Source organism: Miscanthus floridulus, chromosome 14, assembly GCF_019320115.1.
Source record: "Miscanthus floridulus cultivar M001 chromosome 14, ASM1932011v1, whole genome shotgun sequence".
Taxonomy (NCBI): Eukaryota; Viridiplantae; Streptophyta; class Magnoliopsida; order Poales; family Poaceae; genus Miscanthus; species Miscanthus floridulus.
Genome location: NC_089593.1, coordinates 2,618,379 through 2,688,659, shown reverse-complemented (window position 1 = coordinate 2,688,659; position 70,281 = coordinate 2,618,379). Strand labels below are relative to the sequence as shown.

The following is a 70,281-nucleotide window of genomic DNA, read 5'->3' as shown; positions in this document are numbered from 1 at the left end:
AGTACTGAAATTAGGTGGGGCTAGTACCAAAATAGGTGGGCTAAATCAGGATTTTTATTATTTATTTATTTATTATTAAGGGTAGAACTGTAATTCAATAGGTTCATGGTGGGGTCAAATTGGGATGTCCCATCCACCCGGTGCAAGATTAAGGACTACATTTTGATTAAGGACTACTTATTTAATATAATAAACATTGATATCTTTTTGTATAAGTTTAATTAAAGTTAAGGTAGTTTAACTGAGCACTATTATGGATTTTTTTTTTGGATAAAGGGTGCCGTTGGAATTCCATATACCATGCATGCAATGCAACCTCCTACCATCATCGCTTCCTTCCTTCCGTTCCGTTGAGGTTCAGTGTCTCGTTTCTGACTTTTTTGCCTTCTGATTCGGTGTGCCGGCTGCAATGGCCTGCATACCCTATCAACTCACCTGTAGCAGTATCAGTAACAGTACCAGGGCCATCTCATCTTTCAGTCAGTCAGTCAGTCAGCCCGGCGGATCGATCGTGTCCTTCTTCCATTGGTGTCGCCGCAAGCAGCGTCCGATTGGACGCGAACCAGAAACAGACACGATGCCATGTCTTCCGTTCCGCCAATGGCAGACACGCTGGCCCTAGCTTACCTCCACAGTCGCCCACCACGCACCACCTTTCCCCTCCGATTTGCCCGGTCGCTCACCGGTCACTGCATGCATGCTCGTATGGATCCAGCAGCGATTTGACGGCCGCGGATCGGATCGATCCTCAGCCAGTGCACAAACACGTAACGTATGGACCTGAATTACACAAACACGTATGCATGCGATGCGTTCTTCAGACTGCTTCTCTTCTTCTTCTTTACCTGCATTGACCCCAAGCAAGCTAGCGTCAGTTGCGGATGAACGCTGGGCAAGCTGGCTGCTCATACGAGTGTGGTGGATCTGTCAAATTAATATTGTAGGAGTCTCCTCTTAATGAAAAACATGCTCAGCCATAGTGGCTGAAAAAAGATCCAGAGCAGAGCAGAGAAGGCAACAGCTACATAGGTAGCAAGCAGCTCAGGTCCAACCAAGTTTGCGGTGCTGGGACTGGGAGCCAAGCTGGCGGAAAGGGAAGAGGGCTTCAATTGCACGCGACTCCTCCTCCCCTTCACTTCACATGCAGACTCACATCCCATCCATCCGTCCGTCCTTGGCAAACGCCAAACGGACGCCAGCCAATTCCATCAGCCGGTGCATCTGCATTCATCAACCACTGTTGCCCACACCCACATGAGTGAATCAATTGAAGCCAACGATTGGTAGGGGACCGGACCTTTCCTGCCTGAGTAGCTTATTGTATTGCCATCCATCCATATATCCTGGCTTCTTCTTCCATCTGTTTGATGATCGATGCTAGTAGTACTAGTAGCCAAGGTGAGATTTTTTTTTATATACAAAATAAACATGCATGATGATGAGCTGCAGAAGCTAAATTATGTTTATGTTTATATGCGTTCCTCCACTCCAGCTCCATTGACTGATGGCATGCAACAGAGATACTGTGCAGTACTGTGCGTCTGATCTTGGATGGGCAGATGGCAGTGGCCTGGAAAACAGACATTCTGCTGCTGGGCAGAGGAGAGGACAGAGGGGAATGGCAGAGCTGATCCATGATGAGAGAGCTTCCAGTGACAGTGTGTGTGTGTGTCCCCCCCGTGTTGGCGTCCTGTTGCTTGCATGATTTGATTTGATATGATATATACAGGTGGAGCCTGCTTATTGCCTAATACTGTGTTGATCACATTATCCACCAGCTAGTACTGGTAGGGCCCTCCCTCCTTGCTCTGGGAATTCAATTCAATTCATCAGGTCAAATAAATTGACCCCGTGGTTTACTAAGTGTAGTACTGGTACTACGAGTACTTGCCAATTGGCAAAGCATTTCCACCCCGTTCCTGTTGCTGAAACTTGGCTTATGCTGATGCTTATGTTGAAATGTTGTGAGAGGAAAACATTGTTCCATGGCTGAAAAGTACTTCTGAATAAGCTCAAGCGAACAGGGCCGAACTTTTTCAACATTTCGTTTAAACGCTGCTCGTGCGTTTGATCCCATCCACTGTACTGTATTCTATCATCATTATAATATGTTCGTTCATTGTACCATGGATTGTGCGCTTCTAATTAATGATGACACCAATTAAGAGTTCTCTTTATGTCAAAATTTGATCTTAGTAAATAAGGCTGATAACTGAGAAATGATTGAACACCAGTTTTTTAGGTTGACAAAAGTCCATCCATTTGTGAATGGAGTTTTTTTTTAAGATTACGGAATAAAAGCATTCCGGCCTGCATCATCCAACTTGTCAGGGGAGTTGATCTTAACTCTTACTAAGTGATGTACTGCGATTTCTAAGAAGACTAGTACAATCGTCATTGCTTATATTAAAACAAATTAAAAGCTTTGGACAAAGATTATGGGACAGTGATTCTGACATCATCTGGTTGGCGCTCCGAGTCCGAGATCTATGTAGTTAATATAAAAAAAACAGTTGTTCAATCAAATACCGTGGTTCAGAAACATTTTTGCCATTTTTACCTGTATATTAGTTTTAGCTAGACAATGGTGGTAGTCAGGGACGGACCCATAGGGTATGCAGGGTAGGCCACCGCATACCCTGGGGTCCGCCAGTCATAGAGATAGATAGAAATTTTCAATGTAAAAAAAATAAAAAAAGGAAATTTTCACCGAATTGTATAAGAAAATTTTTTGCTACGCATACCCAGAGGTAAAAACCTAGGTCCGTCACTGGTGGTAGTAAAGCTTTCACTGTATATTCAGGAAAAACGACTTCATATACTAGCACCTAATAAGTCGCCATCAGTTTTTTGGTGATGTGTATTGGGAAAAATAAAGAATTTGCACTGATGTCAGGATCCTGAGAAACAGTTACCATGATTCATTCCCTGTGATATGATATTGCAAGTACAAAAATGGAAAAAGTAATGCTTAGATTTACGGCTGTACTCTGTACAGGTGAAGAACTTAACTGATGCAGTTGGATTATTGTTTCAAACTGAAACCAATTTAGCTTTTTTCTTTTCCAATTCTATAGATATTAGGAGATGAATAAGAATAATGGCATCCCCCAATTTAGCTTTTCTTTTTTTTTCTTGAAATTCCATGGCTATTAGGAGAGGAGATGAATAAGAATAATGGCGTCCCCTGATATGTTCCCATTTCATTTGGGAAAGTTGTCAAGCGGAGTAGGAATTTATACCATCTTTTTGTCAGTGCAGCATTTGTGAGGTGAATATATGCTCATTTTTTTATTCTTTCTGAGAAAACAATACATGATTTTTTTCAACGATTCCGCCACAGAAGTCAAGTTTGGCTACCGAAAACGACCATTATGTGTCTTTGTCACCAACGTTGGATCTGACTCTACTCTACCAGTCTAGTCAATTCAACCGCGGTGTGGTAAGTCTTTTTCTTACTGATCTCTCTACGCCAACAAAGAAGATATCATGGTATCTTTCATGTACCCATTCCAGCCTCACTCTTGGAGATGGTCATCGCCCTAGCTACATTGCATTTGTTTCATGCCCATTTACCCTGTATGGAATAATCTGCCTAAAGTTCCTAGCTACATTGGCTTAGGTTTGGACAAATCAGACACACATGCATATCACAGGTTTAAATGTGGCCAAATAGGCACAAAACCTGAACTCTGAAGAAGTAATGGTGGCCAGGCCATACCCCCACAAATGCTGTAGCTACCTCCAGGAATGCATTGCACTTGCTGCATGCATGCATTCAAGTAAGCTGTTCATATCATACAGCTATACACAACACCACAACATCATTGACCAATGGTGACCTGATGAATTGGAGCACATGAGCAATAAATTGAACAGTTCAACTGGTCAGATGTCAATCAGGAAGAAAATAGAGGGAAGAAGGTGGTGCAAGCAAGTGCGCAAGTGTAGAAGCCGGAGGACGAAATGAAGAAGAGTCAATTGGAGAAGAGTGCTTCTCTGTCCAACCTCAACTCAGATGTGCATCCAAAGAAACCTCTTTCTCATGCCTATGCCTGGTTCTCTTCTTTTTGCTCTGTGTAACTGTGCACCTACACAATTCTCTGGATCTCCCAAATCTGACCAAATTGGATGTGCAATTTCCGTTTCTTTTCATGTTTCCTTGTCAAGATGTCGGTGTCAGTAAACGGAAACCTTTCTCAGCATATTAAAAGTTCGCTTGAGCTTATTCAGAACTACTTTTCAGCCATGGAACAGTGTTTTCCTTTCACAACATTTCAGCATAAGCATCAACATAAGCCAAATTTCAGCATCAGTGAACAGGGTGATTAGCAGCTAAACATATATGAGTGTCAAACTGTCAATATATCCAAGACACCTCAGACGTTCTGTCAAGTCAATTCAGATCTAATCTTGTCCACTAATGTGCCTACTAGGCTACTATTACTAAAAATGTTGGTTAGTTGGCCATGCTGGTCTTTGACAAATAATATAATCAGTGGCGGATCCAAAGGGGGGGCTGGGGGGGCTCCAGCCCCCCCTAATTTCTTGATTTCAATGTTAATTACTGTAGCAAAAGCTTGATTTCACCGTTAAATCTTCGTGCAAATCAACATCTCTGTTGTTTTAGCCCCCCCTTATCCCGCATCCCACATCCGCCACTGAATATAATAATATATATACTAGTCATCAAACTGCCACCTTCAGTACTCTCTTCTGGTAGCAACACCACAAGATAGCATATAGCCTTTTGCTACTTGTTAGTGCAAATAATTTAGCACTGCCAACAGAAATAACGACCAGCCTAGCTCATGCACAGTGTGCCAACGTACTCAGTCATCACTCATCAGCAAGAAGATTAATTCAGAAATAAACATGCATAAGAATAGTATATCTGTGCAAGTTTCCAATAATTGTTTTAAGGATAAAATCAGTATGCACTGACCACTAGTGTTGTGTAAACCAAGAAATTTCACTGTTTGGCCATAGTTTGTGGTTCGTTCATCAAGTACCATTGGTTTACTAACATGACTCCCTCAAAATCCATCTGAAAAAAAAGTAGAATAGAAAAGAGTGCACGCATAACTATTTTGGAACCGTGCACAAACAAGGTGTTGAACTAATTAAAGAATTTCAGTAAGTGCGTGATTCATGAATAAAAGTAGTATATATATCCGATCATGCTTCGTGACTCATAATCCACTTGGAAATAAAGTATGACATGTAAACAAAAGAAAGATCCCTAACAATTAACACACATTGCTAATATGAAGAAGCACGATCTCCACTAGTAAAAAAAGGGCTTCTATTCCCGGCTGTCAACCCCCTTTATTCCCGGTTACGCAGCTGGGAATAGGAGTTCAGGAATAAAGGGTTAGTAGCCGGGAATAGAAGTGGACCTTTATTCCCGGTTGGTGATACCAACCGGGACTAAAGGGTCTTTTTTTTCTTTTTCTGCTTATTTCAATTGATGATTCTTTTTTGTTTTAATTTGGTTTTCGAATACGCATTATTCGCTGCAAAGTAATATACGTATACACGCGCGTACTGTAAAGTTTTCGCTCGATCAATGCACGCAAGCAACACAAGTAAAAGTAAACTAAAACATAATATTACATTTCATCGTCACATGTAAAGTTTGCATTAATTGTACATTTCATCATCACATGTTCTTTGGATCAATATGAAATTTGGCTTTCATCATCACATATTTGGGTCATAGTAAAACTCGTCGCCGAGAGTTAAGACCTCATCATTCAGAAATCCACCTATTGTCTCTTGAATTGCTTTGAGATGGTGTGTGTCCAGGGTTTTTTCCTTCAACCAACGAGTCTTCAATTTGAGATATGAGATAAAGACAAAGTATATTAGTGTATATATATATATATATATATATATATGTGTGTGTGTGTGTGTGTGTCAAGAATAATGATAAATAAATTGTATAATATATATATACATATATATATATATATACATATATATATATGTATATATATATATATGTATATATATATGTATATATATGTGTGTACACTTACCCTTTTTTCCTCTAGACTAGTTCTTTTTTAGCACACTCTCATGAACTCGCAAACATAGTATCCACAGAGATTGGTCCCCTGGGCTGCCGCAGAACCCACTTTACGAGAAAAAGATTCGTCATCATCCGAGCATAGGGAAATTGAACTAAGGTAGGTATATAGTACTTACTTTGTATAGCACTACTTTCAGTGGCACTTTGCGTTTCATATGGTGTTCCTGACAGATCTTTTCCCAACAGCTACCAAATAACATAAAAAAATATTTGGACCATTAATTTGCATGCAGAGAGACTAGAATAGTTTTGCTAGTGAGACTGCAATTACCTCTGAATAATATCTATCATCTCTTGGAACTCTTTTTGCTCTTTTCTCATCGAGTCCTAGATGCCTAGATGACCTTTCTCCAGATCGAGTTCCATCAATATCCAGTGTTCACTGCCATGTCCATTAACACTCATTAATTAGCTAACAGGTACAGTGAACATATATATATGGATACACGATCGTCGACATTATAAACACTTACCTGAAGTTGTAGGGGAAGAGTATACATTTCTTGTCACGTTGCTTCTCTAAGAACATCTTGATATTGGCCTCCGTTTCTGCTTTCCATGTTGGATGGGGTTTAGGGTTTTTGAATACGATATGTGGATCAATGAAACCAATATCAGTACACCCTCTCTTTTTGCACTCTCCCATCTCAAACCTGCATCATATATATAGAGTGAGGATAATAAACACAGACATGTACGTACGTAGCGACTTATTATTAATTAGTAGAAAGAATCACTTACAGACAATAGCAGCTGATGAGAGTCTTGTCGAGAAAGTTCTGGTGGACTAGTTGGTGTAATTCAGCAAACTCAATGTACATAACGTCATCGCCATGGAACCAATGGTCGTCTTTGATTCTGATAGAAATAAAGAACTCTTTCTGGTGACACGCGTCGAGGTACAAGGTGTTTAGCTTGAACAATTGTGTACCCAGTTCATTGATGGTCTTAGGATTCCATAGACTCCTGCCATGCTTATATTTCTGCCATTCATCCGCTACCGGCGCACTTTCGAAGAGGAAATCGCTAAGGTCGATACCTCTCATAGCATAAAAGTTATCAAGTTCCGTCATATCCACTTCTTTATCAGCAGGTATTTCCATCATATCCAGCATATCTATGTTTGAACCATATTCATTAGCAATAACTAGAGGAGGGACTGATTGCCATTCTTGTTCTCCGAGTTGTGCAATAGTTTTCCCTGCTTTAGCAGCTTTCTTGATTATCTTGCTAAGAGTGCGGTCAAAGTCTGATGGTGGCGAGGGCTTACGAGCTTGCCGCCTCTTTTTCTGCTCAGCTTCCACCATCCGCCTTAGTTTAGCTGGAGGTAGGTGGAAGTGCTTCTGCTCCTGCTGCTTCCTCTTCCCTGTGCCTGAGAAGAATGCTTGGACGGTTTTTTTAACCTCATCATCTAACTCCTCTTTACTCATTTCACCAGGCAATTTCTGTGGAATTGGCCTTGGTTTCACGGGGGCCTTCTTGGTCGTCTTTGCCGGCGGGGCAGATGGCTTATTTGTTTGCAGCCGTCTTCCCTGGTTCATGGGAGGAGGTGGGGGAACAGGCGTTGGAGACCTTCGAGGCGGCGTTGGGGAACGCCTTGGAGGTGGGGGAACAGGCGTTGGAGACCTTTGAGGCGGCGTTGGGGAACGCCTTGGAGGCGGTGGCGGCGGCGGTGGAGACCGTCTTGGAGATGGTGGGGATGCAGCCGTGTCTTCTACCCCATCGTAACCGCCGCCCAGAGCACTATGCTTGTCTGGTGATTATACTATTGGACTTAGGTTGGGGGAAGCCCTACTGTGTGTGTACAGAAGACAATGTGTCAATTGTTATTTAAGAGGCAATATAAAATTAATAAAAAAAATTGTTTTGTTCACTTTCATCCGTACCTATTGTGCAGCAACGGCTTCCTGAGAATATTGATGTAGCGCTTGCGCCATGCAATGAATGACTTCTCTGCTTCTCCCACGGTCTTCTCCCCGTCACCTCCATGAATGTCAAGAGGCACATCGCTAAAACCTTCAATAGCTTTATCCACCGAGACGGTAGCATATCTAGCTGGTACTACTGCCCCATGGATTCTTGGTGTCTTGGTACGGTCGATAGGGTTTACAACACCAATAGCCACCTTCACTGTGCCATTATCTTTTGGAATGTGCAGCTCACATGATGTAAAAGGTTCAGTGATGTCATCCACAGCGAAGCGCAGCTCTGCATCTTTTATGGCATCAGGCAGCTCCGTAGAAGCACAACTGCTTCTCAACTGATCGGGGGGGCTAATGTTGATTCCCAGAGCTGTTGTAATCCCGTGGGCACTCAATTGTATTTGCACTTGCCTTGCGACTTCCTCTTGCATTTTCGCTTGCATTTCTTTTTCTCGCCTTTGTGATTCAAGCACCGCTTCCTGTGACTCAATAACATATTGCTGCAAGATACGGATCCTCTCTGCCTCCTCATCCTTCCATCTCTGGCGGCTTCTGTACGAATCGATCCATTCAGGAAAACCTTGCACCCACGGAACGGCCCCTTTGCCTCTAGTTTGTCCATAATGCTCAGCGGTCCCGATGGAATATGTCAGTTCATCTTTCTCTCTATTGGGCTAGAATAGTCCACTATCTCTAGCTTTTAGAATTTGAATCAACCTTTCTATTGCTCTTTCGAGTTTTGTGCCATGGACGAGCTTCCCGGTGACTGGGTCCAATCCTCCCCCATGACCTAAAAACCAACGCTTTGTGTGTTCAGGCCACGGTGCTGATTCAGGTATGACCCCCTTGGCAATAAGGTCTGCTTCTATTTTTTGCCACTTGGGAACGGAAGTCGCGTAGCCACCTGATCCCATGTTATGGTGGTATTGCTTTTGTCTGGAATTCTCTTGTTTCCTTCTCATCCGTTCCACACTCTCTTCTGATGTCTTGTACTGTACAAATTCCTCTAGTAGGGCCTTGCCTTCGCGATTGGGTCCTTATCGTTCCAATTTGGAGTCTTGTTCTTCTTGACGTATGCTTTGTACAGTTGCTTCTTCCAAGATTGGAATTGGGTGGCCATCTTCTTCATTGTCCAGTGCCTAACTCGCTCCGTCAACCTTTCATGGGTGATGTCTTCATGATAATCATCTGTTTGGAGCGTGAAATGTGCAAGAACATCTTGCCAAATCAGCTCCTTGTCCTTATCAGAGACATAACTAATATGAGGAGCATTGTTATTTTTTTTCCATTCACGGGCATTGATCGGGAGCTTGTCCCTTACAAGGTACCCATAGTGGTACACGAATTTATGTGCATATTGTCCTAGTGGTTCGCCTGTAGCCACGTTGAATTCTGAGATGATGTAGCGGCCTTCCAACGGCTTTTTGGCCCCTCGAACATTCTTTGTGTTCCCGGTCATCGTCGTCGATCCAGACGGCTATGTACGCATAGAAACACAAAAAGTATTATAAAACGAAGGTCGATCCAGTGGGCTACATGTATGCATAATAAATAAATGAGAGCTAGATATTGAGAAATATATACCTCACTGGAATTATCTTCAAGTATTGACTCCCGTCGTCTTCCTGCGGGTCATTATCAACATCGGCACAATGTTCAGTGCCGGCGTTGATAATATCCATCATTTCCGCCTCTAGGTCATCGTCTCTCGGGTCAGCCATAGAGAGCCTAAACAATTATAAAACAATAATTATGCAATTAGGGTTTCATAGACATTTCATACACATTTTGGGGCGGTGGTGCCTGCGCGGGGCGGCCGGCCAGCGTCGGTGGCCGGGGAGGGTTTAGGGTTTAGGGTGGTTTAGGGTTTAGGGTTTAGGGTATAGGCCACATGGTATTAGAATATAACACAATTGATTTTATCTTCTTTCTTTCTTTGGCCAGTATGCCATCTTTGATTGTATCGAAACTTTTACTTTGAAAGCCTACCATAAAGCATACTAAGCAATTCTACGTCTTTGTAAATAAAATCATCTTCAAGGATGGTAAACAATTAATAAGGTAGGCAATGCATCAAGTAGGTAACATTTGAATTAATCAACTTAATGCAATAGGTAACATAGGTGATAATGTAAACATGATTCTTCCACAACTTGCTCAACTAGAATCGGTTCACTCTCGGATTCTACACGAAATAATAACATATGCTTCAACATGATGATAATATAAATATGATGCTTTCATGGTGCATGAAATATGACCAAAACAAGATCAAACCCTAAACCTAACACTTAGGGTTTGCTTTTATCCATTTTTGAATTAATTTGGAAATAAGCTCAAAACGAACTTGTTCCAAATGACCTTAAAATTTTATGTAAGCTTCCTCATGACAAATTAGTGTACCAAAATAAATTTCATAATTTTTGGAGTTATGCAATGGCCTACAAAAATCATGGAAATTACATTTATCAATTAATTGACTGAATTTTTGAACATTAAAAATTTATTCAAATTTCAAGTTTCATATTTTTAAACCATAATAGAACATGTACAGAAGCTATACACAAATTTTCAGAATTTTTGGAGCTGTAATTATTTTCCTATAAATTTCCAAAGTTGCTGCACTATTCAAAATCCAGAAAATAAGAAATCTCCCTGTTCTCTCTCCCTCTCTCTCGCTGACGACCCGGCCCCGCATGTCAGCGACCCAAACAAAGGAAGCTCTACGTCAGCCATGGCGGCCACGGCGGCGAGACACACTCCGACGTGACTGGGCTACGACTGGGAAAACGATCGATCGATCAGCTTACGAGCAATAGGATGTCACGGGGAAGGCGCGGCGTCGGGGGCGTTGGGACGATGCCCTCCGGTGAGGAAGAAGGCGCGGCGTCGGGGGCGGCGTGGCGTGCTAGCGCGCGGCGTCGGGGGCGGCGTGGCGTGCTAGCGCGCGGCGTCGGGGGCGACCGGGGGCTCCTCGGTGACAGGCGCGGCGTCGGGGCTACTCCGGCGAGGTGGGCGAGCCTCGGGGTGCCCTCCGGTGAGGAAGGCGGCGTCGGGGGTGGCCGGCGAGGCGAATCGGCGGCGGCGGAGCTCTGGGGACGCGCTGAAGATGAAGACGATCGATGAGGAGAAAGAGAGAAGGGAGGCGGCGGTTTATACGAGAGGGACCTTTAGTCCCGGCTCCATCCACCGCCCGGAACTAAAGCACCTTTAGTCCCGGTTTCTTCCACCAACCGGGACTAAAGGGGGAACCTTTAGTCCCGGCTCCATCCACCGCCCGGGACTAAAGCACCTTTAGTCCCGGCTCCATCCACCGCCCGGGACTAAAAGTTAGTCCCGGCTGTTGGAAGGAGCCGGGACTAAAGGATTTTTTGGCGGACCGCCAAATGCAGCCCACCTTCAGTCCCAGCTGGTGGCAGGAGCCGGGACTAAAGGTGGGCTACATTTTCATTTTTCCGCCAACTTTTAAGCAGATCAGTTATTTTATATATGTTTTGTATTTAAATGTTTAAGTCTTATTATTTATGCAGTAAATTCAATACTAGGCATAAATTTTTTTAGAAAAAGTAATAAACTTTATTTTTATTTACTGCAAAAAAAAATATGTGACCTAAACTATTGTGTTTTTTATTATAAATATTGAACATAATGCAACTAATACTCACTACTTTCGTTAATGCAAAAATATAGACTTTAATTGAAATTATTAAATTTATTTGTTTTCGATAGAAAATTAGTTTTCACGTAATTGTAACGTAAATCTTTAGGTTCTTCATTAATCATTATATAATTAATTGGTGAATTCGGGTGTAAATTCAATTAAAGTTAAAAAAGTACCAAACCACCTCAGAAAAATCTCAAACTTGGTGGTGGCTACACACAGGGCATTTGTAGTCTTGAGAAAAAGTTTGAGACCAATCCGACACTAGAAAGCAAATGGACTTCAGAGTCCTAGAGAACATAGATGTATAGATAGGGTTCGACGAAAGGTTCTATATACCTCTGTGAAGCACGTCGACTCTGCCTATGTCGAAATGGCTTAAAATTTTTTGGCAATCATTTACACCCAAAATATGGCTCCACACAAGATCTTAGATTTTTCTGATAATTATTTTTATTATTACATTTTTCTTTGTGCCGCGTGAGACGAAATATGATGAATTACATATTGAAAACAATATAATTTTGCATCAACCTCCACAAATATTTGTCTCCTAGGGCACAAGAGACCATTTGGCAAAGTTTGGCACCATTCCGGATCATTTAGGGGGTGGACCCAGTTCAACGTATAATTAATCGGTGAATTCGTGCGGAAATTCAATTAAAGTGCAAAAAGCACCAAACCAGCTCAGAAAAATCTTGAACTTGGTGGTGGCTATACATAAGGCATTTGAAGTCTTGAGAAAAATTTTAAGACCAATCCGGCACTTGAAAGCACATGGACCTCGGAATCCCAGAGAACATAGGTGTATAGATAGGGTTCGACGAAAGGTTCTATATACCTCTGTGAAGCATGTCGACTCCGCCTATGTTGAAATGGCTTAAAATTTTTTTGACAGTCATTACACCCAAATATGGCCCCACACAAGATCTTAGGTTTTTCTGATAATTATTTTTATTATTACATTTTTCTTTGTGCCGCGTGAGACGAAATACGGCGAATTACATATTCAAAACAATATAATTTTGCATCAACCTCTACAAATATTTGTCTCCTAGGGCACAAGAGACCATTTGGCAAAGTTTGGCACCATTCCGGATCATTTAGGGGGTGGACTCAGTTCAACGTATAATTAATCGGTGAATTCGCGCGGAAATTTAATTAAAGTGCAAAAAGCACCAAACCAGCTCAGAAAAATCTCGAACTTGGTGGTGGCTTCACACAGGGCATTTGCAGTCTTGAGAAAAAGTTTGTTCCCAATCCGACACTAGAAAGCACATAGACCTCAGAATCCCAGAGAACTTAGGTGTATAGATAGGGTTCGACGAAAGGTTCTATATACCTCTGTGAAGCACGTCGACTTCGCCTATGTCAAAATGACTTAAAAATTTTTTGGCAGTTATTTACACCCAAAATATGGCCCCACACAAGATCTTAGGTTTTTCTGATAATTATTTTTATTATTACATTTTTCTTTGTGCCGCGTGAGACGAAATACGGCGAATTACATATTCAAAACAATATAATTTTGCATCAACCTCCACAAATATTTGTCTCCTAGGGCACAAGAGACCATTTGGCAAAGTTTGGCACTATTTCGGATCTTTTCGGGGGTGGACTCAGTTCAACGTATAATTAATCGGTGAATTCGCGCGGAAATTCAATTAAAGTGCAAAAAGCACCAAACCAGCTCAGAAAAATCTCGAACTTGGTGGTGGCTATACATAAGGCATTTGAAGTCTTGAGAAAAATTTTGAGACCAATCCGGCACTGGAAAGCATATGGACCTCAGAATCCCAGAGAACCTAGGTGTATAGATAGAGTTCGACGAAAGGTTCTATATACCTCTGTGAAGCACGTCGACTCCGCCTATGTTGAAATGGCTTAAAATTTTTTTGGCAGTCATTTACACCCAAAATATGGCCCCACACAAGATCTTAGGTTTTTCTGATAATTATTTTTATTATTACATTTTTCTTTGTGCCGCGTGAGACGAAATACGGCGAATTACATATTCAAAACAATATAATTTTGCATCAACCTCCACAAATATTTGTCTCCTAGGGCACAAGAGACCATTTGGCAAAGTTTGGCACCATTCCGGATCATTTAGGGGGTGGACTCAGTTCAACGTATAATTAATCGGTGAATTCGCGCGGAAATTTAATTAAAGTGCAAAAAGCACCAAACCAGCTCAGAAAAAATCTCGAACTTGGTGGTGGCTTCACACAAGGCATTTGTAGTCTTGAGAAAAAGTTTGAGGCCAATCTGGCACTAGAAAGCACATGGACCTCAGAATCCTAGAGAACTTAGGTGTATAGATAGGGTTCGACGAAAGGTTCTATATACCTCTATGAAGCACGTCGACTCCGCCTATGTCGAAATGGCTTAAAATTTGTTTGGTAGTTATTTACACCCAAAATATGGCCCCACACAAGATCTTAGGTTTTTCTGATAATTATTTTTATTATTACATTTTTCTTTGTGCCGCGTGAGACGAAATACGGCGAATTACATATTCAAAACAATATAATTTTGCATCAACCTCCACAAATATTTGTCTCCTAGGGCACAAGAGACCATTTGGGAAAGTTTGGCACCATTCCGGATCTTTTCGCGGGTGGACTCAGTTCAACGTATAATTAATCGGTGAATTCGCACGGAAATTCAATTAAAGTGCAAAAAGCACCAAACCAGCTCAGAAAAATCTCAAACTTGGTGGTGGCTTCACACAGGGCATTTGCAGTCTTAAAAAAAAGTTTGAGACCAATCCGGCACTAGAAAGCACATGGACCTCAGAATCCCAGAGAACTTAGGTGTATAGATAGGGTTCGACGAAATGTTCTATATATCTCTGTGAAGCACGTCGACTCTACCTATGTCGAAATGGCTTGAAATTTTTTTGGCAGTCATTTACCCCCAAAATATGGGCCCACACAAGATGTTAGGTTTTCTGATAATTATTTTTATTATTACATTTTTCTTTGTGCTGCGTGAGACGAAATACGGTGAATTATAGATTGAAAACACTAGAATTTTGCGTCGAAATACGGTAAAATAAAACTTTAAAACTTATGTGTGAAAATTATATTTTTCCCCTAAAATCTAAAACAATTTTTTTCAACAAAAGACTCTAAAAATCAAAGTATACTTAAGAAAAGAATATAAATGAAACTAATAAACTAAAACTATTTGTTTTTTTAATGACTACTGGCGGAAGCTTTATTCCCGGTTAGAGGTTATAACCAGGAATAAAGAGCAATATTTATTCCCGTCTAAAGCCTCCAGCCGGGACTAAACATTTAGTCCCGGTAAGTGGTTATAGCCGGGACTAAATGTCGATCTTTAGTCCCGATTATAGCCTTTAACCGGGACTAAAGGTTCGCCTGCCGAGCCAGCAGCGTTGGGCAGCGACCTTTACTCCCGGCTCGAGGGTATAGCCGGGATTAAATCTCCTTCACTCCCGGGTTCAAAAAATACCGGGAGTAACTCCGAAAATGGTGCCAAGACAAAAGGTCTGTTTTCTACTGGTGTCGCGCGAGATAGCGAATTCCTAACGCGTGATTCTTAACAAGGATATTGGATTACTTCATGACTTACTATACATATCTTTCTCTGAAAGGGCAAATATGTATGTATATAATTGCGTGTAAATTAGTGACACCTGAAACTGACAAAATACAGCGAAAGAGTGAAAGCATTGCCGTTTCGGTATGTCTTCCAAAAACAAAAGACCGTGCGCCAGGACAGCAGGTCCTCACTGCTCTAACAAAAAAAGAAGGGTTGGTCTTAACCCGTGATCCTCTCTACTTAGCAGCTAGCTCACCCTCGTCCTCCCCCATATAAAAAGTCCCACACCCTCCAACTCCAAGGCCGTGATTGCAATAGAGCATCTCTTTTTCTTCTTCTTCTTCCTATATGCTCTGATCTTCCATTCCATCTCGATCGATCAAACCCGCGCATAGCATCACCAAGGACGACTTTAAAATTATATGGGGCCTCAGCAAGATCGTCGGTCCATGGCGAACGGCACGGCGGCGAGGAGCAAGGAGGCCGCGAAGGTGGTGCGCTACCGGGAGTGCCAGCGCAACCACGCGGCGTCCATCGGCGGGCACGCCGTGGACGGGTGCCCCGAGTTCATGGCGTCGGGCGCGGACGGCACGGCGGCGGCGCTCATGTGCGCCGCCTGCGGGTGCCACCGCAGCTTCCACAGGCGCGAGGTGGAGACCGACGACCGCGACTGCTCCTCCACCACCTCCTCCGGCTGAATTCAATGATGAATCGCCGGCCGGCCGGCCCGGCCGGGTGGTGGTGGTGGACGCGCTTGCTAGCTGTTCGATCTCTGCACATGCGAGAGCTAGCAGCAGGTGGGTGCAGCATGAGGTGAGACGATCATAGGGGGCATTGAAATGATTGGTATAGTAGGTGCATTATATTCATCAACTTGATTTTTGTTTCTTCCTCTCCTTTTCTTTTTCTCCTCTTTATTTGTTCTTGGATGATTTTCAGTGAATTTTATCGTGTGATCGATCGATGTAACATATGTGTTTGATCGTTGGTATATGGTGCTTGTAAGTTGTAACTGGTGATTTGTATATATCGTCTGTGCTAGCTGTGTAAGCTGTGTATATATAAAGTCGAGTGATTTCTGTATATGTTACTTCCGTATAGAAATACAAATCGAAATAAATGAACATGCATACACACACACACACACACACACACACACACACACACACACACACACACACACTCCTATTTGGTACCTACTCTGTCTTCTTGTTTAGAATTTGTGTTGCTGACTGATGAATCAAAACTGGATTTTCCTCCGGGCCGGGAGGTGATTCTGCATTTTTTTTCTCTCTTCTTCTTGTGCTTGAGATCTTCCTTTTTGATCCCCTCACTACAATATTTTGCTTCATCCAAGGCTGATCTAGTATCTTATTACTAATTTGTTTACTATGCAAAAACTAAAGTGCTATTTACCATAGCACTAAGGAGCTGCTGGTGACTTTCCTTATGCTCAAAGGAAGGAGTCCACTTTGTTTTGTTTAACTGAATAATATATGGGATCGTCACTATCTCTGTTATATATGTTATCCTCCCCACGTACTAGCCAGGATATATGAATATGATGCATATGGTTCATTCATCATGCTCGATCGATCATGCATGTTTGTCTGGGGATTCAGGACACTGTGGTATATGCATGGCTAGCCAATTGTCAGTTCCTTTTCTTTTCTTGATTGATGAACAGAAACCATTTGTCAAATCGCCGTTGGTGCTAGCTGTGCTGTTAACGACCCAATGCAATCGGATCAAGAAAAAGTGGAGCACTGTGCAGTAGACCTGTAGTGGCACTTGCATTGCATGCAAGTTGTTGTCAAACGTGTCGACGACATTGCCGCCATATATATCATGTTGGCATCGTTTTCAGTATAGTCTCACCGCCGTCAGTCAGATATTGCTGCCTGCCAGTGCCTGTGCCTCCCATGTATGTGCACTACTGTCAGATATTCTTCAAGTCCACCCTCCAAAATTTCACTACTGCAATGCATTATATTAGTTCAGACTTCAGAGAGATTCGATCATGAGGTCTTTTGCTAGGATGGTCCAGTTTCGGCTGTGTTAGGTTAACCTCTTTCGGCGCGCGATAGAAGCGCGTTGTATGTTTCTTTAAACTCTTCTCCTTAATACAATGATACACAAATCTTTTGCGTATTCGAGAAAAAAAAAGAGAGATTCGATCAAAGCAGGGCTTGCTTGACGTTTGTTAATCGGCAGGCAGGTGGAGGAACGGAGGATCTCTGAATCTCTCTGATGTGCACGCAGTTACAGTTACAGTACTGATCGGCAGGCCAGGCCAGGCCAGGAGCGGGTCCAGCGGCGGGCCATCGATCTCCCTAATCCATGGATCCGCCGCCCGCACTGCATGCTCCGATCCGGCTATCGGATGATTGCTATGCATACGCTCGATAGTTGCCAATGCCAGCTAGCTTTAGTGTGCTGGGCTGGGCGCTGGGCGCTGGGCGCTGGGACTGGGACCCCGGCGGGTGGCCTCTGTGGCCAGGGCGGCTGCTGTGCTGTCCATCGATCGATCCATCGACGCCGCCACATCCAAATCTTGGAACAGGTGACGTACGCACGCACGCATGCATGGTTAGCCATGGACCATTGCTCACAGATCCACTCGTGCGTGGAAACCGTGAGCACCGACATTGCTGCAACCTTGGTAACTTGATGGACGGAGTCGCTAATCTTGTAGTAGTATCATCAGACAGAACTGAAAAGTGAAACTGAAATGAGGTTTCTGGCAAATCTCTTCCCGTCCTTTTGGGGAGAGAGAGAGAGAGAATCAAATTGAATTGAGTCAACTCTCTTATCCTAGGGTCCAATCATGCTACCAAATTGCAAGATAGTGGATTCTACGGGATTTTCAGGAAAGGACTACTAAAGATGAAATTATTTCTTTAGGGCCGGCGTGCTGAGCATGTAAGAATGACGAGAAGTTTACAACCATCCTAGAAAAGACAATAGAAAGAAAAACTACAACTGCAAACCAACCTACAATCTCAAAGGCAACCAAAGAGCGACAAACAACACTTGTTGAAGCAACCGAATCACCAAACAAATAAAGCAGACGTAACATGATTTTTTTTAAAAAAAATTAAAACATGGGTAACATTATTTTAAAAAACTTCTATAAATGGGTAACAAGTGTCACCATCATATGTGACATTTATAGTAAAAGATGTGTTCGATAAAATGTTCAAAGCTAGGATCCAATGTCAGTGAGTTGAGATCCTATATCTTTGGATGCGTTTGGTAAGGACAATAAAGTTAGAAGCCATGAGCTAAACATATTTCAATCCAGAAACAAATGAATCCCTACCGAACATAATTCTAGAGAGAAACAAGAAAATCACTTCCACAGTGCCACAATATTCTAAGATTTTGAGTTAGATTCAGAAACGTTTCCTGGATTCTACAAGAAACTAGAAACCAGAAGGACCAGTTTCACCTGAGAATCTGAGATTAAGAATCAGTTCTTCTCTCTAGAAACCTTTTTTTTTTGACAAACAAAATCTGCCAGTTTGTAGGATATAGATTTGAATTGAGTTGCATTCAACACGAGGCCATATATCCGTAGAAGTTACATTTGTTCATATATATGGATGCCTCTATAGTTCATTGACATCACAGAGGGAAAGATGCATCATCTGTAACAATGCACCAATAAAACCCAATCCCAAAAAAATAAATTTTATTTTTTTCTACATAACCATGTATGATAATGTGTCATGTAGATGGTTGTAGGATAGTTGGGATAATTTCATATTTAAATCTAATTTAATTATGAGATGACCCCTAGAGCACAATGCCTTGCATACACCTATACCCTACTTGAGTTGCTTCTTATGGATTTATTGAACAAATTCACTTAGAATATTTCCACCCATGACCAAAACCTAAGGGCCCCTTCGAAATGCAGGAGTTTTACATGAATCAGTTCATTTTCACAACGAAATAGGAAAAGATCATGTATTCCAAAGGAGGCCTAAGTGTATGTGTAAGTATAAATACTCCCTTTGTCCTTTTTAAGTGTCGTTATGGTATTCGTGTAGGTCAAACTTTCTTAACTTTGACTAGGTTGATAAAAAATATTAAAAATATTTATATTTTCAAATAAGTTTATTATAAAAATAGATTCGATGATCTATCTAATGATATTAGTTATGTAGTACATTTGACTTTTCGGGAGGTGAGAACTATAGTTAAAAAGGATATACAAGTATATTTGTATGGCTAATACAAATATATACTCATACACATGGATACTTAAAGTGTATGCATGTATACGCTTGTGTTGTGTACATACACAACCATGTGTACTTGAACATAGAAAATAGGAGAGAAAATAAAAAAAAAAAGGAGAGGGAAGGTATCAAGGAACAAACCAGACCAGCCCGGCGGCGGCCTGCTCCCCTCTCACCGGGGACGTGCGCCAGCCACGCAAGCTCAGCAGGCCGCGAACTCCGCCAGGCGCGAGCGCCAAGCGTGACCTCCGCCAGGCCTTGGCCCCGAAGTCTGCTGGGCCTTGGGCCTTGGAATCGAGGAAGAGGATCGGAAATGGATCCAAGGCAGACAGAGACACGCCTGACACCGTTAGCTTAAAACATACTTAACTGAACGCTATTTCGCGTAAGTCATAACAGTATTTTTTTCCCAGAGGCTCTCCGTTCAGAAAAAAATGTAATTTTTGTATTTTAAGAAGCCAAATACTTTCGAGTTTGATCAAATTTATAAAAAAAATACAAATATTTATGATACAAAATAAAAATTATTAGATTAGTTATGAAATATACTTTTATAATAAACCGATTTGGAGACATACAGTAATCATGATCAAACTTGAACTACTTTAACGGGCATGAATACCATAGTTACATTCTGTTTTGGATGGATGCACTAGTAGAGAATAGACCTTTCATCCGAGGTAAAAATGGGCTCTAGTCCCGGCATTTTTTGCGCCTGGGACTAGAGAGACCTTTAGTCCCGGTTGGTGTCTCCAACCGGGACTAAAGGTCCCTGCCCAACGGCTGCTAGTGGCAGGGGACCTTTAGTCCCGATTGGAGACACCAACCGGGACTAAAGATGGACCTTTACTCCCGGTTGGAGCCACCAACCGGGACTAAAAGTCCTCCAACCTTTAGTCCCGATTGGTAACACTAACCGGGACTAAAGGTAGACCTTTTAATCCCGGTTGGTAACACCAACCCGGACTAAAGGACCTTTAGTCCCGGTTGGTAACAACCGGGACTAAAGGTCCCCCGATGGGTTAGTTCAAAAGGGAAGCATCCCATCCATTGTTAGATGTATTGTGTAGGTGGGGTGGTAAGCTACGCGCAAGGCAATACATGAGGTCTTGGGTTCGAATCTCACGGGACGCAGCGGCGGGAGGCATTATTTTTTTTTAAAGCTGGGAGTACCTTTAGTCCCGGTTGATGTTACGCACCGGGACTAAAGGACCCCCCTTTAGTACCTTTAGTCCCGGTTGATGTTACGCACCGGGACTAAAGGACCCCCCTTTAGTCCCGGATGCTTGCTCCCGGGTGGAGAACCGGGACTAGAGGGGGTTCCCCACCGGGAGTAAAGCCCGTCTCTGCATTAGTGATGGAGTACTAAGTATATAGTTCAAATCTCGTGGTCTTTAATTCATAACGTTGCCTAACCGAGTTTTCCTATTCGGCTCTGCCTTTGCATTGGTCCCTCTCTGATGGCTCTAATAATCTCTTGATTGAGATGTATGCTTAGCTTCTAATCAATGCTTACGGTTCTCTCTCTAGAATACCTCTAGCTGCTAGAAGCTTTGCCTTTCAATCAGCATACAACACATGCCATTATGGGTAAGTACTCGAATTCTTCGTTTAAAGCCATTGCATAAATACCTTGACACTTGTTCTGTTTTGCACGGAAGCATTATGCATTTTTTAAAGGATAGGGGTTGGGAGAGTGGGGAGGGTCAGGGCAAAGAATTAAATAAAAATCAGAAATTGACCATGCGTTTGCTGATAGAGAGTGCAATCGCTACCATACAAACTACATTCACTGTACTGCCAGCAGTGAGCATTCGACAGTGATAGCCCTAGCGTTTTGCTGCCGGTTGCTCACCCGGCCGCCTCTGAATCCACATGTACGTGCTATCTAATCCCTGGTTTAGATTAGGTCCTCTTTATTTTGCACATATCTATATCCACATGTATCTCTCTTAATATTAAAGCTAGACAAGTTTCTTCGTTTTTCGGCCACATAGCCTTAGCCGTTTTTTATTTTTCTTCGTAAGTTGTTTTTCAGTTCCGCTCAGTCTGGTCTTTTTTTCTTTTCTTTTTTTTTTTGTTCCGTTCGATGTGGTCCAGTTTTTTTTAAAAAAAATGTCTGGCCACCATGTTTTTTTAAATGCTTTTTTTGCGTTCGATGTGGTCCAGTTTTTTTTAAATGGTCCGACCACCATGTTTTCTGATTTTTTTTTTTTTGCTTTTCTCCATTGCGGGTTCTGTCTAGTCTATTTTTCTATTTTTTTTTCTTGCCATCTCTATTCCCTGAAAGTTTTTTCAATGTCTTGATTTCTTCAACTTTTTTTGTTGTAAACATCACAAATAAATTAAAATACAACATTATCGGTCTTTGAAGTCTTGGCACATCTTATCTAATCGTTACCAAAGATATTCTCACTATAAAGTTGAAGTTGTTGATGTAGATTTGATTACGAACTTATTATATAATCTAGACCCATCGATGGTCCAATAAAATAAACCGGAAATTTAAATCTTGAGTAGTTTGTTGTCTAATTCAATCTAAATAAATGTCTTCAAGCTAATCACCAGCGGACAAGCCACTCTTTGACACGTTAGCAACATCCTCATTACCGATTTTAATCAGATATTAAAATTGCATTAATTGGTCCTCGAAGGAAGTTACAAAACTTGATATTTAACTCTACCAACATATAGATAATTTGAAAATTATAAAGTTATGATATATTTTTATGAGTAAATGTTTATGTGCTTTACAATGGAAAAATATCTATCAAGTTTGTATTTTAATTCGTTACGGGCCTAATAAGACATTGTTATATTATTATCGACATTAACTTATATTATGGATATCATGGTCATCATAAACTAAATTATAGCTTTTAAATTTTGTAGAAAGGTAAAACATAATTAGATATGTACAATTCTTGTCATCATTTCTTATGAAAATCTGATGATTTTTTTTCCGTTGCAACATAAGTACATGTTTGCTAGTAAAATAAAAAACAGAAATTGGCTTCCTTTCTGCGATGAATGCGATCAGCAGGGACCATCTGCTTTGTTATGCAATCACTACCACACAAACTACATCCATGGTCACTTCCAGACTAGCTTTCACTACCGGATTTTGAACAGGTGAAAGGTCCTCATGGCTAGAGGGGGTGAATAGCCTAATAAAAATTTCTACAACAACACTTAACAAACCAGTTAGACAATTATGAGGCGAAGCAAGTGTTGCACTAGCCTACTAAAAATGCAAACCACCTACCACAATTCTAGTTGATATAGTTTCTATCCACACAATAGCAATGTCACTACACTAAGTTAGTGTGCTCTCAAAGGCTAACTAAAGAGCCACACTAACCAAATTAACAAGCTCTCACAACTAGCTACACTAAAGAGCTTGACAACTAGTTTGCGGTAATGTAAAGAGAATGAACAATTTGTTTATACCGCCGTATCGAGGAAGGAGTCAATCAATCACAAGAATAAATACCAATGAAGACCAATCACCTTGGAATCAAATGATGAGCACAATGATTTTTTACCGAGGTTCACTTGCTTGCCGACAAGCTACTCCTCGTTGTGGTGATTCACTCACTTGGAGGTTCACGCTCTAATTGGCATCACACACCAAACCCTCAATAGGGTGTCGCACAACCAACACAAGATGAGGATCACACAAGCCATGAGCAATCCACTAGAGTACCCTTTGGCTCTCCATCGGGGAAAGGTCAAGAACCCCTCACAATCACCACGATCGGAGCCGAAGACAATCACTACCCTCCGCTCGACAATCTTCGCTGCTCCAAGCCGTCTAGGTGGCGGCAACCACCAAGAGTAACAAGCGAACCCCGCAGCGAAACACGAACACAAAGTGCCTCTAGATGCAAACATTCAAGCAATGCACTTGGATTCTCTCCCAATCTCACAAAGATGATGAATCAATGATGGAGATGAGTGGGAGGAGCTTTGGCTAAGCGCACAAGGTTGTTATGTCAATACAAATGGCCAAGAGAGTGAGCTTGAACCGGCCATGTGGCTTAAATAGAAGCCCCTATGAAATAGAGCCGTTGTACCCCTTCACTGGGCACAACGCGGAGTGACTGGACGCTCCGGTCATACTGACCGGACGCTGGACCTCAGCGTCCGGTCACGTGATACACGCCATGTGTGCCCTCTCTTTGATTACTGTACGCCCGATCTCAACGATCATCGGATGACCGGACGCAGCAGCTCAAAGTGATCGGACGCTAAACCCTAGCGTCCGGTCGTTTTCAGTAAGCATCTAGAGATGACTTTTCACGACCGGACGTGTCCGGTCAAGCTCGACCGGACTCTCCCAGCGTCCGGTCATTTGGTGACTTTTCTGTGCTGCCACGTCGTCACGACCGGACGCAGCCTTCCAGCGTCCTGTCAGTTTGTGACCTAGCGTCCAGTCAAAGACCGACGCCGGCATCTTCACTGTTCCATCTGACCGGACGCGTCGGTCCAACCGAGGCTAGCGTCCGGTCACTTCTAGTGACCTTCGTCTTTTCTGTCTAGGGCGCCGGTGGCACTTTGATAACCGTATTTCGATACGAATTTCACCCCTCTTAATAGTACGGCTATCAAACCTAAATGTGATTACACTCTCTAAGTGTCTTGATCACCAAAACAAAATAGCTCTTACCATTTATACCTTTGCCTTGAGCCTTTTGTTTTTCTCTTTCTTCTTTTCAATTCTAAGCACTTGATCATCACCATGGCATCGCCATCTTCATGTCATGATCTTCATTTGCTTCACCACTTGGAATGTGCTACCTATCTCATGATCACTTGATAAACTAAGTTAGCACTTAGGGTTTTATCAATTCACCAAAACCAAACTAGAGCTTTCAACAGGTAGTGGGTATTCGACAGTGATAGCCCTACTCGAGTTTTGCTACCGGCTACTCACCTGGTCCCAATGCCCGGTATTCGACAGTGATAGCCCTACTCGAGTTTTGCTACCGGCTACTCACCTGGTCCCAATGCCCATTTCATAAATGAAAAAAAATCAAAAATAAACACGCACCCCCACTCCCCGGCCGCCACCTGTGCCCTTGCACCGACCGCCACCCACGCCCACGCTAGAGCCATGCCCACGCTAGAGCTGTGGGGAGGAGAGTGGAGAGGAGGCTTGAAGGGAGGTGAGTTTGACTGGGATCTATGAAGGAGAGAGAGATTGAGAGACAGAGAGAGAGGAGATATCGGGTGGGAGAGCTACCGACTAATGAGAGGGGGGGGGGGGGAGAGAAGACTAAGAGCCTGGACGTGAAAATTGAGATACTTGAAAAACATCTGTTGTACAATATATGAGTATGATTTTATAGTTACTACTTGATTTTGTAATTGTAACTCACTCGTTGAAGCTGTAAAAGTCGAATAATTAGTACTCAAGCGTTGTCTATAGGACTAACCCTTTTTCTGTTTTGGGGATAGGAAACGTATCGTCTACGGGAGTGATCAATTTTATTATCACAATCATCCGATGAGTAATAATACTTAGCACTATGTGGATTCAAAAAATATATATCATTTGATTTGGAGATTTTTACAGTTGCACAATTATGTTTCGGTTTTAAAAAAGTAGTAGTACCCGATTCAAAAAAGTATTCCTAGGATCTAAAAGGTTTCAAACATGAATTCAAAATAGTTACTACTGTGGTTTATTGTGTTAGGTTGCTCATCGAGTGCCAATCCCATGGATTTACGATTCTAGAGTAATTTCTGCACCAAAACTATTACTGCATGTGGGCCTCATCGAAATAAGAATAATGGAGAGGTTGCAACCCCAATGCGTCGAATATTACTCAACGTGCAACACCTCAAATTGTCGAGTCCTCTCTCTGTCTCTCTCTCCTGGATATATTTACGATAAGGATTTTACTCAATTTACGATAATAACGAATACATATATCTATGATACATTTTATTAATATAGCACATGATGATGTTATTTACGATAGTGAAATATGAGATTTACGGTAATCCTCAGTGATTTATTATTACATTATGATCAAATATATAGTAACATTATTGTAAATATTCACAATACCATAAATTAGTACTGATGTACAGTATATCCTAAAAGTAACTCGCACCTATCTAGCTCACGTGTTTATATCGGCTATATATATCATCTGTGCTTGTTTCTTTGAGCTAAAACAGCATGGGAAGTGAGTAGCAGCCGTCGGAGCTCTCCATCCACTGCTGCTTGGGCTCGTCAAACAACCAGTTCTCTATTGAGGACAGCTGCTGCTGGGGCTCGTGGAAGAAACCGCTGTGTCCCTGTCCCGTCAACACCTGCTGCGGCAGCGTCGACGTCGTCGTCGTCCGTGGCACGTCGGAGACGATGGGTGACAGCGCACTGCCGAACATGTGGTCGGGAACGTCGTCGATAAGAAACGATGATGGATGTCGTCGATCGACGGCAGCCGAGGGCGGCTTGCTATCGAAGGCAGCAGCGTCGTCATCCTGCGCCTGTTGGGCTAATCGTTATTGTGCACATGTATGTGACATTGATGCAACGGTTGTCCAAGTCAAGGCAGTGGGCGGCAATTTGAAGTTTGAAAGAGGACAGGGTTGTCAGGCGCGCGGTGAGCACGTTCCCACGTTATGCACTCGTAGGCAGTTGTGTTGAGTCAAATTGTATCACTGTGTTAAGTGTATTACTTTCATATATAAGTGCTAGGCTAACTGCTGTTCGTGTTAGTACGTATGTTAAGGTGTGGTTAGCACATGAGAACTCCACGAGTTCACCTTTGTACTGTCCAGAACAATCAGAGGAAAATAGCTCTGCCATCCGGCAGTTATCGTGCTCTGTGTGCTCTGTGTATTCATCACATTTTTATTCTTGCGCGTTCTTCATTCTTGATAGGATAGCCACCTCAATTGATGTGTGATCTGTGATCTATAAGGCCTACATTTGGTATCAAAGCCTTGATCACGCATCAAAGTTGATTCCTTGTTCTTGGAGATGGGAGATCGGAGTGCGGGGAGCGGCGGTGCAGGCGGCGGGGGAGTCGGCGGCAATGGTCTATCCATCGCTGACGGTGACCAGCTACACCAGCTGGAGCATTCAAGTTCAAGCCATCATGGAGGATCAGGGAGTCTGGGAGGTGGTGGAGCTGGCTGAGGGGACGACGGAGGCGCAGACGGCGACGTTGTCTGGCAAAGACAAGAAGGTTCACGCGCATCTGCTCCATTGTCTGCCGGACGACTTGCTGATGCAAGTTGCCAAGAAGAAGACGGGCAAGGAAGTCTGGGACTGCCTCAAGTCGAGATTTGTGGGCGCGGATCGAGTCAAGGAAGCGCGCCTGCAAACTCTAAAAGGCGAGTTCGACGCGTTGAAGATGAAGGACGAGGAGCCCCTGGACCAGTATGCCGGAAAACTGACATCGATGTCAGTCAAGTACGGCAATCTTGGGGGAACGCTGGATGATGCTGCGCTTGTCAAGAAACTGTTCGACACTGTGCCGGAACGGTTCATCAACGTGGTGGCCGGCATCGAGTAGTTCTATGACTTGAAGACCTTGCCATTCGAGGAGGCGATCGGGAGGTTGAAAGCCTACGAGGAGTGCACTCGGCGGGGAGCCAGGAGCGGGAAGTCCGAGGGCGGCCAACTGCTGCTCACTCAGGCTGAGTGGGAAGCACGCCAGAGGAGATCTGGTGGTGACTCTTCGGGGAAGGGGAGATCACAGGAGGGTGTCAGCCAAGAGAGAGGTCGGGGTCGGGGAAGAGGTCGTGGTTGAGGCGGCAGCGGTCGTGGTGATGCTGGGGCCAGGGACAGTGGCGGGAAGTGTGACAAAAGCCACATTCAGTGCTTCAAATGTCACAAACATGGTCACTATGCTAATCGCTGTCCGAAGGAGAAGAAGGGCGGTGATGAAGCACACCTTGTCCGAGCTAATGATGTTGAGCCAACGCTGATGCTTGCAATCACGGAGGAGCTAGAGTCGCTCAAGCTCGCGCCACGAGTGACCACGGGTGCACAGTACACTATTGTGTATCTGAATGAGAGGGAAGTGGTGCCCGAATTGCATCTGACAAGAGGTGGTGATGCTGCAAATGATACTTGGTTCCTTGATAATGGAGCCAGTAATCATATGACAGGAGATGCCGAGAAGTTTGAGATGCTTGATGAATCAATCACTGGAAAGGTGAGGTTTGGAGATGGGTCAACAGTGGAGATCAAAGGAAAGGGCTCCATCCTGTTCAAGTGTAGAAATGGAGATCAGTGGGTACTGCCTGAGGTATACTTCATTCCCAAACTTCGCAGTAACCTAGTGAGTCTTGGTCAGCTTACTGAAACAGGCCATAAAATTGTGATGGATGATGATGTGTTGGAAGTCTTTGATAAGAACACTGCTAGACCGATAGTAAAAGTCATGAGAATAGTTAACAAACTGTATAGAGTTGAGTTGAAACCAACAGTACCAGTTTGCATGTTAACTAGTGTTGATAGTGGTGATTAGTCTTGGTTGTGGCATGGCTGGTTAGGACATGTAAATTTCAAAGCAATGAAGCAGTTGAGTCAGAAGAACATGGCTACTGGAATTCCAACAATAGAGCATCCTGAACAACTCTGTCATGGTTGTTTGACAGCAAAACAGACCCATGTCCCATTCCCAAAGGTGGCTAGGTGGAGAGCCACAAAAGCACTAGAGTCAGTGCATATTAATTTGTGTGGGCCAATAACTCCAGGGACAGCAGGAGGTAACAAGTACTTCATGCTTTTGATTGATGATTTCAGTAGATGGAGCTATGTTTATATGCTTAAGACTAAGGATCAGGCTCTAGATGCTTTCATTAAGTATAAAGATGAAGTTGAGAATGTGACTGGGAACAAAATCAATACACTTCGTTCAGATAGGGGTGGCGAGTTCTTGTCAAGAGTGTTTCAGGATGTTTAAGAGAAGGCAGGCATTAGGAGACATCTCACTGCTCCTTACTCACCTCAGCAAAATGGAGTGGTTGAGAGAAAAAATAGGACTGTCATGGAAATGGCCAGAGCAATGATGAAAAGTATGAGTGTGCCTGGGAGGTTTTGGGGAGAAGCTGTGAGGCATGCTGTGTACTTGCTGAACAGGCTGCCTATAAAGATCATGGGTGATCAAACACCTTTTGAAGCTTGGTGCAAAAGGAAGCCTCATCTTGGGCATCTAAGAGTCTTTGGTTGTATGGCACATGTCAAGCCTGTAGTGCCACACATCAAGAAACTAGATGATAGGAGTAGTCCTATGGTCTACTTTGGAGTTGAGGAGGGAAGCAAAGCTCACAGGATGTATGATCCAAGAAACAAGAAGATTGTGGTTAGTAGAGATGTGATCTTTGAGGAATTAGTTCAGTGGAAATGGAATTCAGGTTCAGAGGAGTCTGACACAATTGATTTCACTGTAGAAGATGAAGCACAGTTCAGCAACTCAGGTTGGGGTGCTGGGACAGTTGATGTGGGAATCTGCAGCATGGGGGAGGGATACCAGCTGCAGTGATAGGTAGTAATACATCAACTAGGAGCAGTGCAACTATTGTGCCAGATGAACTACAGTCATCTGATGGCACAGCTGATCAAGTGCTTGGTGGGAATACACCAAGTCCAATGGGCTCAATGCAAGTTGGTGAGCAGTCAGCTACACCATCTTTAGTTGATAGTGATATTGATGAGGAGCCACTGCATTACAGAAGTTTAACTAATGTGTACCAGGAAACTTCAGAAGTGGAATTGGAACTGGATTCTAAAGGGGGGCTTTGTTAGCTGAACTAGAGGAGCCCACAGGTTATGTGGAGGCAGCTGGAGATCTAGAGTGGGTGAAGGCAATGGATAGTGAGATCCAGTCTATTGAGAAGAACAAGACTTGGACATTGACTAAATTGCCTACAGGCCACAAGCCAATTGGCCTGAAGTGGGTGTTTAAGATAAAGAAAAATGCAGATGGGGAAGTCATCAAGCACAAAGCCAGGCTTGTTGCAAAGGGCTATGTGCAAAAACATGGCATTGACTTTGAAGAAGTGTTTGCACCTGTTGCCAGACTAGATACAATAAAACTAATTCTTGCAATGGCAACAAATAGGGGATAGGAAGTACATCACCTTGATGAAAAGACTACATTTTTGAATGGAGAGCTGGAGGAAGAAGTGTATGTGTCTCATACCAGAGGGCTATGCTGTCAAGGGAAAAGAACAGTATGTGTTCAAGCTTAGTAAGGCATTATATGGGTTGAGACAAGCTCCTAGGGCCTAGAACATTAGGCTAGATAAAAGCCTGAAGAAGTTGGGATTCACTAAGTGTATTAGTGAACATGCAGTGTACAAAAGAGGGGCTAGAAAATCAAAAATTATTCTGGGAGTTTATGTTGATGATCTCATAGTCACTGGGAGTGAGAAGGATGAGATTGAGACGTTCAAGAAGCAAATGACTGCTGAGTTTGAAATGAGTGACCTGGGATTGTTGTCTTTCTATCTTGGGTTAGAAGTGAGTCAACAAAAGGAGTTCATTACTTTGAAGCAGTCAGGATATGCCAAGAAAGTACTGGATAGGTTTGGTATGTAGGATTGCAATCCAACTAAAATTCCCATGGATCCTGGAACAAAGTTGCATGAAGATAAAGAAGGCCAAAGGGTTAATGCAATAGATTACAGGAGAATTGTAGGTTGCCTGAGATATCTGTTATATACAAGACCAGACCTTGCTTTTTCAGTTGGTGTAGCTAGTAGATACATGGAAAAGCCTACTGTGATGTATATGAAAGCAGTAAAGCAAATTATGAGATATTTGAAGGGGACAATCCATCTTGGGCTGGTTTACACTGAAGGAGAAGAAAAAGAAAGTTTGGTTGGGTATTCAGATAGTGATATGGGAGCTGATCTTGGTGGAAGGAGAAGTACAGCTGGCATGGTTTTTTATCTTAATGAAAGTCTCATAACATGGTGTTCTCAAAAGCAGAATACAGTAGCACTTTCTTCCTGTGAGGCTTAATTCATGGCAGCAACACTAGCTGCAATGCAAGCTTTGTTGCTCAGAAATTTGATGTCTGAGCTCATTGCAACTGAACCAAAGGTTGTACCCTTGTTTGTGGACAACAATTCAGATATAGCATTAATGAAAAACCCAGTGTTTCATGGACACAGCAAACACATTGATATCAAATACCATTTCATCAGGCAGTGTGTTGAACATGGTCAGATTGTAGTGAAGAGAGTTGGAACCAATGAGCAGAGAGCTGATTCTCTAACGAAGGCACTACCAGCAGGGAAGCTAGTAGTGATGAGGCATCTATTGGGTGTCAGGGAGATCGAAGCACATAACGATTAGGGGGGAGTATGTTGGGCTAATCGTTATTGTGCACATGTATGTGATGTTGATGCAACGGTTGTCCAAGTCAAGGCAGTGGGCGGCAATTTGAAGTTTGAAAGAGGACAGGGTTGTCAGGCATGCGGTGAGCATGTTCCCATGTTATGCACTCGTAGGCAGTTGTGTTGAGTCACATTGTATCACTGTGTTAAGTGTATTACTTTCATATATAAGTGCTAGGCTAATTGTTGTTTGTGTTAGTACGTATGTTAAGGTGTGGTTAGCACCTGAGAACTCCACGAGTTCACCTTTGTACTGTCTAGAACAATCAAAGGAAAATAGCTCTGCCATCCGGCAGTTATCGTGCTCTGTGTGCTTTGTGTATTCATCACATTTTCATTCTTGCACGTTCTTCATTCTTGATAGGATAGCCACCTAAATTGATGTGTGATCTGTGATCTATAAGGCCTACAGCGCCGTCGGCGGGGAGCTCTTCATGAAGCCTATGAGGAGCTTGGATATGTTGTCCACGCTAGAGGGGTACGATGAGGAGGAGGAGGAGCAGTGCCGTCGGGCGATGAGTAGCTTGGGTGACCTCATCAGTTGTAGTGGAGCTGCTGCAGGCTTGGCGCGCATAGCCGTAGCTGTCGTCCTTGGAGAGGGGACTACTGGCGGTCACGTCGTGATGATGGCGCCGGTTGTCGACATGTCCAGCGGCGGCCGGAGGTGGCACGAGGATGGCTTGCTGTTTTTCTTTTTCCTCCTTGAGCTTCTTCTTGAGGTGAGTGTTCCAATAGTTCTTGATGTCGTTGTCGGTCCTCTATGGGAGATGGGAAGCAATGGCTGCCCACCTGTTGCCTAGCAACGACTGGAGGTGGACGATGATGCGTTCCTCACGGGGGGTGAAGTTGCCGCGACGGATACCGGGGCAGAGGTAGTTGGTCCAGCGGAGGCGGCAGCTCTTGCTGCAGCGTATGAGGCTCGTGTTGACGGGCACGAGGCGTCACCTACTGGCGCCATGCTCGTGGATGTAGGAGATGAGGATTAGGTCCTCCTCTGGTGTCCATGGCCCTTTCTTGATCCCCGCCTTGTCGCATTCGTACCATGGCGGCCTGCCCATCGTCGTCGTCAACCGATGTCTCCGGCGGCCGGTGCGCTGGCTACCTGCAGCTAAGCTAGCTCTTCTAGGGTTGTGCCAGCGGTATGAACACTGTTCCATGAAGCGTGTGACAGTTATATATAGGACGAGAGGTGCATGTGAGAGACTAGCTAGCTTATGTGAGCGAGCTCCTTGTGATCACTTCAGCAAGTTGTCGCGTATCGATATTAGGAATACCCAAATCAAGAAAGTTAGTGTCCATGCTGACTTCCTCGGATGGCTCGAGACGTATTAAAAGGTCTCGCTCGACCCCAAGGCCGCGGGCTTCATCTCGCCCGACCTCGAGGCCACAGGCTCCGTCTCGCTCGGCCCCTTAGGTGCGGGCTCCGTCTCGCCTGACCCCAAGGACGTGGGTTCTGTCTCGCCCAAGGCTGCGGGCTCCATCTCGCAAGACCTCGAGGCCACGGGCTCCGCCTCGCCCGGCCCCAAGGACACGGGTTCCGTATCGCCTAAGGCCGCGGGCTCTGTCTTGCCCGACCTCGAGGCTACGGGCTCCGTCTTGCCCGACCTCGAGGCTGCGGGCTCTGTCTCACCTGACTCCTTAGGTGTGGGCTCCGTCTCGCCCGACCCTAGGGACGCGGTTTCCATCTTGCCCAAGGTCACGGGCTCCGTCTCGCCCGACCTCGAGGATGCGGTTTCTGTCTCGTCCGACGGGGACCCATACCACCGCCTACCACTCTAGGTCCAAACGTATGGGCCTGGGTCAAAACGCTGACGCTAGGGAAGAGGTTGGCACACCTCGATGTAACCCATGACCATGACGGGCCATACCTGGGGATTCACATCAAGAAAAGTGCCGGACGTGCCGGTGCTATTCTGTCTAATCCTTGTACGGACGCTAACGCGTTAGTTCACCACGATGTCCACCGGGACGGAGTGGAACGCCATGACCAGCAGATGACGCCTGCGCATAGCGCCAGTGACGAACATGGCCTCAACATGGAGTTGTCCCTGTTGACATCTATAGGATCGGCGAGACCCGCATGAAGGAGAAGAAGGACCCGGCAACCCTAGAAGCCTTCTTCTCTCTCGTTCTTCTCCTTTTCCTCCTCTGTAACCCATGCTTTCCCTTCGCCTATAAAAGGGGAAGCAGGGCGCCCCATGAATGGAGAGATCTGAACACAAGAGCACAACACGAGCACGCGGCAAGTGAGCTCTCAGCACCCATTCACTCCTTCCACTAGAGACTTGGGATCCTCTCCCTTTCTCGCCTGTTTGTAACCCCTACTGCAAACCAAGTGTCAGTAACACGAGTAGCAGCGAACTGGACGTAGGGACGTTCTGCCCAAACAAGAATAAACCCTTGTGTCCTCCGAGCACACCATCTGAGCCAGACATGTAAATACAAATTTACTCGTCGGTGGTCCGAAAACACCGACACAAGTATTGTCGGTGTTTCGGAACGGGGGGGGGGGTCCTCAACCAACTAGTAAATTTATCCTACGTGTTCCCAATTCTAGATGGTGATGCGAAGAGACACAAGGTTTATACTGGTTTGGGCAATTCGGGCCCTACGTCCAGTCTGGGAGATCGATCTTGTATTCCTTGCACCAAAATGCTTGTTGTAGGGGGTTACAAGCTAGGTGAGAGAGGGAGTTAGTCCTAGGTATCGGCGAGGTGTGGTGTGGGCTGCTTGAGACGTTGTTCTCAGGCGGCTAGGAAGTGTGTGTTACAGGGTGTTGTTCTTCGTGAGTCCCGGTCCCCCTAGAAATAGCCCAAGTCCTCTCCTTTTATAGTTTGAAGGGAGGACAAGGGTAGTACATGAGCTAACTATACGGCGTCGTGCAAACAGAGGCGGCGTGTCCGAGCCCTATGGCCTATTCCTATGGCGGCGTAGTCGTCGGAGTGGTCCGTCCTTGGATCACTGGGGCGGCGTGCTGGTCACATCCGATCCTGTGCGTCATGGGAGCTCCAGGGCTGCCTCGGAGTGGGTGCGGCGGTCAGCGTGCGAGTCACTGTGGACTGACTGTATGCGAGGCTGAGGCTCGGTCGGTGCTGGGGCTGCACCATAGTGGGGGGTCTCAGCAGACACGAATCCTGAGATAGCCGAGACCCTGGTGCATAGTGTCGAGGCCCAGAGAGAGCGGTTGATCTGGTGTGTTGGCTCGAAGGCAGTGATGACCCGGGCCAGGCTGTCCATGTCGTGTTGTTTTCGAGGCGGGGATCGCGGGGCACAGTGTAGTGCGGGCACTGATCGTGGGCACAGTGTTAGAATACAGTGACCGGTAATCCCTGCCGTACCCTGTCTCAGCTGGTATGGCGCTGATGCGACCTCATGTCCCGTCGGCCATTCCGCGGTGTCGAGCCGTCGTTTGGCTGAGATTACGGGAGTGGTTAACGTATTAATGGGACATGACGTGCTGTCGGGAAAATTGGTCGAGGCAGGGGCGACGGGCTATGGACAAGCCGGCCTCGAGTGATACGGAGAATGAGGCCTCGCGCGAGACGGAGATTGGGCTCCTTGCCGAGGCCTTCCGTGAGAGGCCTCGCGCGAGGTGGAAATTGCGTCAGGATGCCGAGACCTCTCGTGAGAGGCCTGAGGCGATGCGGAGAGCCAGGTGGGCTCGGACGGGGCTAGTTATGAGCCCATGGCTTACCCTCTAACTTTGCCGTTGATGGGATTTTAGTGCCTCTTTTGGTGTACGCTCGGGGTACCCCATTTTAGGGTACTCGATAAGTATAATAACATGAAGCTAGCTAAATGATGAGGTGGAGGAGATAGGAGAAGCGGGCTGTAAGGTCAGTCTCAGTGGGGGTTTCATACGCTCAGGGTACCCCATTTTAGGGTACCCGACAGTAGCCCTCGAGCCTCAGGGAGGGTGAGTTCATTCTCCCTGAGGGTTTATCGAGACTTGGTTTGCAGTCGCTCCCGTAGGGATTGTGTTTTGTTTCCTGAGGTTTCGGTGGGTGCGCGCGAGCGCACCCACTGGGTGTAGCCCCTGAGGCCCTGGTGGAGTGGAGTTACTCCTCTAGGGGCTTTTTTCATTTTTGTGTTTGAGTGAGGAGTTTTTATCATATTTGCCGAGCCCACAAGTGTGAGTTCGAGTCGCGGGGGTCTCGGCGAGGTTGCAGGAAGAGCCCTCTAGCCTCCGCATGGAGCAAGAGGTCCGTTAGGGGTTCCCCTGGCTTTTGGTATGACCCTCACGCTTCCTTCTCGCTCGGAAGGAGGGGTGGAATGTGCTAGGCTACCCTCGATGGGCACGAGCGTTGGCACTTCCAGTGAGCTGTTTTCGGGTGAGTCCGAGTGGAGGCCCATGCCCCATTCACTAGGGGATGGCTAGCGGTCCAGAGATACACTCCAAGAGTACCAGAGGGTTTCTCTAGTGGGTGCCGAGGCCGTTCGCTGGGCCTCGGTGGCTCGGTGCCTCCCTACGGTGGGATCCCATTTGGAGACTTCCCTGCCGGTCTTGGACACGACTTAGGACGCCCTGAGCGATTGTTCGCTCGGGCCTCGGCCATTTGTAGGCTCGCCCCAAAGTCGTCCCTGACTCTGTTGCCCTGGGGCGGCTGTCGAAACCTCTGGGGGCCAGCCTTTGAACCCTTGGACCGTAACGGGCTCGGTGCCCTTTGTCGTATTTGTAACGAAACTTCTAGCGTAGACTTAGATCATTTGTCTTTGTCTAGGGTGTAGGAGGAGCCCTCGAGCCTCCGCCTGGAGCAAGAGGGTGATCAGGGGTCCCCTGGCTTCTTTATTCGACCCTCACACATCCTTTTTGTTCGGACGGAGGGTTTGTTTGCCAAGCCCATTTGGGTGCGAGCCAGAGCCGCTGGGTCTCGATAGGGTTGCAGGAAGAGCCTCCTAGCCTCTGCACGGGGCGAGAGGGCCGTCGGGAGCTCCCCTGGCTTTTTATATGCCCCTCGCGCTTGAGGGTTTGTTTGCCGAAGCCCCTTTGGGCGCGAGCCTTGGTCGCGAGGTCTCAGCGAGGTTGCAAGAAGGGCTCCCTAGCCTCTGCACAGAGCAGAGGGCCATCAGGAGCTCCCCTGGCTTTTTGTATGACCCTCACGCTTCCTTTTCGCTCAGAAGGAGGGGTTGTTTTGCCGAGCCCCCTCGAGTGCGAACCGGGGTCGCTAGGTCTCGACAAGATTACAGGAAGAGCCCCCTAGCCTCTACATGGGGCGAGAGGTCCATCGAGGGTTCCCCTGACTTTTTTGTACGACCCTCATGCTTCCTTTTCACTCAGAAGGAGGGGTGGAATGTGCCAGGCTACCCCCGGTGGGCACGAGTGTTGGCATTTCCGGTGAGCTGTTATCGGGTAAGTCCGAGTGGAGGCCCGTGCCCCGTTCGCTAGGGGACGGCTAGCGGTCCAGAGACACACTCCAAGAGTACCAGAGGGTTTCTCTAGTGGGTGCCGAGGCCATTCGCTGGGCCTCGGTGGCTCGGTGCCTCCCTATGGTGGGATCCCATTCAGAGACCTTCCTGCCGGTCTCAGACACGACTTAGGGCGTCCCAAGCGTTTTGCTTGCTTGGGCCTTAGCCCCGTATAGGCTCGCCCACGGTCGTCCCTGACTCTGTTGTCCTGGGGCGGCTGTCGAAACCCCTTGGGGCCCAGCCTTCGAACCCTTGGACCGTAATAGGCTCAGAGCCTGGTTCCTTCATCTGAAAGGAATAGGCCGGGGGGAATATCCTCCCCATTGGCTCGGCAACAGGTGGCGCGCCTTTTGAGGCGGTTTCCTAGGGAGGCGAAACGACGCCTGCTGTCGTAGTGGCCGAGTGTGACGTGGTGGATGGGACATAACCGTTCCCGCAATTAATGAGAAAGAAGTGGGCGCGTGGGTGGTAGAATCGGCTCATGGTTAACTGCGCCGGATCAAGGGAAAACTTCCCCGATTTCATCGCCCGTCTGTTTTGCCTTCCTCCTGCATAAATACTCGAAGAGTCTCGCCCCTCCTCACCTTACCTTGCTTGTGTTAGCTCTGCCTCCATCGAGCTGTCGCTAGAGCAGCGGGTGCCGGGAAGAAGAAGGGAGAAGAGCAAGCCTAGGAGAAAGCGAGAAAAAGCGAGAGCACGGGAGAGAGAGAAAAACTCACCGTCGCATCCGATCCCTCCATCGCACTCATGGCCGGTGACATCGTTGTTGTCGAGGTGGACCCTAGGATCCTTCCGATGTTACCGTGGAGACACTCTAGTCGCTCGTCGACGGCGGACTCCTTCGTCCGGTGACGGGCCCCACTAGGCCAGAGTGGATCACTCCGTACGGCGAGCCAGAGCCGAGGCCTCACGACGGCTACATCGTGAGCTTCATCTCCTTTCACGAGCATGGCCTCGGCGTCCCGGCGGATCGGTTCATGCGGGCGCTCCCGCACTACTATGGCGTGGAGCTCCACAACTTCAACCCCAACTCCATCGCACAGGTGGCCATCTTCGTTGCTGTCTACGAGGGGTACTTAGGGATTGCTCCCCATTGGGAGTTGTGGCTCCATCTATTCCGGGCGGGGCACACCACTAAGCCGACGGGCACGTTGGGTACGAGGAAAGCGACGAGGGCCGGCGGCTATACTCTCCAAGTGCGCCAGGACCGCCAGCACCTCTACATCCCGGCCCAGCTCGTGTCGTCCAATCGCCGGTGGTACACGAGCTGGTTCTACCTTCGTAACGACGACGGAGGACTTCCCCCCTATACTGGGCGGATTGTGGGGAGCTGCCCAGAGAGATGGAAGTACGGCATCCCAAAGGACGACCAGCCCAAGCTGTAGCCGCTTCTAGAGGGGCTAGAGAGGCTACGGGGCCGTGGCCTTACCGTGGTTGTGGTCGTGGCTGCCTTCCACCGCCGGAGGGTGCTGCCGCTGATGGCTCGGTGGCGGCGGCTGTTCGAGATAAAGCCGAGTGAGCCCATTGAGGGCATCCGGATGTCCTCCTCCGCCCTTTCCGACGAGGAAATTGTTCGTCGGGTGGGGGAGATGGTAGAGGCGAAGCTAAGGGGCGGCAACTTGACCCCTATCGCGATGCGACCGTCACGGGGGTTCCTCGCGCTGGTAAGTCGTGTGCCGCTGTAGCCCCCGAGCCTCCTCCGTTTCCCCTTACTTTTTGCTCCCTTATGCACATTCATCATTCCTGCAGGGGATGAGGGACGTGCGCTCCTCTCCGCCGCCCGTTGCTGAGGACGTGAGGTGGTGGGCGATCAACCGGGCGCACGCCGACGTGCAGAAAAAACGAAAAGACGCCAAGGCAGCGAAGCGCACAAAGAAGATCCTCGCGTGCGAGGAGCTAGACAAGCACCGCCGTCAACAAAGGAAGGATGGCCTTCCTTTGGAGGAATCCCCATCGATGGAGGCCTCGGACAGGGATGACGAGGGCGAGGTGGGGCGAGGTCCCCTGGACCATCTCCCTAACGTAGTGGAGGTGGTGCCCGGGGCGTTGGCAAGCAACCTGGCACTCCTGGGAGGAGGAGGAGAAGCGGACCCAGGGTCAGTGATTGCCCACTCCGGAGCCGAGGCCAACACGCCCAGGGCGCGGGCGTTGGGCAAACGCGCCGTCAGCCCGATGGGCTCGACGGCGATGGTGGAACAAGTGGCAGCGGAGGCGACGCAACCGCCCCCGCAAGGGACCGATGGGGCGCCGGGGTCCTTTGAGGACCGGCCGACGCTGATGGACACAGAGGTGATGCCTCTGCCACCGCCACCGCCTTTGTGGATGAGGGTCGCCGTGGCAAAGCGGTTGCCGCCCCGTTCGAGGTAGGTGTATTTTTGGTGGGGTCGCAGTGCCTTTCATTCGCTCTTTGGTCCCGTGCTAACCCTGTAGGTGATTTTTCCTTAGTCGAAAGCGGCCTGCGGACGAGCTTCCCTTGGCGCCCCTTAAGGCGCTCAAGGTGAGCCCTGGCTCCTCCGCCCACTGGGTGGTGGAGGCACAAGCCGCTATACAACGCGGCACGGCGTCGGCGAGGGCCGACCCGAAGGAGCCGGCCACCCAAGGAGGGGCTGCCGAGGCGACCCCGACACGGACGGGGGAGGGAGTGCTTCTGCCCCGCGAGGGCGAGGCTCACGAGTCGGATGGGGCCAGGGTGCCCTTGGTTGCCGAGGCCCCCGGGGTCTCCGAGGCTAAGGCGATGGAGGCCGGGGCACCCAAGACCGCAGAGACCGCAGTGGCGGCGGTCGGTGTTTCTGCGACCACCGAGGCCACGATGGCAGAGGCCGGAGCCCCCGAGACCGTCGAGGCCATAATTGCGGAGGCTAGAGCCCCTGAGATCACCAAGGCCAATGTGATGGCGGCGAGGCCATCTGTCCAGGAGGCGGAGATGAAGGCGGCGGAGGCCTCGGTGGCGCCCTTGGTTCAGGGCCTGCCGTTGTTATGAGAGAGCGCCCGGAAGGCGGAGGTCTATCCGATCTCCTCCGACGATACTTCCCGAGCGTGGGAGGTGGTCGACGCCGAGGAGACCGGTGCCGTGGAACAACCGGCTCCGATCTTGGGCGAGGGAAGCTCGGACCTCATGCGGGCGTGACCCAAGCCTCGTGGGTGGGATCACCCACGGGTACTATGGCGGAGCTGGGACGACCCTAAGGGGGAGCCTCTGTTCGCCCTCGAGGATGCAGCTGAGGGCGGGCGCTGGGGCACCTTCGAGCAATACCGCCAGCTGGTGGAGCGGTCGCTACGGACGGCGCTGTCCGTGGTGGTCGATGAACTACCCGGAGTCGCCCAGGTTCGCGTTTTCTTTTCTCGCGCGACATTGTCTTTTTCTGAGTTTTGTTGCAATCAATGACCCCTGTTCTGCTTCCCCAGGAGCTCGAGACCCAGTCCCTTGGGAAGTCGGTCTTTCTCCGGCGGGAGAGGGGCGTCTGGGACCAGCTCCAGCGGCAAAAGGGCCTGCTTGCGGGTGCCAACGAGCTTCTGGCGGCGCGGAGCGCGTAGGTGGAGGACCTCCGCCTCCGTTGTGCTGACGCGAAGGTCGAGGCAGCCACGGCCTAGGAGCAGCTCGCCCCTCTGGCGGCGTGGGTCAAGGAGCTGGAGAAGGAGCTCACCCGCACGGCCAGTGATCGGGATGCCTTCAGGGCTCGAGCCGTTGAAGCTACGGCCTCGGCCACCGCTCTTGCAGGGCAGCTAGGGGCAGAACAGAATGTGCACCAGCTGATGAAAGGTGTCTTGGATGAGGCCCTTGCTGTAGCTGAGGCCTCGCAAACCGAGGCTGTGGTTTGGAGGGGGACGGTCGAGGGTGAGTTTTAGTCCCCTCGTTTTGTTTTCTTTTCCTTATGTTCGCTCCCTAACTTCCTTGTGTGATGCAGAGCTGGGGAGTGAAGCTTCCAGGGCAGCCGAGGCTTCTCGGGTCGAGGCCTAGTGCTTGAAGGAGAAGGCCGAGGCTTCCCGGGCCGAGGCCCTGCGCTGGAAGGAGAAAGCTGAGGCCTGTCAGGTCGAGACCCGACGCTGGGAGCAGAAGGCCAAGGGTGAGTTCCGTGGGCTTCCACCCCTAATTTAGGTTGTTTTTTCCCTCGCTCAACCTCATTCCGTTTTCCGTGGTGCAGAGTCAGAGGTGGAGGTTACTCGGGCAGCCGAGGCTTCCAGCGCGGTGCAGACGGTGCTCGAGACCGAGATCGGGGAGCACAAGGCGCTGAAACGTGCCGCCCTTTCCACCTACGAGGCCTTGGAGGTCAAAGGGGTTCAGTCAGGCAGCTCCCTTAGGAGCCGTTTGATCGCGCAGAGCTGCCAGATGCGCGAGCGGCTCCAAGGAGCACTGCACACGGGTGTCAAGCGCGCGTTGGACGTCATCTCCTCTCACTACGTTGGCGTCGACCTCCCGGCCATCAGTGATGGCTATGTCCTGCCTGATGATGACGAGGAGGCCGACGCAGCGGTCACAAAGCTGATGGAGGCGGCAGAAGGCCCTGGCACGGTGCTGGCGACGCTCTTCGAAGAGGAGGTGGTCCCTCCCCTACCATCTGCCGATGCTGGAGGCCCTAAGCCTTGACCTGGGCCCAAGGGGCCATGTAAAAATAGAGTAGGAATTATCTTTGTATCGTAATGCTTGTGGCCGTCGAGGCCTTTCTTTTTGAAGTATTTGTGTTTCTTAGTTGTTTTTCTCGTGTTTCCGAGCCTCTGCCCTCTGTTGCTTCTGATTAGATTTCTTTTGCAAAACACCTCCTTGGAGCCTAAGTTGTCCCTTGGGCGAGAGGTAGTGAGGGAGTGCCGTAGCCCGGAGGCGTAGGCCGTCTCGCGACTCTACCGGCCTCTTGCTTAGGAAACAAACTTTGGTCCAAGGGGTTTTTACAACTGATTTGTCAGAGCGTGCTAGAGACTTGGCGTAGGAATTTTTTCGAAAAACGACTGAAGAATGGAGCGTGGGACTTAGGGGGAGTCCCCCATCTAGCCCCTAAGGGAGGCTTGGTTCTACCGAGGCAGAGCCTAGTCTCCCTTACCGTGTTATCGTATTGCCGAGACCCACGATGGGCTCGGGGGGGGGGGGGGGGTTCTCGAAAAATTAGACCAACTAAAGAACGCTTTTTAATTGTATTCCAAGAAACAATATATACAATGCTTGGAAATTTAAGGATAAAAGCGACGTAGCTATTCTATGTTCCAAGCGTTGGTGAAGATTTCGCCCTTCTCGTTGGCCAGCTTATAGGTCCCGGGCTTCAGTACTTGGGCGATGATGTACGGTCCTTCCCATGGTGGGGTCAACTTGTGGCGGCCCTTGTTGCTCTGTGCTAGTCTCAACACCAGGTCGCCTACCTTCAAGTCTCGGCCTCGGACGCACCGGGCCTGATAGCGTCGTAGGGTCTGCTGGTATTTAGCCGAGTGTAGTAGCGCGACGTCTCGGGCTTCCTCCAGTTGATCGAGGGTGTCCTCTCGGGTGGTGCGGTTACTTTGTTCATTATAGGCTTGTAGCCTTGGGGAACCATATTCCAAATCAGTGGGGAGGATGGCCTCGGCCCCATAGACCAGGAAGAAAGGCGTGAACCCCGTGGCTCGGCTTGGAGTGTTCCTCAGGCTCCAGATGACCGACGGGAGTTCGGCGAGCCATTTCTTGCCAAACTTTTTCCACCGGTTGTAAATTCTTGGCTTGAGGCCTTGTAGGATCATGCTGTTGGCACGTTCTACTTGGCCATTGGTCCTTGGGTGTCCTACGGCTGACCAGGCCACATGGATGTGGTGGTCTTCGCAAAACGTCAGGAACTTTTTGCCGGTGAACTGTGTCCCGTTGTCGGTGATGATGGTGTTAGGAACCCCAAACCTGTGGATAATGTTAGTGAAGAACAGCACTGCCTGCTCGAATTTGATTCGATTGATCGGACGAGCCTCGATCCATTTAGAGAACTTGTCGATTGATACCAGTAGATGGGTGTAGCCTCCGGGGGCCTTTTGCAGAGGCCCGACCATGTTGAGCCCCCATACGGCAAACGGCCATGTGATGGGGATGGTTTGGAGGGCTAGGGCCGGGAGATGTGTTTGTCGAGCATAGTACTGGCATCCTTCGTAGGAGCGTACTAGCTTGGTGGCGTCGGCGACCGCCGTCGGCCAGTAAAACCCTTGGTGGAAAGCATTTCCTACGAGCGTTCAAGGCGCCGCATGGTGCCCGCAGGCGCCTGCGTGCAAGTCCCAAAGTAGGGCTCGACCTGCCTCGGCAGTGATACATCGTTGGAGGACACCGGAGGGACTTCGCCTGTACAATTCATCATTGCAGAGGACATAAGTCTTGGCTCGGCGCGCAAGCCATCAGGCTTTGGTCCTGTCGCTAGGGAGCTCCCCCTGATCGAGCTAATCGAGGAACGGGATTCGCCAATCCGCGTCCTGGTCGGTCTGCGGAGGCTCGGTGTTGACTTCCATGACCTCGGGCTCGGTCAAGGGGGCCTCGGCATTAGAGGGGGCGTCGAGCCTCGCCGTGGTTTCCACAGGTGGGCCCTCCTCCGTTACCAAGGTGTAGTCAATGGAAGGTTTGTGAAGGTCCCAAGCAAATATGTTCGGGGGGGCCGGAGCCCATGCCGAGGCCATCTTTGCTAGTTCGTCGGCGGCCTCGTTGTACTTCCACGCGATGTAGTTTAGTTTGAGACCGTCGAATTTGTCTTCTAGGCGACGTACCAACTTATAGTAAGCCTCCATTTTGGGGTCGAGGTAGTTTGACTCCTTCACGACTTGATCGATGACGAGCTACGAGTCACCCCGGATGTCGAGACGCCGTACCCCAAGTTCGATGGCGACTTGCAAGCCGTTGATGAGGGCCTCGTACTCGGCCACGTTGTTGGAGGCGGCGAAGTGGAGCCGCACCATGTAGCGCATGTGTACTCTGAGGGGCGAGACAAAGAGGAGTCCCACGCCTACCCTGGTCTTCATCAGAGACCCGTCGAAGTACATGGTCCAGCATTCTGTCTAGACTTGGGTAGGTGGTAATTGGGTGTCGGTCCACTCAGCTATAAAACCGGCCAAGACCTGAGACTTAATCGCTTTCCGAGGCGTAAAAGTCAAGGTTTCCCCCATAAGCTCAATGGCCCACTTGGCTATCCTGCCTGAGGCCTCCCGGTTATGGACTATCTCTCCCAAGGGGAAAGACGATACCACGGTCACTAGGTGAGACTCGAAGTAGTGATGCAGCTTGCACCGGGCCAGGACTACGGCGTAGACCAACTTTTGGATGTGGGGGTAACACGTTTTAGTCTCGGAGAGCACTTCGCTGATGAAGTAAACAGGTCATTGGGTGGGTAGAGCATGCCCCTCTTCCTGCCTTTCTACTACTACGGCAGTGCTAACCACTTGGGTCATTGCGGCGACGTAGAGTAAGAGGGCCTCGTCCCTGGCTGGGGGTACTAGGACGGGAGGATTTGTGAGAAGCGCTTTGAGTCTGTCGAGGGCTTCTTCGGCCTCGGGGGTCCAAGAAAAACGCTCGGATTTTCTCAAGAGTCGGTACAGAGGCAAGCCTTTTTCGCCGAGGCGTGAGATGAAGCGGCTCAAGGCCGCAAGGCATCCCATGACCCTCTGTACTCCCTTGAGGTCTCTGATTGGTCCTATGCTGGTTATGGCTAAGACCTTCTCTGGGTTGGCTTCGATGCCGCATTTCGAGACTATGAATCCCAAGAGCATGCCTTGGGGGACCCCGAACACACACTTCTCGGGATTGAGCTTGATGCCCTTCTCTCTAAGGCATTTGAAGGCTATCCTTAAGTCGTCGACGAGATCCTCGGCCTTTCTGGTCTTGACCACGATGTCATCCACATAGGCCTCGACGGTCCGCCCAATGTGGTCGCTAAAGACCTGGGTCATGCACCGCTGGTATGTGGCCCCTGCGTTTCTGAGGCCGAAAGGCATAGTCACGTAGCAGTACATGCCGAATGGGGTGATGAAAGAAGTCATGAGCTGGTCGGACTCTTTCATCTTGATTTGATGGTAACCAGAATACACATCAAGGAAAGACAGGGTCTCACACCCAGCAGTGGAGTCAATGATCTGATCGATTTAGGGTAATGGGAAGGGGACTTTTGGACAGGCTTTGTTCAAACCGGTGTAGTCTACACACATCCTCCATTTCCCATTTTTCTTTCTAACTAACACGGGGTTGGCCAACCACTCTGGGTGGGACACTTCCTTGATGAACCCAGCCGCCAAGAGTTTCTGCACCTCCTCACCGATGGCCCTACGCTTTTCCTCATCGAAGCGGCGCAGGCGTTGCTTCACCGATCTAGAACTGGCCTAGATATCTAAGGTGTGCTCGGCGACCTCCCTTGGTATGCCCGGCATATCCGAGGGACTCCATACAAATATGTTGGCATTCGCACGGAGGAAGTCGACGAGCACGACTTCCTATTTGATGTCGAGGGTGGCACTGATCCTCAGCGCTCGGTCGTCGGGGCAGGCGGGGTCGACCGGGATGAGCTTGATGGCCTCCGCGGGCTCGAACGTCCCTGCGCGACACTTGGAGTCAGGCGCCTCACCACTGAATTGGTCGAGGTTGGCGATGAGGGTCTCGGCCTCGGCGAGAGCCTTGGCGTACTCGATGCACTCGACGTCACAGTCGTATGCATGTTCGTACGTGGACTCAATCGTGATGATACCACTGGGGCCTGGCATCTTGAGCTTGAGGTAGGTATAGTTGGGAACTGCCATGAACTTGGCGTAGCACGGCCGCCCTAGGATGGCATGGTAGGTTCCTATGAATCCGACCACCTCGAAGGTAAGGACTTCCTTGCGGTAGTTGGAGGGGGTGCCGAAGCAGACGGGAAGGTCGATGTGCCCGAGGGGTCGCGTGCGTTTCCCTGGCACGATGCCGTGGAAGGGTGCGACGTCACCTCGGAGCCTCGATCGGTCGATCTCCAAGAGCTCTAGGGTGTTGGCGTATTGGATATTGAGGCCGCTGCCTCCGTCCATCAACACCTTGGAGAGTCGGGTGTTGCCGATGATCGGGTCGACAACAAGTGGGTACTACCCGAGATTTAGAACATGGTCAGGGTGGTCGTCTCGATCAAAGGTGATCGCCTCCTGAGACCAGTCGAGGTACCGGGGAGTGGCCACCTTGACCGAGAAGACCTCTCGGCGTCCCCTCTTTCGCTGCCACGCCGTAAGGCACGCCGAGGGTCCGCCGAAGATCATGAAGGCGTTGTGTACCTTGGGGAACCCGTCATCCTTGTCATCATCCTGGTCACCGACGCCCTTCTCTTGGCGTCGTCATCGGGGGGCCTGAGCCTGGCATAGTAACGCCGTAGCATGGAGCAATCCTCAAGGGCGTGCTTGACCGGGCCTTGGTGGTAAGGGTAGGGTTTCTTAAGCATGTCATCGAAGGGTCTGGGGCCCCTGGGGCCTCGGAGATTCTTGCGTTCTGTGGCCATGACCATATCGGTCTTGAGGACGGCCCGCTTCCCCTGGCGATCCTTGTTCTTCCTTTTGGGGAGGCGGGGAACCGAGGCCTCGGGGGCCTCATCCCTCCGCTTCCCCTTGGTGTCGTCCATGGGGAAGATGGCCCCTATAGCCTCCTCGCCTAAGGCGAAGTTGGTGGCGATGTCGAGGAGCACGGCGGCCGAACGCGGCACGTTCCGGCCTAGTTCTCAGACCAAGTCTCGGTAGGTGGTGCCAGAGAGAAAAGCCTAGACAATCTCTGAGTCGCCGACGCTGGGCAACTCGGTGCATTGTTTTGAGAAGCGCCGGATGAAGTCTCGGAGAGACTCGTCTGGTTTCTGGCGACAACTCTTAAGGTCCTAGGAGTTTCCAAGGCACACGTATGTGCCCTAGAAATTCCCGACGAAGATCTGAACCAAGTCGCGCCAGTCGTGGATCTGAGAGGGAGGAAGGTGCTCGAGCTAGGCTCGCGTCGAGTCTGACAAGAGCAGGGGAGGTTGCAGATGATGAGCAGATCATCGTCCGCGCCGCCTAGCTAACAAGCCAGGCGGTAATCGGCGTGCCAGAGCTCGGGGTTGGTCTCGCCACTATACTTTGTGAGGTTGGTCGGCTGGTGAAACTAGGCTGGAAACTGAGCGTTGCGGGTGGCTCTGCTGAAGACCCGAGGGCTAGGTGGTTTAGGAGAAGGACTGCGGTCTTCCTCGCTATCATAACAGCCGCCCCGATGTGGATGGTAGCCTCGAGCGGGCCCCTCACTGTCGTGGCATCGTCGTCGGCCGACCACCTCGTGGTCACCCTGCGCCTCGCGTCGGTTATCGAGGCGGTCGTGGACCGGGGGGACCCTATTGGTTGCCGGCACCCGAGCAGGCTCGGGACGAACCGCGGCCTCCCTATTCTGTCGGCGTGGTGCTAAGGGGAGGTCCGAGGCGGCTCCACGCCACCGAGAGGCGGAACTCTCTGCCTGCTGCACCATGGAGGTCTCGAGGAGATCCCGGAGCTCGCCGTGAACCCATCGTCCTTCCGTGGTGGAGGGCTCGGGCATCGTGCGCACTAGCATCACCGCAGCCACGACATTCTGGCTAGCGCGATTGAAGATTGGGGGACGATCGTCCCCTTCGTCGTCGTTGATGCGATGGTGCATGTCGCAAGCCCATCGCCGGGCTCCTCCGCTGTCACCATGGCCTTGCTGCTCCTGCTCGAGAGTGGTTCGAAGTTGTTGCAGAAGGAGTTGATCTTGCTCAACCTTGGCCTGAAGCTCACAGAGCTGTTCCAGGTTCGGGCGTTGAAATTGTCCGAGGGCAAGGTTCTCGTTCTGTGCTGCCGGGGGGACAATGCGCGAAGGCATCGCATCGCCCGTTCCCTGATGAAGCGGAGTGCGGTCGTCCACCCCCTCGTGTTCATCACCCATGCTTGGCATCCCAAGTCTGACGTGGAAGCACTCACGAGTGGGATCGTAAGTACCTTCATCGTCAGAATCAGAGTAGCCAAAGCAATAGTCGCTTGTGGCCAAGAAGCGATGCATAGTTTCATGGTCGCGGAGGTCGAAGAAATCCACTCCGGCCCACGCCTCGTCCTCCTCCGAGGAGTCGGCATGGGCGTGAGTCGACGCTGTGGTGTCGAAGTCGAGAACGAAGCACTGACGACGCTCCGAGAGATCCGCGTGAGCGGAAGCGTAGGCGTAAGCATAAGATGCGGTGGCATTTCTCAACCCGAAGGGGTATGGAGATAGTGCCGCCACCGGGCTCTGTTCTACCGGAGATAGCTCCTCAAGGATTGGTGGAGCGGAGCTTGATGTCGGGGCGTCGCTAGGTTCCACCGGCGTTTTTCCCTTGTCCATGCTCAGGCTAGACAGATCCCCAACCAGGGACCCTGCGCCAATAGCTGGTCATGGGGTGCCAACGGAGAGCGGCGAGTCACCCTGGGTTTGCGTGGCATCGGGATGATCTTGCTCACGTCGAGCCTGGCGAGCGCGGCAAGAACGGCCGCCCGGGCGTCGCCTGCGCCTGGGCTGCCGATGCGTGACGTCGTCATTGGCAGGCGAGGCTCGGGGTGTGAGAAGTACCATGTCATACTCATGCCCTAGGGACATGAACTCTAGGCTCCCAAACCACACCACCATGCCGAGACACAATGGTCGTACGGGGTCTGCCATCCGGAACCTGTTGGGATGATGAAGCTGACATGCAGATTCTCCTACCTGGCGCGCCAACTGTCGGTGTTTCGGACCGGGGGGGTCCTCAATCAACTAGTGAATTTATCCTGCGTGTTCCTGATTCCAGATGGTGATGCGAAGAGACACAAGGTTTATACTGGTTCGGGCAATTCGGGCCCTACGTCCAGTCTGGGAGATCGATCTTGTATTCCTTGCACCGAAATGCTTGTTGTAGGGGGTTACAAGCTAGGTGAGAGAGGGAGTTAGTCCCAGGTCTCGGCGAGGTGTGGTGTGGGCTTCTTGAGACGTTGTTCTCAGGCGGCTAGGAAGTGTGTGTTACAAGGCGTTGTTCTTCGTGAGTCCCGGCCCCCCCAGAAATAGCCCAAGTCCTCTCCTTTTATAGTTTGAAGGGAGGACAAGGGTAGTACATGAGCTAACTATACGGCGTTGTGCAAACAGAGGCGGCGTGTCCGAGCCCTGTGGCCTGTTCCTATGGCGGCATAGTCATCGGAGTGGTCCGTCCTTGGAGCACTGGGGCGGCGTGCTGGTCACATCCGATCCTGTGCGTCATGGGAGCTCTAGGGCTGCCTCGGAGTGGGTGCGGCGGTCAGCGTGCGAGTCGCTGTGGACTGACTGTATGCGAGGCTGAGGCTCAGTCGGTGCCGGGGCTGCACCGCAGTGGGGGGTCTCGGTAGACACGAATCCCGAGACAGCCGAGACCCTAGTGCATAGTGCCGAGGCCCGGAGAGAGCGGTTGATCTGGTGTGTTGGCTCGGAGGCAGTGATGACTCGGGCCAGGCTGTCCATGTCATGTTGTTTTCGAGGCGGGGATCGCGGGGCACAGTGTAGTGTGGGCGCTGATCGTGGGCACAGCGTCAGAATACAGTGACCGATAATCCCCGCCGTGCCCTGTCTCAGCTGGTATGGCGCTGATGCGACCTCACGCCCCGTCGGCCATTCCGCGGTGTCGAGCCGTCGTCCGGCTGAGATTGCGGGAGTGGTTGACGTATTAATGGGACATGACGTGCTGTCGGGAAGATCGGTCGAGGCGGGGGCGACAGGCTATGGACAAGCCGGCCTCGAGCGATACGGAGAATGAGGCCTTGCGTGAGACGGAGATTGGGCTCCTTGCCGAGGCCTTCCATGAGAGGCCTCGCGCGAGGCGGAAATTGCGTCAGGATGCCGAGACCTCCCGTGAGAGGCCTGAGGCGATGCGGAGAGCCGGGTGGGCTCGGACGGGGCTAGTTATGAGCCCATGGCTTACCCTCTAACTTTGCCGTTGATGGGATTTTAGTGCCTCTTTTGGTGTACGCTCGGGGTACCCCGTTTTAGGGTACCCGACAAGTATAATAACATGAAGCTAGCTAAATGATGAGGTGGAGGAGATAGGAGAAGCGGGCTATAAGGTCAGTCTCAGTGGGGGTTTCATACCACAGAAGAGTTTCATCCCCATAAAACTATATCTACTCCCATGAAACTTTTATTATCTCTCTCTTCATCAATATGGTGTCACATCAGCATATTTAATGCCCATAAAACCCTAATGAAACCCCATTGAGACCGGCCTAAGCTTACAGCCAGTTTGGGCACAAGAACCAAGAAACTCTGTGAGAGAGATAAGTGAGCCATGTATTAACAGTTGAAGGACTAACTACTATATGGGTGAGCTAAGAGAAGGCTATAAGGAACCTTACAGCCGATGGCTGTATTATTAGCCTTGCTCTCATCAATATAACTTAATTACCAACCAGATTGCTAGCAACTACCTGATGCGCTGATGATTTGTTTTCACTCAGGTCATATTGTCTATATAGCTACCTGCTTAGATATGTGTGTTGTTGTGCATGCATACGTTCCCTTTTCTGTCAGGGACATCAAATGAATCACATATATCATTGAAATTGATCCAGGCCCACATTAAAGGGGGATGACTTAATTAAAGGAACTTTGTTTGCTACCGTTGACACTGATGTGCAATATTTAAGGTTACTAGCTAGGGTTTCTAGGCTTTTGATTTTTTGAATACTCACTCATGTCAATTTATTCCAACGTGTATAGGAAAGATATCATCTAACTAGTAATCAACTAGCTTGCTAGCAACTATATGTGCTGATACGATTTGTTTTCCACTCATCCTATATCTCAGGTGCCTGATTTTTATGTTGTTATTCAGGCAACTACGGGTGTGTTTGGTTGGGTGTCCAACCCTTGGCCTAGCCTACTGAAGCCAACTTAGGCTTTTTGGTTGCCTGTAGTTGGGCTTTAGCCTGGCTAAAGCTAGCCACCGTATGCCACTTGGCCTGGCTCCCAAAGAACGAAATTCCGATCCGTTTTTCCTGGAGCCAGGCTTGGCCAGGCGCAGGTTCCGCTCTCGTCACCTCCCTTCGCGTCCTCTTCGCTTCCTCCGGTACCGTGCCTTCTCCACCGTGGGCAACGATCGCCGCCCTACCCCACCGTCGTGAGCGCCTTGCTCCACCTCCGGCCCTCCGCGCCCGCGCCGCCGCCGTTCGCGCCCATCGCCGGCCCTCGCGAGTCGCGCCCCCGAGTGCCCTACCCCGCCGCTGCGAACACGTCCCTCCCCAACGGTGTCCACGAGCGCGAGCCATCCCCGACGCCGCACCCATGCACGTCCGCGCTGCCCCCGGTGGTCCCGCGCATGGTCGCGCTGCCCTCGGCAACCTCGCCCATGGATCTCGCGGATCCTGGAGGCCGAGGTCGGCCAACGGTGCTGGTGTCAGGAGCGGCATCGCCGGGGGAGGGGTCGTGGGGGCCTTGGGCGCCGCCGTGGGAGAGCCGCTGGGCGCCTGCACGTGGTGGCCACGGCGAGGAGGGAGTCCATTGCCGTGCTGCTGCCGACGGCGGCCATGGCGGCAACCGGCACTAGGGACGATTCTGGCGGCTATAGGCGACACAAGCAGGCCAGGGTGGTGTGCAAGGGCGAGGTGAAGCTGCGTGCAAGAGGAATCGGGCGGAGGTGGCGTTGCGACGACGAAATTCTCCGGCGCGTGGAGATTGCCGGCGATGAAGCAAAAGGTGCTACTATAGCGACTGACAGCACATCTTCCTCTCTCGTTCTCTCGATTTTGCAAAATAACTTGATGATCATCTTTAAGCAAAGTTGTTCATCAATCTGAGATCTCTAACATTGATTAAAGGACCAACATCAAAAACTTGTTGGTTTCAAAGATTCTAAGTTTTGAAAACAGGAAAAACAAACTAAAAATTGAATTCAGACTTGATAGAATGTGCTATAGGAGGTGAAGTTACCAGGACGTAAAAAAGGTGATTTTATCCGAGCTAAGCTAGGGAACCAAACACACCAATTCTAAATCGGGCATAGATAGTCCATACAACCAAACAAGTGCATGTTGACTTGATGGGACCAAACCAAGCCTACCCAGGTTTTAATTCTAGCCGGGCTTCAATGGAAACAGGAACAATTTTGTGATTGTTTGGCTATAAAAAAAATATTCATTGTCTTTTGTGAGTTGTCCTTTTAATTATACTAATTGTCTCTTATGAATTGCTGCCTGAAAAATAAAAAAAAAATCCAGGCACCTAAAACATAACAGCCCCCTTTGTTTTCACTCGTGTCTGTAGCTAGCTTAGGTCACGCCGAACGCTTGTGCCTTCAAGTCTATGCGCCTGACACAGTTGTCTAGCTCAGGTGGGTTTCAGTGCTTGCAGGCCGTCAAAGTCACCTAGAGGATGCAGGCTGTGTTTAGCTGATGGGAAAGTTGGAATTTGGGATCGTAGCACTTTTGTTTTTATTTGATAAATAATGTTCAATCATAGACTAATTAGGCTCAAAACGTTCGTCTCGCGATTTTCAACTAAACCGTGTAATTAGCTTTTTTTCTTCTACATTTAATGCTCCATACACGTATCGTAAGATTCGATGTGATAGATACTGTAACACTTTTTTGAACTATTTTTGGCGGCTCGTAACGAAAAGCAAGTGTGTTGTCACTTTTCAAAAAAAAGTGTGTTGTCGGTTTTGTACGAGAGAAAAGGATGATGAATGAAAGTAACTTGTGGAGGAGAGAAACAGAACAGTAAGCTTGCATTGAGTGTCCAGTGTCTTAAAGTAACAATGCTTACATGGACCGTAACTTCTTTATGGTACTACTACCGCTATGTGCTTGCATTGGTTGTGCTCTTAGAGAATTTGTTTTGAATTTGTGTCAACAACATCACATGAGCGCGTGTTTAGTTCCAATCCCAAATTCTTAAAAAGTGCTACAGTACCTATCACATCGAATCTTACGATACGTGCATGAGCATTAAATGTAGACGAAAAAAAAACTAATTACACAGTTTGGTTATAAATTACGAGACGAACGTTTTGATCCTAATTAGTCCATGATTAAACACTAATTACCAAATAAAAACGAAAGTACTACAGTATCCCAAATTTCCAAATTCACCCAACCGAACACGCGCGGAATCATTCGACAAAGGCCCACATTAAAGCAGGGATCACCTAGAGGGACTGTTGGGCGTTGTTGACTTCTACTGTGTGAAATTTATAGCTACGGTTTCTAGGCTTTTCACCGCTAAAAAAAAATCAGTTCCTTTTTCCATAGGCAACTCTATCTAAAACCATCTCTATAGAGGCCTCCAGGAGATCCCAGGTTCCCAACAACCGGAATAACTATAGTAATATGTTTTTCAGAGGTGGGTGGGAATACCAGCCATCACTGAAAAAGCACAATTTGCAAAGACGAATAAAAAAACATCCACATTGAGAAAATGAGGGCTATTTACAGAGACGACAAGAAACAACTGATGTTTCTACTAGCCACCGCTAGAACGGTGCATAAAATATTTAGCAGACACCTTCCTCGTCGGACAGAACCGTAGCCCGATGAAGGAGAAAGGGGAGCACCTAAGAGCAACCCTAAAATTGCAAATCTAAAATGGGAAAAGTTTTGCTCTTGATTTTCTTGGAGGAGGTGACTCTAAAAAGGTAAGCTTATGCCATTACAAACATCTTATTGAAGTTTAGTGCTAGATTACTTCATTAATAAAATTTTTGGTTTTATCTCTGCTTGCATGCTTGTGATAACTAGAAATGAAATTAGATCAAATATTTTTGTGGGACTTGGATAAATGGAGTAGGGGAGTAAGATTCTCCCACTATTTAACCTTCGTGGCTTGATTTTTATGGTCTACTACTTAATTTTTGAATAAGGATTAAGCTTGGATCTAGAACTAGATCTAGATATATGCATGACATGGGGAGTTAGAGAACGTTAAAATATTTTTTGAGTTAGGTTGAATATTAATTGTTGTCAATTATTTTCTTTCAATCTTTTGATTTTAATTATAAAATTCTCAATGCTCTGCTAGTTAAATTAAGCCGCGACCCGTCGCTCATAAACCTATCGCGCGACCCCATCTCCACTTGCAAAATTCTCACTTCCACGATCCGACCCGCCTTGCCACAGCTGATGTCAGTCTGACGCAATCCATAAATAGAAAGTATTTTCTTTAAATGGCTATAACTTTTGAATGTTGTATCCGTTTTCAATTCTGTCTGCATCGGTATGTTCTACGTAATGAGGCGAACAAAACCAGACCCCACTTGCATATATTTCGAAGAACTTTATGTAAATATGTGCTAGTAGATTTATAAAGGAGTTACTACCATGTAATACGAAAGTTGCTACTTAAAAAAATACGCTAAAGCTTTTACATTGTGTATGCACATCGATTGTTGACGGAAATAAAGCGCGACCCATTGCGCTATTTTGTGAGCGCGCGATCAGCCGTGCATGCGCCGACCAGCTCTGCTACTCTGCCGCTACTTTCCCTTTTTCTGCTTGTGGTACTTGAAGGGACAAATTATTAAAATAAACATTGCATAAGCTGCTAACTAGAGGAATAAGTTATTATACAAGTCATTACGAAAGCTAGGAAACATGACTTGCTACCAACTGGAGGCATTTATTACAAAAAGGTAGGGAAAATGACTTGCTGCCATCTGAAACTGAAATTGACAAACCAAAAACTTGAGCTGAAATTCGCAAACAAAAATTAAAAACTAAAGTAGACATGATAAAAACAAAAAAATGAAACATATAACTAAAAACTAAAGTAGACATCGAACCTGAAATAAAAACTAAAACACTGAAATAGCTACTAGAAAATAAAAATGAAATTGAGAAAATAAATCTGAAATTGACAAATAGTAACTCAAAACTAAAGTAGACACCATTAAAAAATGGAAACATATGACTGAAAAGAATACAAAATAAAAAACAAAAAAAATTAAACTGACAAATACAAACTAAAAATAAAACCAAACTAAAATTACCAGAAAAAGAAACTAAAATAGAAAAAACTAAAACTGAAATTATAAAAAAAAACTAAAATTGACAACAAAAATGTTAAACTGAAATTGACAAATAGAAAATAAAAACTAAAGTAGACAAAATAAAAAATATCACTAAATACTGAAATTGATAAATAAAAACTGAAAGCTGAAGTAGGCAAAATGAAAAAAAGAAACTGACATAACCAAAACAGACTAAGTATAAGAAAGTTATCGCATTTTTGAAAAAAAGAAAAGAAAATAAAACAAAAAATATGAGTGGAGCAACTCTACACGAGCTGCAGCAAGTGTCGTATCCTGCATGCATGGCCTTGCATGCGAGTGGGCACGGAACGAGCAGGCGGGCCAGGCTGCGTGGGCGCGGGGTCGCTGGAGCGCGACCTGTCGTCGGTTAAACTTTGCGTATAGGAAATGTGATCCAATATCTTTCTTGATGGCTGTTGGGCTTTGAGGAAACATGGTCCAGTCCAACGACCTCTGGGCCGAGCCGTTGTAGCAAACATCATCAATGTGCAGGTCCAGCCCACAATCGGAAGGACCCATCAATGTGGAGGTCCAGCCCAGAAGCGGGACCCCCCTGAAATCTAAAATTTTGGTTGGCGGGGCATCGGCTTCCCTCCCAAACCCAAATTCCAAATTCCAAATCCACCGAAATCCCAAATTCAGCGATCCCCGCGCGTCTTCACAAAAAGCTCCCGCCCGCTCCAGCATTCCTCACTCAGATCCCTCCAATTGATGCGGCGGCGATGGTGCGCGAGCTCCGCGTCGACTCCTTCTACGCGCGCCTCCGCGCCGCCGCGGCCGTGGCCGCGGGCTCCTCGTCCCCGCTCCTGATCCTCCCGTCCGCTGCCGACGCCGACTCGCTGTGCGCGGTCAGGGTGCTGGCGCACGTCCTCTCCGCCGACTCCATCCGCTTCTCCATCTACCCCGTCTCCTCCGCCGCCTCCGCCAGTGCCCTCCTCGCCTCCTTCTCCGCCTCCTCCGCCTCCGCCCCGCTCTGCCTCGTCCTCGTCAACTGGGGCGCGCACCGGGACCTGCGCGCGCTGCTTCCCCCCGCCGCCACCGCCTTCGTCGTCGACTCACACCGCCCCGCCCACCTCCACAACCTCTGCGCGCGCAACGACCGCGTCGTCGTCCTCTTCACCGCCGACGATGAGCACACCGCGGATCTCTCCTACGACTTCGACCTCTCCGCGCTCGCCGACGCCTCCGACCTCGCCGCCGGCGCACACGCCGACGACCACCTCCGTGGCGGTCCCAACTCCGACTCGGAGGATTCCGACGCCGACGAGGATGATGACGCCGCCGCCGGCGGCGGCAGGAGGAAGAGGCGCCGCCTCTCCGACGACGACGTCGACGGCCCCGACGCGGACCCCGTGAGGCTCTTCGACAGGCTGCGCCGCGAGTACTACCGCCTCGGCACCTTCCACGGCAAGCCGTCGGGGTGCCTCATGTACGACCTCGCCCACGCGATGCGGAAGAACACCAACGAGCTCCTCTGGCTCGCCTGCGTCGCCCTCACCGACCAGTTCGTCCACGACCGCATCACCAACGAGCGCTACCAGGCCGCTGTCATGGAGCTCGAGCAGCACATCAACGGCTCCGGCAACCTCGACCCGTCCGGCGCCGGCTCCGTCGTCACGCTCAAGGACGGCACCAAGATCCGGGCGCCGGAGGCCTCGCGCATCGCCTACGAGGACGAGCCCAGGCTCATGCTGCTAAGGGAGTGGAGCTTGTTCGACTCCATGCTCTGCTCCTCCTACGTCGCCACCAAGCTCAAGACCTGGAGCGACAATGGGCTCAAGAAGCTCAAGCTGCTGCTGGCCAGGATGGGCTTCCCGCTCGCCGACTGCCAGAAGAACTTCCAGTACATGAGCATGGAGGTCAAGCGCAAGATGCGGGATGAGTTTGACCGCTTCCTGCCCGAGTATGGCCTCACCGAGTTTTACTACCGGAGCTTCTTGAGAGTGCATGGCTACAGGTCCAAAGTTTCTGCTGCAGATGTTGTGTATGGTGTCACAGCGTTGCTTGAATCACTCGATGCTGAGTCCAAGGATGCAAAGGGGTCTTCAGCGGCTGAGCAGTTTTGGGTTGGTTACTCTGCATTGTCACTGAGCAATGCCGATCAATTGCGAAAAGGGATGCAATCTGCAATTGAGATACAGAGGGCGATACTGAGACAAGGAAGCTCGGCGATTACTAGGACAGGGTTTATAAGGAGTGCCAAGAAGTTCCGGTGGGTGAAGCTTGATGACCCTGTGGACACTAACAAGCTTTGCCATCCGCAGGCACTTACCAAGTTCTGCTTCTTTCTGCTGGATGCTCTAAAGGAAAGGGGAGCAAGGATGAAGCCACTAATCTGTGCATGCTTAGCAAAGGAGCCTGAGAAGGTGCTAGTTGTCGGGGTATGTGGGAAGCCGAGGCTTGGGGCTGTCCAGGGGAATGCGTTTGGTAACGCTTTCAGGTCTGCAGCAGAGGAGATTGGTGCGGACTATTTCCATGACATGTTTGAGTCATCATGGATTGTTCTCGATGTTGTTGCTGTCAGTTCTTTCATGATTCGATTGACGGAGAAGCTATGATCAGATGGCATGAGCTTTGTATAACGCGGATCATTCTTTCAGTTCCTAGGATGGAAGACTCGGGCATGATTCTCTCCAAATAAAGGTGCTGGGGGTCAGGTGGTACACGACATGCATTTTTTTAAATACCAGTCCACCTGCCATTTCACTAACCTAGTGGTAGCAGGCCTGACAGGCATTCTGCTTTCTAAGTTTGAGCTGCCCAATGATCATGACTTCAGAAAGCTGAGAAAATGAGTTTCCTCTGTCTTAATTCCCCCATTAGCCAATGATAGATCTATAGGTTCAGATGCAAATCTGATTCTGACATAGAGGGAGTAAGGTATATGTGTTTACTGTTTTTCTTTATCCGATAGAATGGATGATTGTATCTGTATCTGTATCTGCATGAACATGCTTGTGAACATTTGTTGTATTCCATTCTGTATCACAAGTTTCTTGAAATCCTATAAGTTTATAACAAGCGCCTTTATCTAGTATATATTTGTGAGCCTGCTCTTGTTTGTATGAAGTACAAAGCTTTGTTATGAGCAGATATGTTCTTTTCTATATAAAGTATCCTGAAGCAAGTTTTAAGTGGTGCCACTTTCTTTTTGTCAGTGTGGTTGGCTGTAAACATGTACTATGTTAATCATGACTGTTGCAGTACAAAGGAGTATCATTATCATATATCAGGTATGTCATCTCCTGGTCCAAGATTGTTCAGGTAGCTACTCTGGAGCAGTACTTCCCCAATGCTCTGGGCAAGTGCTCTTTAGCACCTTATATGTTTTACACAATCTACAGAGAATAGGGAGCTGTTTCGTAACAAAGTCCTATGGCTGTGTTGAATTGTAATTGCTGTGTCCATCCACTAGGCTAGAAGCCAACCATTCAATCTTGACTAACACTGTATCCTCATGTTTCGCAGTACAGCCTTGTGTGATTTGCATCCTAGAGGCTAATATGTGACAGTTTTAGTAATTTTACACATCTCAGAAAAAAACATGAATTTCCCAACCAGCTATTGCAAATTCATGATTCTGTGATGTTTATGATCGAAATAGTAGTGAAGAGTTCCATTTCCTGTTGACAAGTGTTAACTGAAATGCTAAATTGCTAATGCTTTCCTTTTCAATTTTAGGTGCATGTTGTAACAGATAGAAATGTTGGCCATCTCAATTTGATTTGAAGCATTAAAAGTTATTTCTTACATAGTTACACTGACTGTAGTTGAAGTGTTCAGAGTTAGAGAAGTCACGACTCAGGAACCCTTTCGGCCTTTCCAACTGAATTAGCTGTTTTTTTAATAAACAACTGAACTAGTTGATATTTGTACAGACTACAGAGAAATATCATGTATCATGTATCAGGTATGTCATATCTTCTGGTCCAATTCAGGTAGCTACTCTGGAGCAGTACTTCCTCAATGGTCTGGGCAAGTGCTCTTTTAGCACTTTATATGTTTTATACAGAGAATAGGGAGCTGTTTTGTAACAAAGTCCTATGGTTGTTGTGGTCTTGTAATTGTAGTTGCTGTGTCCATCCACTAGGCTAGAAGCCAACCATTCAATGTTGAATAACACTGTATCCTCATGTTTCACAGTACAGCCTTCTTGTGTGATTTGCATCCTAGAGCTTAATATGTGACAGTTTTAGAGATTTCACACATCGTAGGCAAGAACTTGAATTTCTCAACCAGCTATTGCAAATTCCTGGTTCAGTGAATGTTTGTGATCGAAATAGTAGAGCAGAGTTCCATTTCCTGTTGTTAACTGAAATGCTAAATTGCTAATGTTATCCTTTTCACTTTTAGATGCATGCTGTAACAGCAAGAAGTGTTGGCCATCTCAATTTGATCTGAAAAAAGTGTTGGCACTTGGCAGTTTTTGTGAACCGGAGATGTTTATATCTTACATAGTTACACTGACTGTAGTTGAAGTGGTTAGAGAAGTCACGACTCAGGAACTCTGTCCAACTGAATTAGCTGTTTTTTTTTAATAAACAACTGAATTTGCTGTATTTCTGTCTCATCACATGTTTTGTGCATGTGGTTTTCTAATTAGTTTATTGCAGTTGGTCATGTAAAATTACTGAACCATATCCCTGTTTTCTGGAAGAAGTTTGATATACTTTGTTTTTCAGAATGATTAATATACTTTGTTACCTGCTGAACATTGTGCTGGGATAAATATACTGACAAATCTGAGTACTTGTATACATAACGGTAGCAACAGTGCACCACCCACGAGTGACGAGTATCCCTCTTCTCTTCCTGGAAGGCACCGTGTGTTGTTGGCCTGCAAGCTGAAAGCTTTTGTTTAGCTTTTTTTTTTGAGCAAAAAAAGCTTTTGTTTACCTGCTGCCGTGATAAATTGTGTGGGCTTTATAAATTCTGGCCCAGGGCCTCAGACTGTTTGGGCCCGTGGATGTGTGGGCTACAAAACAGGAACAGCCAGATCAGCCTGTTTTCTGTTTTCACCCCTCTAATCTCTGCAGTCCGAATCCCCGAATCTGTCCACATGTTTCAGACGGCGGCGGTCATCACCATTCACCACCGCGCGGCGAGTGAGGATGGCGCCGGCGCCTGCCGGTTCTGGCCATGGGTGCGCCTCACTGCGCAATTGCCCTTACCAATCCGCAAGCGCGGCACTCCATCGCCGCAGAGCGGTGGGCCATCTCCACACCACCGTGGCACCCCGCGCCGTCTGTTTTGTAAGTTCCCTTCCTTCCCGTACACCTGCTTTTGCTTTTATTTCGTATAAATAAGAATCGCTTGCGTTTTTTCTTGCCAACGTGACTGAGCGCATTTTTTCTTCAGTAATTCTGCTTCCCTTCTGTCAAATCTTTTTAAGTTCTGCTTGCCTTTAATAAAACACTGACCGAATGGTTGTCAACCTAACGACCAGCGAACCCAATTTTCCAACGCCTAACTCGTGCCTAACGATGATGTCCAATCCAATGTCAATCATGGTTGACAGTTGCCGACTAACTGTTTTTAGCTATATGTGGATGCATAAATGTCAGTTCTGTGAACAACTGAATCTTTGATGATGACTTGACATCCACCTACACATTGTCTTCTGGTACTCAGTCCTGCCCTCTTGCTTGATTTTCTTGTTGGAAAGAGGCGAAGGTTATTATCTGTTCTTCATGTCAGATAGCATCAATTTGATTGCTAGCAGTAAAGAATTTCTCACCAAATAAATGTCCGTTCTGTGAACAACTGAATCTTTGATGATGACTTGACATCCACCTACACATTGTCTTCTGGTACTCAGTCCTGCCCTCTTGCTTGATTTTTCTTGTTGGAAACAGGCAAAGGTTATTATCTGTTCTTCCTATCAGATAGCATCAATTTGATTGCTAGCAGTAAAGAATTTCGTACCAAATCTTGAGCCCGGAGCTTTGGCTACAGAAAAGTTTCATGATTTTTTAGTTTTTCTCATACTGTAACCACACTTCCTTGTTTATGTTACTTTCTTCATGAAGATAATAAATAGATATCAAATACGACGAGAGTGTCAAACGTCTCTACTCTAGAATTCAATGATACAAGATCATTCTACAATCTACATAAATGTTTTTTATGAGAAATCTTATGATACTTGGAAAATAATGATAACCATTCATCAGTCGAGATCTAATAACGGTTAAGAAGTGAGAGGTGCCTATTACAAGGTACCTAATTGTTGGCCAGTACTTAAAATTTGTGGACCAGGAACCAATTCTAAAATTTGTGGAAAAGGAGGCACCTAGTCCATTTGACCCAAGTCCCAACGCTGCCAGCGCTGCGCCTACTGTCACCGCCTGGCTCCCGATGCTGCATCCCCTGCATGCATGCGCTGCCACATCCCTCTCCCTACCGGCGGTGCCCCATCTCTCTCCTGCTGGCTGCTGCATTGAGGGATAGAATGGAATCACCTGCTGGAGCCTGGAGCGTAGGTGGCACTGCAACGGTGCAAGATCAGCTGCACGTCCGGAGGAGAGCAGAGCAGCAGGGCTCAAGTGGAGGACCAGCTGATCTGCCATACAGTTGATTCCTCATATGGCTGTTATCTAAGGCCTGTCTTTGGTTTTGTCTGATGAGATGGTTATAGTTATTCCGTGGGCTCATTCTTGTGGTTCAGATGAGATAAATTTGTGCGTTGACCTTTTGACCTTTGCTGGGTGATGCCCTTTTGACTTTTTGAATAATACCAATGTTTCAGTATTACAAGAAAGCATACAAACTTGAAACATGCATGCAACTGCATCAAAGCCGTGGATGATTATTTGATACAGCAATTTGATTGATGCTCTTACAGTATTTTGAATCAGCAGTGTAAGTTGCAAGGTGTTCTCTTATAATGTATGCCCATGCTTGATGCTCTTACAATGGTAACGATTTTCTGTTGTGTCTATTTCTCTTTTGGTGGCACATTCCTGCAACAATTTTTGTCTTTATTGCAACCTTGATTTAGGTCGTTAAAGGTCATTTGTACTTTTGCAATTGTACCTCTTATAGACCGCCTTTAATTAGAGGTAGAGTCAGGCCTGCTGGGTACCTAGAACACTATTGGATGATCATTCTAGTAAAACTAATGTAGAGATTGTAATGTCATTTCTTAATCTCACATCATTCTCAGCACTGATTCAGGTCACTGTAATTTCAACGGCTGTGCAAGTTTTTCCATGGCAGTGACTTGCTGAAACTGATGCCCAAGCATGTGTAACCAGCAAATGCCATTTTTTCATGTGGTTGGTCGCGCATAATGAGTGCTGGACTGCATATCGTCTTGCTCGGCGTGGTCTTCAGCATCACCAGAAACTAGTTTCTTGTGTCTTCTCTAGGCAATTCTGGTTTGAGCTCTTACAAAAATTTGGACCGCAGATCCTCGCTCCCCAACCAGCTGAGCCGTCCTTTGAAGTTTGGTGGTCCTGATCTAATGAGATCGTTGCTGATCAGGATAGGCAGGGTCTCAATTCTTTAATTATTCTTGGAGCCTGGTCGCTTTGGACCCATTGGAATTGGTGTGTCTTTGATGGGGCTTCACCTACTCTGCAGGGTATCCTAGCTTCAGTCCACAAAGAAGCAAAGTTATGGGGTCTAGCGGGTGCGAAGGGCATAGCCTTGTTGACTGAACAGACACTTGATGTTGCCTAATTGGTTGGCTAGTTGGTCGTTCAACCCTTGTTTGTGAGTGTGTGTGTGGGTTTGTTGTCTGTGTGTGTGTTTGGGAGTTTTTGTTTGTTAGTTTGTGTGGGCTTGTTTTTTTTTTGAAAGATCCGGTTGCCTGGCATATATTAATAAGCAAGAAACAGAGTTTCAACATGCTTGCGCCAGAGGCGCCATCCCATGTGGCAAACCGCCACTGGAGATGTTTAGGAGATTACGCTAATTACTCCCAAAGTTTGGAGCAATCCTGAGGTAGCTAAGTACCCTACCCCCCGCTGACACCCAATCAGCGCACTCGTCCCTGATCCTTGTAAACACAGCTTGCTCAACACTCCTATTTCCGTTGAACATTCTGGCCTTTCTTTCCTTCTAGATGTGCCAAGTAGTCAATATTGCCAGAGAGTGTGCCGCCTTCGTTCCATCGTTAGTCATTGCCATAAACCACTCTTCCATGTCGTGGTGGTCGGTCCAGCTGGAAGGTTGAAGGTTTGTACAGTTGCTCCATGTTGCCACCAGGGTCCATACTCTTCTCGCGTAGGGGCATTCTATGAAGAGGTGGACCGTAGTTTCCAGGTTCCTTTCACAAAGCGCGCAGAAGTAGTTATTTTCCCATCTCCTTAATTGGAGTCTGGCTGCTGTCCAAACCCGGTCTTGTAGGAGTAGCCATATGAAGAATTTGCAACGTGGCGTAGCCCGCGCCTTCCAAATGAGGTTTGGAAAATTGGAGATCACCCGGCCACTGAACTAAACTTCATATGCCGACTTTGCAGTATACTCTCCTGAGCCGTCGAGAGTCCAGACGATCTGATCCTCCTGCTCGTTTGCAGGGTCCAGGTGTAATGTATGGATGAGTTGCCACAGCTCGACGAATTCTCTTAAGATCCCGGCGTTCAGATTGTGTGCAACGTCATTGATCAGCTTAGCATTGAAAACCGCCTCACGCACTGACCTGTTCTTTCGTCTGCTATGTCGGTATAACCGCGGGAAGAGGGAGGCTGGTGACCGTCCTTTGATCCAGCTCGAGACCCAGAACGATGCTTTTCTGCCATCGTCTCATCAACTGGGAGCTTCATCCCAGCCCATGGTCTGTGTGTGTTGCTCCAAGCTAGCCAAAGCCAACACGACTGTAGAGCTCGGCTGAACTTCTCAATGTCTAGGATGCCGAGGCCTCCAAAGTTGACTGGCCTGGCTACATATGGCCATCCCACTTTTCATTTCCCAGCTGTGATCTCACCATCGCCCGCCCACAGGAAGCGTCTGCGTAACTTGTCCAGCTCCTCAAGCAATTGTTTTGGCGCCTTAATGGATGTCAGCATGTATATTGGGATTGCACTTAGGACTGAACGCACAAGTTCCCTTCTCCCTGCCGGGTTCAGCAAACGACCCTGCCAGCCGGCCAACTTATTCCTTGCTTTGTCCACTATCCCTTGTAGGTGAACCACTTTGAGCCGGCCCAGAGTAAGCGGCAGCCCCAAGTAAGTGATTGGAAAGTTTACCTTCCGGCCAGCAAAAGGCTCCAAAATATGGTCCAGATTGATGCCACTACATCGTATAAGAGCCACCGAGCATTTTGTCCAGTTTAGTCTCAGCCCAGTCGCTGCCCCAAAATGAGTCAGGATATTTAGGAGAGCTGAAACTTCTTCTCCGACCGGATTCAGAAAAATGACTGCATCGTCCGCATACAGTGAGAGTCGAATCTTAGCAAATCGTCCTCGTAGTGGCGAGAGGACACCTTCCTGCGTTGCTAACTCCAACACTTTCTGCAGTGCATCGATGGCAAGAATGAAAAGGTAGGGGGAGAGAGGGTCACCCTGTTAGCGTGCTGAATTTTCTTCCCGCCGTGCCGTTCACCAATACAGACGAATGCGATCTACGCAGCAGCAAAGTTATCCAGTCCCTCCATCTTGCACTGAAACCACGGTGTTCCATCATCTCTAGAATGTATTCCCAAGAGACCGTGTCGAATGCCTTTGAAATGTCTAGCTTGAAGAGTAGAGCTGGCGTCTTTGTTCGATGATATGCCCCGTGCCAGATTTCTCACATATATGAAATTGTCATGTATACAGCTGAAGGTCCTAATGGCTGAGTGCGGTGAATAGCCTATTAAAAATTTCTACAACAACACTTAGCAAACCGGCTAGATAAATATGAGGCGAAGCGAGTGTTGCGCTAATCTACTAAAAATGTAAGCCATCTACCACAATTCTAGTTTATATAGTCTCTATCCACACAATGGCTATGTCACTAGACTAAGTTAGTGTGTTCTCAAAGGCTAACTAAAACGTCACACTAACCAAACTAACAAGCTCTCACGACTAGCTACACTAAAGAGCTTGACAACTAGTTTACGGTAATGTAAAGAGAGAGAGAGAGAGAGCAAGATGGTTATACCGCCGAGTCGAGTAATGAACCAATCAATCACAAGAATGAATACCAATGAAGACCAATCACCTCGGAATCAAATGATGACAATGATTTTTTACCGAGGTTCACTTGCTTGTCGGCAAGGTAGTCCTCGTTGTGACGATTCACTCACTTGGAGGTTCACACGCTAATTGGCATCACACGCCAAACCCTCAATAGGGTACCGCACAACCAACACAAGATAAGGATTACACAAGCCATGAGCAATTTACTATAGTACATTTTAGCTCTCCGCCGAGGAAAGGTCAAGAACCCCTTACAATCACCACGATCGGAGCCAGAGACAATCACCAACCTCCGCTCGACGATCCTCGCTACTCCAAGCCGTCTAGGTGGCGGCAACCACCAAGAGTAACAAGCGAATTCCACAGCGAAACACGAACACCAAGTGCCTCTAAATGCAATCACTCAAGCAATGCACTTGGATTCTCTCCCAATATCACAAAGATGATGAATCAATGATAGAGATGAGTGGGAGGACTTTGGCTAAGCTCACAAGGTTGCTATGTCAATGCAAAATGATCAAGAGAGTGAGCTAGATCTAGCCAAACGATATTTATAGACACCCTCAAACAATAGAGCCGTTGGCTCAATTATTGGGCTGACTGCGGGACGACCAGACGCGTCCGGTGTGGTGACCGGACGCGTCCGGTCGCTGCATCCGGTTACTGCTTGACCGCCACGTGTCCCATTCAAACGAAGTAACCATTGCCGCCTAACGGCCCTCTTTGACACGCTCTGACGCGACGCATCAGACGCACTACAGCGAAGTGATCGGACGCAGGAGGGGCAGCGTCCGGTCGAGTCTAGAGAGCTACCAGAGCCGCTCAACTACGACCGGACGCGTCCGGTGTGGCCGACCGGACGCAGGAGGGGCAACGTCCGGTCGAGTCCAGAGAGCTCCAGAGCCGCTCAACTGCGACCAGACGCGTCCGGTGTGGCCGACCGGACGCGTCCCTACGTCCGGTCCTCTCTGGACCAACACCCGCGCCCCACGTCACCACGATCTAACGCTAAATAGTGATTGCTCAGCGTCCAGTCACTGCTACGAGCTAGAGTCCGGTCATCTCGGCAACTCTGCCCGCGCCTGGCCAGAATACTGGACGCGTCCGGTATCGATATCGGACGCGTCCGGTCACGTTAGGAACACTGCCGCCTAAGACAGTACCGGACGTGTCCGGTACACATGTTGGACATGTCCGGCCACCCCGTGACCAGCGCAATCAACTCCTTTTCAACTCTATCTTCTTTACCCTTCCTCAAATATGCCAACCACCAAGTGTATCACCTTGTTCACATGTGTTAGCATACTTTCGCAAATGTTTTCAAGGGTGTTAGCACTCCACTAGATCCTAAATGCATATGCAATGAGTTAGAACATCTAGTGGCACTTTGATAACCGTATTTCAATACGAGTTTCACTCCTCTTAATAGTACCGCTATCGATCCTAAATGTGATCACACTCACTAAGTGTCTCGATCACTAAACTGAAAAGTTCCTATCAATTTTACCTTTGCCTTAAGCTTTTTGTTTTTCTCTTACTTCTTTTCCAAGTCCAAGCACTTGATCATCACCATGGCATCACCATCATCAAGTCATGATCTTCATTTGCTTCACCATTTGGAGTAGTGCTACATATCTCATAATCACTTTGATAAACTAGGTTAGCACTTATGGTTTCATCAATTCACCAAAACCAAACTAGAGCTTTCAATCTCCCCCTTTTTAGTAATTGATGACAACCCTTACACAAAGATATGAATTGAAATTAAATTGAATCCATGTTGCTTGCCCAAGCATATTTATCATATGTAAAAGGATATGGACACGTTTCATGAATCCCATATGGTAGCAATTGCTCCCCCTACATATATGCTAAGAGTTTGGATTGTAGCTTGCACATATGCTTAGATAGGAAATATAGGAGACAATGTCTACCAAATGATGCTAAGGTATAAAAGATGGACCTTTGAAGTGTGATACTAATCGGAGTGCACCAATATACCATCCTTGGTACCATTAGTAACTAGACATACACAAAAACTAGAATACCCCGTGAGATCAACATTAGAAGTAAGGATCTAGTTTTCATAATGTGAGCATGAGTCTAGTTACTTAACTTATGCATGCTAGTTTTTCATTTCATCATTCAAACCTATAACTAGCATACACCACACACGCATGGATATTGAAATTTAAAACTTGTGCTATGCAAGCAAACCTATGAAATGCACGTTCAAATACACCAAACGAGATTGTGTGCTTAAAATTTTAATTGATCCCGTTGCTTTGTCATATCTCCCCCTCTATGTTATCTTTTCACTATCTTTGTACACTATTTCTCTCCCTATCACTTATATCTTTGTTTTTCTTCCTCTTTGTCATTAATGACCACAAAGGCATAAATTATAGATAGGTTAGAATTATCAATGTCAATCAATAGGGTGAGGATCATTTTCCTAAATTTGGTTCAATCTACAAATACTTGCCAAAGATATTTAACTCGGTTTGATCCAAGGACAAGCTTCTTCACACCTCCAAATAAGGGTTATCTTGTACCATGTTGAGTTAAACACTTATAGCTTATTTTCTAGATCAAACACTAGGTTTACAAGCCCACAAACATGTCATATGTTACCACTAGACCAAATTAAGCATAGAAGCAATAGTGGTACCGTTCAAACATCAAAATCATTTGATTTTCATGAATGAGCCTATCAAATGTGAAAGATGACTAGATGCACTAAACATGTCCTTAGCAAGGATATATGCCATGTTAATCAACTTTTACCTTGGATTGCTCGAAGGAGAGGCATGTCATATAAGTGGGGAGTGCATCAACACATATTTGAGAAATCCAATATGTTCAACTCATTCCTTATCTTGCAAAACCTTTTCTTATCTAATGGCTTGGTGAATATATTGGCAAGTTTATCTTCGGCGCCCACACTCTCAATGTAAATGTCTCCTTTTTGTTGGTGATCTCTTATGAAATGATGGCGGACATCAATGTGCTTTGTTCTTGCATGTTGAACCGGGTTGTTAGTTAACTTGATTGCACTCTCATTGTCACATAGCAATGGCACTTTCTTGAACTTGATTCGAAAGTCATTCAAGATGGCCTTCATCCAAAGTATTTGTGCACAACAACTACCGACGGATATGTATTCGACTTCGGCGGTTGATAATGCAACACTATTTTGCTTCTTTGTCCACCTTAACTCTCCAATCATAGACATTTCAAACTCATTAGCCATCATCTTTCTAAACTTTTAACAAAAGTCTTGATTGGTTGATCCAAATATGATATTATCAACTTAGATTTGCAACACAAATAAGTCTTTGCTAATCTTCTTGGTGAAAAGAGTAGTGTCAACCTTGCCCATCATGAACCCTTTAGAGAGTTGGAAGTCCCTCAATCTCTCATACCATGCTCTAGGTGCTTGCTTTAAGCCATACAATGCCTTCTTTAACCTGTACACATGGTTGGGCTTCTTGTCATCTTCAAAACTGGGAGGTTGCTCAACATATTCTTCATTGATGTAACCATTGAGAAATGTAATCTTGACATCCATTTGATAGAGCTTGATGTTGTGGGCACAAGCATAGGCTAATAAGATTCTAATTGCTTTCAATGTAGCAACCGGGGCATATGTTTCTCCAAAGTCAAGACCTTCAACTTGTGTATATCCTTGTGCTACCAATCTTGCTTTGTTCCTTACTACTATCCCATCTTGATCTTGCTTGTTTCTAAAGACCTATTTGTTTCCAATCACATTGTGTCCCTTTGGTCTCTCTACCAATTCCCATACTTGATTTCTTATAAAGTTATTCAATTCTTCATGCATAATATTCACCCAATCACCATCCTTCAATGTTTCATCTATCTTCTTTGGTTCAATGGATGACACAAATGAGAAATGCTCACAAAATAAAGCTAATCTTGATCTAGTTTGCACACCTCTTGAAATATCACCAATGACAGTGCCCCATGGATGATCCCTTGCAATATTAGTTGGTTGGAGTATTGGAACTTGATTGCTTGCACTTGCTTGATCATTGGATTGAGATGATGCACTAGCCACTTGAACTTGTTCATTATCATGAGAGCCACTTGTACTAGCTTGATTTGTATCATCTTGCATATTTGAGTTAGAGAGCACTTGCACTCGATCATCTTCATCATCATTCACTTACCTATGCCTTAATTTACTAACATCCATGTTCTTCATGGCATTTGAAAGTTAAATGCCTCTAACATCTTCCAAGTTCTCATTCTCATCTTGTGAACCCTTGGTTTCATCAAATTCAACATCATGAACTTCCTCAAGAGTACCACTATCCAAATTCCAAACTCTATATGCTTTGCTAGTAGTTGAGTATCCAAGTAGGAATCCTTCATCACATTTCTTGTCAAATTTGCCTAATCTAGTGCCTTTCTTCAAGATATAACATTTGCAACCAAAGACCCAAAAATATGCAATGTTGGGCTTTCTACCATTCAAGAGTTCATATGGTGTCTTCTCTTTCAATGGGTGACAATGCGCGTCAGCTCCGACCGCGCAAAGAAGGCGACGGCCCAGCTGCTGAAGCAGGAGTACGCCACCCTCAAGTTTAAGGATGGTAAGTCAGTGGAGGACTTCTCCCTCCGCCTGCAGTCGCTCATCAGCAAGCTGAGGAGCCACGATGTTACCATCGACGAAGAAGAGATGGTCTCCAAGTACCTCCACTCCATGCCGATGAAGTACATCCAGACCGCTCTCTCTATAGAGATGATGCTGGACTTGTCTACCCTCACCATTGAGGATGTGACAGACCGTCTATGGGCGGTGGACGAGCACATGGAGTACGCCCCAGCAACGACGGACAGCGGCAAGCTGCTGCTGATAGAGGAGTGGGCTACCCGGAAGAAGTTCGGGGAAGCCTCCTCCAGCCGCGGTGGTGATGGCAAGCACCGCGGCAAGGCTTCTTCGGAGAAGAAGAAGAAGGTCAACCCCAACGTTTGCCGGCGCTGCGGGAAGACGGGCCATTAGGCAAAGGAGTGCCCAAATCGCAAGCAGGAGAAGAAGGTTGAGGCTCATTTAGCGTAGGCTATTGAGGATGATGAGGCCACTCTTCTGATGGCGACGTTCTATGCACTGCACGACATTGAGGCCAAGGAGAAGGGAGAGGTGATGGCGGTGAAAGGGCACGGCAAGGCTCTGAAGGCTGTCAACCTCGACAAACCGCACGCCCAAGTCCACCTCGGACGTGTGGGCAGTGAACAGGAGCAGCAGTGGTACCTAGACTCCGGCGCCAGCAACCACATGATGGGCTCCAAGGAAGCCTTCTCCGAGCTCGATGGTAACATGACCGGCACGGTGAAGTTCGGTGATGGCTTAAGGGTGGTGATCCGAGGGCACGACACCATCATATTCAGGTGCCAGAACGATGAGCACCGTGCGTTGATGGATGTGTACTACATCCCGCAGCTGCGTTCAAGCATCGTCAACATCGGGCAGCTGGACGAGCGCGGATGCGAGGTACTGATCGAGAGTGGGATCCTGAAGATTCGGGATCGGGAGCGCCGTCTTCTCACGAAGGTAAAACGCTCACGTAATCTATTATACCTACTTGACTTGAAGGTGGAGCAGCCGGTGTGCCTGGCAGCATGGCACACTGAGGAGCCGTGGCTGTGGCATGCCCGGTTCGGCCATCTCAGCTTCGACGCGCTCGGTTGGCTAGAGAAGATGGTCCGAGGGCTGCCCCACATCAAGCACGGAGGCGAGCTGTGTGACAGCTGCCTAGCCGGGAAGCAGAGGAGGCTGCCGTTCCCAAAGGCGGCCAAGTATCGCTCGGCGGACGCTCTCGAGCTCGTCCACGGTGATCTCTGCGGGCCAATCATGCCAGGCACAAACGGTGGTCGGTGGTACTTCCTCCTGCTCGTGGATGATTGCAGTC

General features: G+C 47.7%; 2 protein-coding genes and 1 pseudogene across 2 annotated transcripts; 2 read left to right on the top strand and 1 right to left on the bottom strand.

The window, feature by feature from the left end:
• The first annotated feature begins 15,439 nt into the window (after positions 1-15,439).
• On the top strand, positions 15,440-16,371 carry LOC136505434 (mini zinc finger protein 1-like). The gene has a single exon (XM_066500588.1). The coding sequence runs from the start codon at positions 15,670-15,672 to the stop codon at positions 15,943-15,945; it is 276 nt and encodes a 91-aa protein (XP_066356685.1). The 5' UTR covers positions 15,440-15,669; the 3' UTR covers positions 15,946-16,371.
• A 14,902-nt stretch (positions 16,372-31,273) lies between these two features.
• Positions 31,274-31,925, bottom strand: LOC136505713 (MYB transcription factor 69-like; annotated as a pseudogene).
• Positions 31,926-54,910: 22,985 nt separating this feature from the next.
• On the top strand, positions 54,911-57,476 carry LOC136505877 (cell division control protein 45 homolog). Its single transcript, XM_066501010.1, has 2 exons — positions 54,911-56,864; positions 57,380-57,476. The coding sequence occupies exon 1, from the start codon at positions 54,944-54,946 to the stop codon at positions 56,777-56,779; it is 1,836 nt and encodes a 611-aa protein (XP_066357107.1). The 5' UTR covers positions 54,911-54,943; the 3' UTR covers positions 56,780-56,864; positions 57,380-57,476.
• The last annotated feature ends 12,805 nt before the right edge of the window (positions 57,477-70,281 follow it).

Excerpts from the sequence above, each read along its gene's own strand:
- LOC136505877 (XM_066501010.1), top strand. The coding sequence starts at position 54,944 with ATGGTGCGCGAGCTCCGCGTCGACTCCTTCTACGCGCGCCTCCGCGCC.
- LOC136505434 (XM_066500588.1), top strand. The coding sequence starts at position 15,670 with ATGGGGCCTCAGCAAGATCGTCGGTCCATGGCGAACGGCACGGCGGCG.